General features: G+C 42.0%; 1 protein-coding gene across 1 annotated transcript; it reads left to right on the top strand.

Moving 5' to 3' along the window:
* The first annotated feature begins 23,589 nt into the window (after positions 1-23,589).
* LOC137503154 (hemolymph lipopolysaccharide-binding protein-like) lies at positions 23,590-60,510 on the top strand. Its single transcript, XM_068230629.1, has 6 exons — positions 23,590-23,685; positions 28,762-28,887; positions 43,131-43,266; positions 46,623-46,736; positions 50,431-50,655; positions 60,323-60,510. The coding sequence occupies exons 1-6, from the start codon at positions 23,590-23,592 to the stop codon at positions 60,466-60,468; spliced, it is 843 nt and encodes a 280-aa protein (XP_068086730.1). The 3' UTR covers positions 60,469-60,510.
* Positions 60,511-72,089: the final 11,579 nt, after the last annotated feature.

The raw sequence follows: 72,089 nt of genomic DNA, 5'->3' as shown, positions 1-72,089 counted from the left end.
ATAAACCCCCCATATATTCAAATATTTTAAAATGATATGCATATGGAAAACTTCCCCGCGATGAGTATCCTCTAAATATGAAGTTTGGTTGAGATCTATCCAGCCGTTTCGACGTGATGGTGGAAAAACCATTCTGGTTTTCCTATAAACCCCCTGTCTATTCAAGGATTTTAAAATGATATGCATATCAAAACCTTCTCCGGGATGAGTATACCCTAAATATGAAGTTTGGTTGAGATCTATCCAGCCGTTTCGACTTGATGGTGGAACAGACAAACAGACAGACAAACAGAAACAATTTTATTTATATAGATTTTTACACTCGTTCTTCACCCCCTTTCCATCCCCGCCCAAAGGAGTCCTATGAGTGCCTTACACAACAGTATATTTTTTTCCCAGATATTAAGTCTTATTTGTACCTATTTTGGTTGAGAGCTATGCCCAAACGTACATCCATAATCTCACTGCTCTAGAATCCTGGAGCTGACGTTGCCATGGTTACGGCAGTTCATTTCTTTATCCGATTCCTAGAGCAGGGGTAGTGTGATGCCAATATCTCCGTAACGGTTGGTTTTAGGGCCTTAAAACATGGTTTTCGGGCCCGTAGGGCTTACCGAGTTTTGTTCTTTGCGTCAAGAGGATTAAATTGAGCTTTGTCTCGTCCTTATACGACAAATTCGATATTTTGCCTATAATAGTATAAGAGAAAATGGAGGAAAACCGTTTTTCCTATAAAACCCCCGTCTTTTCAAAGATTTTAAAATGATATGCATATCGAAACCTTCCCCGGGGTCAGTATACTCTAAATATGAAGTTTGGTTGAGATCTATCCAGCCGTTTCGACGTGATGGTGGAACAGACAAACAGACAGACAAACAGACAAACAGAAACAATTTTATTTATATAGATGATATTGGGGGAATAGAAAGAAACATTGCAGCCAAGTGAAGAAACTTGCTACCTCTGCTTAAAAATATGCAAGAAGTTCACGGTGCTCTAGCCTTTATGGACGTAAGATCCAGCCTTGAAGATAATATGTTCCTTGCAATGACAGAGAGAATGATATTATTGTGTTTTCTACTGCGTTAAATTTGAAGTACCTGTGTAAAGGAGAAAGGATTCACATCCAAGCCGCTCGCAGAAAAGTTAATGTTACGGTACTCTCCCTTAGCTCAATGACAGTATGAAATTGAATTCCATCAACATACCGAGGATTAGTACCTATTGATGCTTGTAAAAAATAAATGAGGTGGCAAATACAATACGTCTGATAGGTCTTACCCATAGTTGAGCATCAAGTCCTAGAATAGTTCTTGGCATGTAATCTATATAAATAAAAATGAATCGCTAAATGTGTTGCTAAGCGCAAAACTCGGGAACGGCTGGACCAATTCGGCTAATTCTTTTTTTCAAATATTCGTCGAAGTCCAAGTAAGGTTTTTACGAAGAGAAAAATTGGAAAAATTCCAGGAAAAACGTAAAAGCTCCATTTCCCTTTTTCCATTCGAACAGTTCGTCTCTCTCTCCTTCTCACACGTTTGCGCTTAGCGCTGTCCTCCTCTAATCCAGCGCGTTTGCCAAATGTCCGTAAATCTGAATGTTATTGGTAAAAATGGGTGAATATCAGAATATGTACAAAATTTCAAGCCGCATTTGATGCCGTTAACAGAAAAAAAGTTTACAAAATTTAGTGTGAAAATGCTAATATAATGGAATGTTACCTCAAATGCAATATCTTCATTACACAGGACTTATCATGTCATAAATCCTGTTTTATATTCACTACATTTGTAATTGTTTCACTTCTGGTAAAGGAATATTTCAGCTCGACGTAGGTAAGTTCGTTTTTAAATTTAAATGATAAGAACATGCACTATTTGTGTTTCTTTTCAGTCATGTTCAGAGATTTTTATGTGCAGGCATGAAAATGTCGTTCGCTGGCCAACTTCTTTGCTATTTAATTTGCATGGGAGATCAAAGCGAGGCAAATGGTCTTCAGATATGGAAGTTATTTTTTAAAATAAACTCCAAGTTCTTATCTCGCTTAGTTCTCAGTTTGTGACAGGAAGAATGTCTCCTTGGGTTTCGGTTTCGCGCGACTCGGCTGGCTGGCTGGCTGCCTCGACTGCCGGTACGGATCCCCCGAACATACACTCTTCAGACAGTCGCATCTTTCAGTTACGATGTTTTAATTGACTACAGCGCCTACCAATGCATTGCTCTTGGATCTATGAACTCAGTTTGCCAATACTGTAAGGCAATGAACTACAAAAATGAAGCCGCTGGATTGTGTTGCGCAAATGGCAAAGTGAAATTAGTGCCATTGATTCCACCACCAGATCCATTGTACTCATTGGTTTCAGAAACAGGAACAGATTCCATACATTTCCTTACAAATATCCAAAAATATAACAATTGCTTTCAAATGACTTCATTTGTGGCAACAAATGCCAACGTTCAAGGCAACATATAACAAAACATATTGCTTTGTTTGTTTTATTTTATAGTTTTTGTGACGAATATAATAAACTTGTCCTTCTTAATTTACAGGTGCAAGGCCAAATACACTGACTGACAGGGCGAATGCAACACCAAGAAGAAGTGGTTCGAAAGGGATGAAAGTTAGGGAAAAAACAGAGACGGCACGGACGAATAATTGATGTTTATTTCAAACCGATATGCAGGTTACACAATGCGCACGGCATCGACTCAGTAGGATGTAGGACCACCGCGAGCAGCGATGCACGCAGAACCACGTCGAGGTACAGAGTCAATAAGAGTGCGGATAGTGTCCTGAGGGATGGTTCTCCATTCTCTGTCAACCATTTGCCACAGTTGGTCGTCCGTACGAGGCTGGGGCAGAGTTTGCAAACGGCGTCCAATGAGATCCCACACGTGTTCGATTGGTGAGAGATCCGGAGAGTACGCTGGCCACGGAAGCATCTGTACACCTCGTAGAACCTGTTGGGAGATGCGAGCAGTGTGTGGGCGGGCATTATCCTGCTGAAACAGAGCATTGGGCAGCCCCTGAAGGTACGGGAGTGCCACCGGCCGCAGCACATGCTGCACGTAGCGGTGGGCATTTAACGTGCCTTGAATACGCACTAGAGGTGACGTGGAATCATACGCAATAGCGCCCCAAACCATGATGCCGCGTTGTCTAGCGGTAGGGCGCTCCACAGTTACTGCTGGATTTGACCTTTCTCCACGCCGACGCCACACTCGTCTGCGGTGACTATCACTGACAGAACAGAAGCGTGACTCATCGGAGAACACGACGTTCCACCATTCCCTCATCCAAGTCGCTCTAGCCCGGCACCATGCCAAGCGTGCACGTCTATGCTGTGGAGTCAATGGTAGTCTTCTGAGCGGACGCCGGGAGTGCAGGCCTCCTTCAACCAATCGACGGGAAATTGTTCTGGTCGATATTGGAACAGCCAGGGTGTCTTGCATATGCTGAAGAATGGCGGTTGACGTGGCATGCGGGGCTGCCACCACTTGGCGGCGGATGCGCCGATCCTCGCGTGCTGACGTCACTCGGGCTGCGCCTGGACCCCTCGCACGTGCCACATGTCCCTGCGCCAACCATCTTCGCCACAGGCGCTGCACCGTGGACACATCCCTATGGGTATCGGCTGCGATTTGACGAAGCGACCAACCTGCCCTTCTCAGCCCGATCACCATACCCCTCGTAAAGTCGTCTGTCTGCTGGAAATGCCTCCGTTGACGGCGGCCTGGCATTCTTAGCTATACACGTGTCCTGTGGCACACGACAACACGTTCTACAATGACTGTCGGCTGAGAAATCACGGTACGAAGTGTGCCATTCGCCAACGCCGTGTCCCATTTATCGTTCGCTACGTGCGCAGCACAGCGGCGCATTTCACATCATGAGCATACCTCAGTGACGTCAGTCTACCCTGCAATTGGCATAAAGTTCTGACCACTCCTTCTTGGTGTTGCATTTGCTCTGTCAGTCAGCGTATATCACAGAGCAGGTTCACTGTTGCCATAGATGGCGACTACAAATTCCTGTAAATTTATTTCATGGGCAATTCAATACAAGAAATTGATCTGCGTTGTGCACGTAACAGTTCAGTGAAGAGGTCTATTGTAGAACAATTACAAACTTTCTTTCATTACCAGGCAAGTTGGCCGCGCGGTTAGGAGCGCGCAGCTGTGAGCTCGCATCCGGGGAGATAGTGGGTTCGAATTCCGCTGTCGGCAGCCCTGAAGATGGTTTTCCGTGGTTTCCCATTTTCACACCAGGCAAATGCTGGGGCTGTACCTTAATTAAGACCACGGCTGCTTCCTTCCCATTCCTAGGCCTTTCCTGTCCGTATGTCGGTGCGGCGTAAAGCAAGTAGCAAAAAAAAAAAATTATTTCATCAACACAATCAGTTAATTACATTGTACAGAACTGCACTGGAACTCATGCCATCTGATAATAACAAAATTGTAATCAGAGTTGATAAAACTCCTGTGGGCCAACATGAATGACGTTTAAATGCGCGAACAATTGATGAAGTTGCCATTGTTACAGTTGGAGAAAATTCGGAAGCCCGTGATACGATTCCGACTGACATACCATTTGAATTTAAAGGACTGCAGTTTCCAGTGCGGCTCGCTTTTGCTATGACCATAAATAAATCCCAGGGGCAGTCATTGCGTGTTTGCGGCATTAATCTTGAAAAACCCATGTTTCTCGCATGGCCAATTGTATGTTGCCTGTTCCCGTGTTGGAAAACCATCAACTTTTTTTGTTTATGCGCTAGGTAATCAAACAAGAAATATTGTGTACCTTAAAGCTTTACAATGAAAAATGTCTTCATAGTAATGATTGGAATCAGTGTTTTCTATGATAGTTATTTCCTACGAAGAAGGAGGAGTAAGTTTTGCCACATTATCTCACGCCATCAACTTATCAAATTACTTCATTTGCAACGGGGGATAATTATGGCTCTGTGAGGGACTTGAAGACCTGCTGAACGGTTCCCATCTACGTTACAGTCTATCAGGGTTATTTCTGTGTAGTGATATGCTGTGACCTATTTCAGCATTTCCTTATTCACAATCAAGATATTAATATTGCACGTAATGAAAACACGTTTTTCCAGTAGTTTGTTACTAACTTTTGGTAGCAGTAGAAAATTAACTCATTCGATGTTGATAATGTATTCATTTGTATTATTCTGATTTTTGCGTACAGTGCAGACTAAATTTGAGTTCGTTCCATTGTCATTTACTTTTGACAGAACGACGTTTGTCGGGTCAGCTAGTGGTGTATAAATATCAGACACCCGTATGTGGGGTGGATAGATTCACTGGCACATTATGGTGCGTAAAATTCAGGCACCCAGCATCTCTAAAAATACACCCGATGAAAGGGTTGCTATTATTATGTAAGCGTTGTGGTGTATTGGTCAACATTGTTGGCTACCACCCCGTGGTCGGGGTTCGATTCCTGGCTCTGCCAAGGAATTTTATTCTGGTTAGAGGTGCTGGTGATTTGATGCCACACGCCCAAATATGAATATTTCCATTCAAAGTCTGGGAGAGATTTGAAGAAGTACCTTAGGTTTTATGTCGGCTGTCAAAAAGACAGAAATAGATGAGTATATCGGTCTCAAAAATAACTGTAAGCACGAAGAAAATGACTGAACTTAAGATTTATAAGGAGTAGAAAGCCTTCAGGTACGTAAAGACTGTCCAGCCGGAGTCCCACTGTGAGATACTTGTAAATAGACAGCAATTAGTGAGTGTGGCCATTCATGGTGGAATACAATTATGTCTGTGTGCGTTTATTGGGTTATCCTGAAATAAATTTGAGTAATGAAACAGACGGGGTTTTATTTGTAACACTATTAAGCGGGTGAGCGATTTGTGAAACTAACAACAATGTTATCTCAGGTGAACTGAACCTAGTGTGTGTCTTACCGCTACACCCTTTCTGATAGTACAAGTGCCTTAAGCATTGCAGGCAATACCCCCCACTTAGGCCAGAGGCATTCTGAGTTGGAGTTTACTTGCGGTGGGGTCGCCAGTTGCTTTCTGCTCCTGTAGCCAACAGGTCATAGGCTACCCATCCAGTACTGACCAGATTCCGACTGTTTTCCATACAGACCGTACTATACCATATATATATATATATACACTGACTGACAGAGCAAATGCAACACCAAGAAGGCATGGTTCGAAAGGGATGAAAGTTGAGGAAAAAACAGAGACGGTACGGACGAATAATTGATGTTTATTTCAAACCGATATGTAGGTTACACAATGCGCACGGCATCGACTCAGTAGGATGTAGGACCACCGCGAGCGGCGATGCACGCAGAAACACGTCGAGGTACAGAGTCAATAAGAGTGCGGATGGTGTCTGAGGGATGGTTCTCCATTCTCTGTCAACCATTTGCCACAGTTGGTCGTCCGTACGAGGCTGGGGCAGAGTTTGCAAACGACGTCCAATGAGATCCCACACGTGTTCGATTGGTGAGAGATCCGGAGAGTACGCTGGCCACGGAAGCATCTGTACACCTCGTAGAGCCTGTTGGGAGATGCGAGCAGTGTGTGGGCGGGCATTATCCTGCTGAAACAGAGCATTGGGCAGCCCCTGAAGGTACGGGAGTGCCACCGGCCGCAGCACATGCTGCATGTAGCGGTGGGCATTTAACGTACCTTGAATACGCACTAGAGGTGACGTGCAATCATACGCAATAGCGCCCCCAACCATGATGCCGCGTTGTCTAGCGGTAGGGCGCTCCACAGTTACTGCCGGATTTGACCTTTCTCCACGCCGACGCCACAGTCGTCTGCGGTGACTATCACTGACAGAACAGAAGCGTGACTCATCGGAGAACACGACGTTCCGCCATTCCCTCATCCAAGTCGCTCTAGCCCGGCACCATGCCAGGCGTGCACGTCTATGCTGTGGAGTCAATGGTAGTCTTCTGAGCGGACGCCGGGAGTGCAGGCCTCCTTCAACCAATCGACGGAAAATTGTTCTGGTCGATATTGGAACAGCCAGGGTGTCTTGCACATGCTGAAGAATGGCGGTTGACGTGGCGTGCGGAGCTGCCACCGCTTGGCGGCGGATGCGCCGATCCTCGCGTGCTGACGTCACTCGGGCTGCGCCTGGACCCCTCGCACGTGCCACATGTCCCTGCGCCAACCATCTTCGCCACAGGCGCTGCACCGTGGACACATCCCTATGGGTATCGGCTGCGATTTGACGAAGCGACCAACCTGCCCTTCTCAGCCCGATCACCATACCCCTCGTAAAGTCGTCTGTCTGCTGGAAATGCCTCCGTTGACGGCGGCCTGGCATTCTTAGCTGTACACGTGTCCTGTGGCACACGACAACACGTTCTACAATGACTGTCGGCTGAGAAATCACGGTACGAAGTGGGCCATTCGCCAACGCCGTGTCCCATTTATCGTTCGCTACGTGCGCAGCACAGCGGCGCATTTCACATCATGAGCATACCTCAGTGACGTCAGTCTACCCTGCAATTGGCATAAAGTTCTGACCACTCCTTCTTGGTGTTGCGTTTGCTCTGTCAGTCAGTGTATATCAATATATTAATCTTCTTATAAATTTCTATAAATTACATTTTTTCTTTTGCGTATTGAAGTGCAATTACAAAAAAATAAATTGACAAGAGGGTTCACCTTTTCAATACATCAAGTAAATAATATTACATCAGTCTTAAGACTAGTTTCAGCTACTTAGTGGCCATATTTTCTTCTTTATCTGTTTACATTACAGGGTAGGTTTTTCCCTCGGACTCAGCGAGGGATCCCACCTCTACCACCTGAAGGGCAGTGTTCTGGAGCTTCAGACTCTGGATCGGGGGATACAACTGGGGAGGACGACCAATACATCGCCCAGGCAGCCTCACCTGCTATGCTGAAAAGGGGCCTTGCGGGGGGATGGGACGATTGGAAGGGATAGACCAGGAAGAGGGAAGGAAGCCGCCGTGGCCTTCAGTGAGGTGGGAATCGAACCCACCTCTACTCAGTTGACCTCCCGAGGCTGAGTGGACCCCGTTCCACTTTTCAAATTTCGTGGCAGAGCCGGGAATCGAACCCTGATCTCCGGGGGTGGCAGCTAATCACACTAACCACTACACCACAGAGGCGGACGGCCATATTCAGCCAAATAAAATTAAACAGATAATGTGATAACCACCTTACAAGAACTCCTTTGTTTACATTGCCTGCTTCCTCCAGCAAGTCAGTGCTTGTTCTGCATCAGGCATTTACTTCTTTACTTGAGGTCCTAAGTCAACTTACAGACATCATATTATGTGCTAGCAGCTCCTTTCGCACGACACAGATAGGTCTTATTGCGAAGACGGGATAGGAAAGGCCTTGGAGTTGGAAGGAAGCGGCCGTGGCCTTAACAGCCCCAGCATTTGCCTGGTGTGACAATGGGAAACCACGGAAAACCATCTTCACAGCTGCCGACAGTGGGATCCGCACCCACTATCTCACGGATGCAACCTCATAGCCGCGCGCTCCTAACCGCACGACCAACTCTCCCGGTGGGTGAGTTGTTCACATACACTTTTCCCTTCAGCATCCCCCACAGGTAATAATCATAGGGATTTAAATCATGAGATCTAGGGGGATAATTAACCACACGATCTTCGAAAACTTCCCGCATTACCTCCATAGACCGATTAGCAGCGTGTGCCGTCGCATTATCTTGCATAAAGTAACCATTATTCCTTTCATCTTGCGTCAGCTCTTGAAAGAGTCGTCTGAGAATGGTGACAAGTTATCGCACCAGCAAGGAGGTATTCGCAAAGAAAAGGCATTTGAAGGGATCTCGTATCACGATCCGGGAGGACCTTACATCAGCCAGACTGACGGTGCTGAAGGCGACTATCTTCAAGTTCGGCGTCAAAAATGTCTGGACCAGTGATGGAGTTATCCTGTTTAAGACCCCTGACGGCAGCATGCACCACACTACGCAGATGAGTGATATTCCATAAGCTTACTCATATCTATCCTGTGTTTACTTACAAACCCATAAGTTAGTAACCCTTTGTATTGAGTTTTGTGTCCTCTTCTAGGACACATCTCCCTCCCGCTATCTCTCTCTCTCTCTCTCTCTCTCTCTCTCTCACTCTCACTCTCTCTCTCACTCTCACTCTCTCACTCTCACTCTTCCCTCCACTGCTATTTCATTCCACTCTGTTTGGCTGAACGGCTGTCGCGTACCTGCGTGACCTTCACTAGCTCGTTAATTACGGTACCCTACTGGACACTGACCTTGTCCCAACCGTCTGTACAAACTCCGTAGTTACAGTAACTTCCCTCATAGTAATAACTAACAGCTGACTATCACCTTTTCCTGTAAATAGTCAGAATAGGTTTAGAAGATGATTATGTACCATACCAACCTCTTTCAGAGACGAGAAGGGGCATGAAAGATTGCACGAGTAGATTGCAGAAGCATGCGGAAGGGAAAAGTATTTTAGAAATTTTTCATACTAATATTAGAAGCATAAGGAAAAATAAGAACATTTTAGACGTTGTTTTGAAAGCTTATGATCATAGGTTTGATGTCATAATTTTAACAGAAAGTTGGTCACTGAGTAATGTTAATATAAGTAACCATACCTTGTATAAATCTTATTACAATGAGGGTTCAGTTAACAAATGTGATGGTGTTATATTAATGATAAAAAATTGTCTGGAGCACGAAATGGAAATTATTGAGTATGATGACTTTAAATTTCTCAGAGTAGTAATTAACTATGACAACAAGAAAGTAGCTATTACAGGAGTATATCGGTCACATGAATATCACAAACAGCGGTTTCTCAGTGCGTTAGATCATTATATCCAAGATAGATGCCATGTTGAAACCGAACTGATAATAAGGGACACAAATATAGACCTTTTAAATGAACACGACTGTGACGAATATCTCAACATGTTACAAGAAAGTATCTGGTACAAGTAAATCCTGTATTGGTCATGCTTTTTTTTAAAGTAGGTTGAGAAATGACGACATTCTGTCTATCATCTCTCAAAGTAAAATTTCAGATCATTATCCTATAATAGTAAGTCTCAACATTCAAAATGCCTCGATCCCTAATAACATACCAAATTTTCGACGTAACTGTTTTAAAATAGATCATTTTGAGCTTAAAAATCATTTAAGTAAAATTAATTGGGGAGACATCTTAAACAGCAGTGATTTAGATATCAAACTTGATACACTCGTGAATACGATTAAAAGCTGCATGAGCCTGTCAACTGTTTAATTGAAATCAAATGAAGTTAAAAGAACAGAATGGATTTCTTACGGTTTGGTGAAATCTATTCACACAAGAGGCCGACTTTATCAACAATATTTAAAAAATAAGGATAACTTGGAAATTAAAGAACAGTACAGGAAATATAGGAACGAACTAAATGATCTAATTTTGAAAACGAAAACTGAGTACTATAGGAATCTGATCAATCGCAATTCAAATAACCGGGGTAAGTTCTGGGGCATAGTCAATGAAATAACACAAAGGTCAGTTAGAAAAGAAGAGATTAAGGAAATCGGATATAAAGGAGAAATCTGTAAAGATGACATAAATATTTCTAATAAATTTAACAATTATTTCATTAACGAAACCACTGAGAAAGAAAATCATCACAGACAAATTTCCGACTCCACGTTAAATATCGCTCGCAACCCTCATACTTGCTTCCTTGCACCGGTAACATAATAGTTTCTGAAGAGATGTTTGAGTGAAGTACATGAAAACAAAGTTGTAGGAATAGACAATATTTCGGCTCGAATTATTAAAGAAAACATAGAGTCATTAAAGGAACCGTTGCTGAATATTATCAATGATTCCTTCACCTTAGGTTACTTTCCAAAGCTGCTTAAAACAACAATAGTAAAACCTCTTCACAAGTCTGGAAATATTTATGACATTATAAATGACAGACCTATTAGATAACTACAACAATATCAAAAATATTCGAGAAATGCTAAAAGAACAATATTTACCAATTTTTAGAAAAAACACCAAATACTTTCACTCAGACAGTTTGGATTCATTAAAAATCTCGGAACGACTGATGCTATATCCACCTTAACAAAAAGAATGTATGAAAATCTTAATTCTTCTCTGCTCTCCACAGGGATATTTCTCGACCTTGAAAAGGCATTCGATAGTGTGTCACACCGCTTGCTCCTCCAGAAATTGGAAAAACACGGCTTTAGTGGTAATGTGCTGGATTTGCTTGAGAGTTACTTGACAGATCGAGTACAGTATGTCAAAATTAATCAACATCTAAGCGCGCCGATGAAGGTAATAAAGGGGGTCCCACAAGGCACAGTTTTAGGTCCACTATTGTTTATTCTATTTAATAATGATCTAGAGCAAACAACAGAAAATGCCGAACATACGCACATCGTAACATATGCAGATGATACAGTCATTTATGTAGAGGGTGATAGCTGGATCTCGTCAGACAGAGAGCAACTCGAGCACTGCTTAAAATTAAAGCATGGTTGGATAATAATGAATTATTTTTAAACATTAAAAAGAAAAAATATGAATTTTTCAGTAATAGATACACGGAACGATTTTAATGAATTAACTGTACACAACATCAACTGTAAATTTATTTGTAACTGCTACAAAATTTATAAAGTAAGTAATGTTAAGTATTTGGGATTATTAATTGATTCGAACATGAAATGACTGGCAGGAAAGAAAATCAGAATAACTGTTTATATATTTCACAATTTAAAATACATATCCAGTATGAAATTGTATAGAGAGGTTTATTACGCATTAGTTCAGTCTGTTCTTAGCTACGGAATATTAGCATGGGGAGGAGCCTACAAAAATGTAATCAATAAAATACAGGTTGTTCAAAACCTCATATTACGAATAATGTACCAGAAAGGAAGATTATACCCAAGTAGTCAATTATATGCTGAAGCAAATATATTTAACTAGCAAATGTACCCGTGCTTCGCTACGGTACTCTACATTGTATACGGATATCGAAGTAAATTAGTGCACATTAAGTGAATAAGATTTTTAAATTGGGTTTGTCTTGGCTTTATCCGAGAATCAATATTGTGAAAACCACAGATGTTGTTTCCAATGAAAGTGTGATTTGCGGAATTGCGATGATAACGGCAAGTCCACTTGTTTACTGCAATTCACAACGAAGAAAGTAATTTTCATTTAACGGCAGACCCCATTGCCTAGTGCGCGGTCAAAATCGTTTTGGGGAGGTTTCATTACAATGGCAGACCCCATTTCCTACTTCCAGATAGATTACAGTTGAGGAACTTTTATAATATTTGCATGGACCTTCCTTACTGCCAGTCAAAAGTGAGTTGCGTTCTTATCTTTATAATGGCAGACGCAATTTCTAATGCAAGTCAGCTTCCTGCCAGTCACACCGAGTGGGTGAGATTCCATTATAATAGCAGGCCTCTATGCCTATCGTCAGTCACATTTTAGAAGGGTCAATTTATTTATAATGGAATACACGCTCCCTAGAGTTCTGCTAGTCGAATCGAGAAGTGAATTATGCATTAAAATAGTGCACAAGAGATGTAGGACGACCCCATTCTTATTGCCTGTCGAAGTCGATGTGGGGAGGACTGAAAACAATAGCAGAAGTCCTCCTTCTGAGAGTCACTATCGATTTGCAATGTATTTAATACCAATGGCAGACAAACCCTTTCTAGACTGCTACAAATCGACGTCAATGAAAGAATATAGTCGTCATACGGAAGTATAAGGATGTTAACCATCATTTACAGAATAACTCCTGCTAAACGGTACATCAAATCGAAAAACGGATTGTACGATAAGACGAACTTTCCGGCCATATCTTGGGGTCAACAGATTCCCCCGTACCAAGTTTCAAATTTCTGAGATTTCTGGAAGTGCCTCATTAATTCACGTCTTTTTTTACTTTTAAATATTTATATATACATCGCTCCAGCCCGACTGGCTTTGATATATACAGATGACGGATAAGCATGAGCACGTTGAAAAGTGCAGACTTCCACTTCGAATTTCATATCTCCTAAACGGTTTACGATATTAGGAAACGGTTTGCGCCATCAGACGCCTCAATCATCGCTCTACATGTTTATTTCTAAACCATATCCTCGTATCTCCCATATTAAGGGGGTAAATTGAGTTCAAATTTTTATAGGGTGAAATTTGGGTGCATTTTTAACATTTTACATTACTTTTTGCCTACTTATGTATAAGCTAGAATCATGAAATTTGGTACACATATGTCCCTTAATCGTGCCAATGTGCGCACCCAACGTAATGATCCTATCGTTATTATAAGTGTGTCAAACAATGAAATATACTTGGAAAAATCACCAAATTTACGAACAATCCAGAAATACGGCCAAATTTAACGTATAAGGGAGAGAGATACGACAAAATGTCACAGGAGCAAAGTTGTAGATCACTCCAGATTGAAGCGACTTTGTGCCATCCGTTTTGTGATACGACTTACCGTTTAGCCAAAAAATAGCTCAAAAGGAATGTCTGCACAGTCATTAAAATTGCCTCCATATTTCGATATCTTTTTAGGTAAAAAGTGAAAAATTTGAACATCTTGGAATTTTCCCGTCGGTTAGGGACCAAAAGCTATAATTTCACCAAATTTCAATTGTCTACCTCGTCTGGCAGGTTGTGCCGCCATCTTGATTAGGGGGGATGGGGGTAAAAATGAGGAAATTCCCGAAAATTTTTAAGCCACGAAACCTGTAGGTTATCGTTTTGGATATACTATTACTGTGTTCTTATGCTGAGCCCAAAATTTGAGCCCCCCCCCCAGCGGGCCACCTTCAAATAATTTTGAGAATTTCCGATTTTTGTAGGGATCCTGAGGTCATCAGTTTCCCTCGTACCAAGTTTCAAATTTCTGAGATTTCTGGAAGTGCCTCATTAATTCACGTATTTTTTCATTTTTAAATATTTATATATACATCGCTCCAGCCCGACTTGCATATATATATATATATATATATATAGATGACGGATAAGCATGAGCACGTTGAAAAGTGCAGACTTCCACTTCGAGATTCATATCTCCAAAACGGTTTATGATATTATGAAACGGTTTGCGCCATCAGACGCCCCATTTATCGCTCTACATGTTTGTTTCTAAACCATATCCTCGTATCCCCCACATTAGGGGGTAAATTGAGTTCAAATATTGAATAGGGTGTAATTTGGGTGCATTTTTAACATTTTACATTACTTTTTGCCTACTTATGTATAAGCTAGAATCATCAAATTTGGTCCACATATGTCCCTTAATCGTGCCAATGTGCGCACCCAACGTGATGATCCTATCATTCTTATAAGTGTGCCAAACAATGAAATATACTTGGAAAAATCACCAAATTTACGAACAATCCAGAAATACGGCCAAATTCAAAGTATAAGGGAGAGAGATACGACAAAATGTCACAGGAGCAAAGTTGTAGATCACTCCGAATTGAAGTGACATTGTGCCTTCCGTTTTGTGATACGACTTACCGTTTAGCCAAAAAGAGCTCAAAAGTAATGTCTGCACAGTCATTAAAATTGCCTCCATATTTCGATATCTTTGGAGGTAAAAAGTGAAGAATTTGAATATCTTGGAATTTTCCCGTCAGTTAGGGACCAAAAGCTATAATTTTACCAAATTTCAATTGTCTACCTCGTCTGGCAGGTTGTGCCGCCATCGTGATTTGGGGGGATGGGGGATAAAAATGAGGAAATTCCCGAAAATTTTTAAGCCCAAGAAACCTATAGATTATCGTTTTGGATATACTATACGACTGTGTTCTTATGCTGAGCCCAAAATTTGAGCCCCCCAGCGTGCCCCCTTCAGGGAATTTTGAGAATTTCCGATTTTTCTAGGGATCCTGGGGTCATCAGTTTCCCTCGTACCAAGTTTCAAATTTCTGAGATTTCTGGAAGTGCCTCATTAATTCACGTCTTTTTTTCATTTTTAAATATTTATACACTGACTGACAGTGACAATGCAAACACCAAGGAGGAGTGGTTCGAAAGGGATGAAAGTTGGGGAAAAAACAGAGACGGCACGGACGAATAATTGATGTTTATTTCAAACCGATGTGCAGGTTACACAATGCGCACGGCGTCGACTCAGTAGGATGTAGGACCACCGCGAGCGGCGATGCACGCAGAAACGCGTCGAGGTACAGAGTCAATAAGAGTGCGGATGGTGTCCTGAGGGATGGTTCTTCATTCTCTGTCAACCATTTGCCACAGTTGGTCGTCCGTACGAGGCTGGGGCAGAGTTTGCAAACGGCGTCCAATGAGATCCCACACGTGTTCGATTGGTGAGAGATACGGAGAGTACGCTGGCCACGGAAGCATCTGTACACCTCGTAGAGCCTGTTGGGAGATGCGAGCAGTGTGTGGGCGGGCATTATCCTGCTGAAACAGAGCATTGGGCAGCCCCTGAAGGTACGGTAGTGCCACCGGCCGCAGCACATGCTCCACGTAGCGGTGGGCATTTAACGTGCCTTGAATACGCACTAGAGGTGACGTGGAATCATACGCAATAGCGCCCCAAACCATGATGCCGCGTTGTCTAGCGGTAGGGTGCTCCACAGTTACTGCCGGATTTGACCTTTCTCCACGCCGACGCCACAGTCGTCTGCGGTGACTATCACTGACAGAACAGAAGCGTGACTCATCGGAGAACACGACGTTCCGCCATTCCCTCATCCAAGTCGCTCTAGCCCGGCACCATGCCAGGCGTGCACGTCTATGCTGTGGAGTCAATGGTAGTCTTCTGAGCGGACGCCGGGAGTGCAGGCCTCCTTCAACCAATCGACGGAAAATTGTTCTGGTCGATATTGGAACAGCCAGGGTGTCTTGCACATGCTGAAGAATGGCGGTTGACGTGGCGTGCGGGGCTGCCACCGCTTGGCGGCGGATGCGCCGATCCTCGCGTGCTGACGTCACTCGGGCTGCGCCTGGACCCCTCGCACGTGCCACATGTCCCTGCGCCAACCATCTTCGCCACAGGCGCTGCACCGTGGACACATCCCTATGGGTATCGGCTGCGATTTGACGAAGCGACCAACCTGCCCTTCTCAGCCCGATCACCATACCCCTCGTAAAGTCGTCTGTCTGATGGAAATGCCTCCGTTGACGGCGGCCTGGCATTCTTAGCTATACACGTGTCCTGTGGCACACGACAACACGTTCTACAATGACTGTCGGCTGAGAAATCACGGTACGAAGTGGACCATTCGCCAACGCCGTGTCCCATTTATCGTTCGCTACATGCGCAGCACAGCGGCGCATTTCACATCATGAGCATACCTCAGTGACGTCAGTCTACCCTGCAATTGGCATAAAGTTCTGACCACTCCTCCTTGGTGTTGCATTTGTTCTGTCAGTCAGTGTATATACATCGCTCCAGTCCGATTTTTTTAATATATATAGATGACGGATAAGCATGAGCACGTTGAAAAGTGCAGACTTCCACTTCGAGATTCATATCTCCAAAACGGTTTCTGATATTAAGAAACAGTTTGCGCCATGTTTGTTTCTAAACCATATCCTCGTATCTCCCATAATAAGGGGGTAAATTGAGTTCAAATTTTGAATAGGGTGAAATTTGGGTGCATTTTTAACATTTTACATTACTTTTTGCCTACTTATGTATAAGCTAGATCATCAAATTTGGTACACATATGTCCCTTAATCGTGCCAATGTGCGCACCCAACGTGATGATCCTATCATTATTATAAGTGTGTCAAACAATGAAATATACTTGGAAAAATCACCAAATTTACGAACAATCCAGAAATACGGCCAAATTCAAAGTATAAGGGAGAGAGATACGACAAAATGTCACAAGAGCAAAGTTGTAGATTACTCCCAATTGAGGAGACATCGTGCCTTCCGTTTTGTGATACGACTTACCGTTTAGCCAAAAAATTGCTCAAAAAGAATGTGTGCACAGTCATAAAATTGCCTCCATATTTCGATATCTTTGGAGGTAAAAAGTGAAGAATTTGAACATCTTGGAATTTTCTCGTCAGTTAGAGACCAAAAGCTATAATTTCACAAAATTTCAATTGTCTACCTCGTCTGGCAGGTTGTGCTGCCATCTTGATTTTGGGGGATGGGGGATAAAAATGAGGAAATTCCCGAAAATTTTTAAGCCCACGAAACCTGTAGGTTATCGTTTTGGATATACTACACCACTGTGTTCTTATGCTGAGCCCAAAATTTGAGCCTACCAGCGGGCCCCCTTCAGGGAATTTTGAGAATTTCCGTTTTTTCTAGGGATCCTGGGGTCATCAGTTTCCCTCGTACCAATTTTCAAATTTCTGAAATTTCTGGAAGTGCCTCATTTATTCACGTCTTTTAACAATTTTAAATATTTATATATACATCGCTCCAGCCCGACTTGCTTTTATATATATAGATGTAAAACAGCTCTATGCCCTTGAAATATACAAATATTATTAACAAAAACAAAAATATAATTGAGATCATTAAACATGAATATTCAACACGCAGTAAGATGTACCACCATTGTATCTTATACAAACCCAAACTTAGCATAACAAAGCGCAATTTCTTGTACTTCATTCCAAAATTCTTTAATGTCCTGTCCGGTTCTTTACAAACTACTTCATTAAGTCAGAAATTAAGTCTGAAGTGTCTTAAATCCTTTGTCAGGGATAATAAAACTGTTATGGAAGAAATAACTAAATGAGAATATCACGTCACCATATCCAATTTCTATTCGATGCTCCACCATGAGCTGTTGATCATATCCATCATTTACTCATACACATACTCGTACTTCAGGCATCATTTAAAAATATATTTCTCTCTATGTAATTAATATTCTAAATTACCACACACAAGGTTTAACCTTACGTGGTATTTTACTGATATCTACTCGACTCTGTTGAAGTTGGTGTGATTTTGTTATAATAATAATAATAATAATAATAATAATAATAATAATAATAATAATAATAATAATAATAAAAATAATTTATTTAATGTGTGGAACAGATAGTTAGAAGTACAATTTATTTTAAGTATTAATATGTTAATAATAATCCTACTATTTCTGTAATATATGTGGTTTAGTTACAAGATTAATTTTTCTCAAGTAACAATGTTATTAGAAGAGTTATGTATATAAGAAACAGAGTTCTGTAAATATGTAAACAACATAATGAGTGAATAAATACTACTACTATACAGTTCTGTCGCCGAGATCTTACTGTTTCAGTGCCCCCTCAGCCGTTCGCCGCCGTACTGCAACTGAAGTGGGGTCCGGGCCCTCTCCACTCCCGCGAAGGCTCCTTGTGAACGGCGTTCCAGAGTTCATCTCCCGGCAAAGGCTGAAGTGCGATGACACTACCGCCAACTCATCTGGGGACTGCACATATACTTCTAATCTGCGGCGAACCTCACCACGACTACCCCTCTCATAGTAGCGGGAGAGGTGTATCTGAGGGTGCTTGAGGGGTCCGGGCGACCTCAACTGGGTATCGGCAGCAGCGGCAGGTCTAGCCTCAAAACTGTCAACATGTTGTTAATATTCTACAACAACAAGGACACTCTAAAACTGAAGTTAAACAAGTTTCCAACTATCTACTTCAAAAACAGAAAGACGTAGAAATGTTCTTCAACTGGAAATAATTTTTTCAAAATTATTCTGGGTCACCCCAAGGAAGGACACTTGGGGGGGGGTGTGGAGGTCTGTACCGGGAGGTACACCTCAACGGCGAGTATTCAAAACTAGCGCCTAAATGAACTCCCCTATTGGAAAATAGTGAAACTGAAACTACACCAACTTAGAACTTTACTCAGAAGATAAGAATTTTGTTATTGTGCAGTTTCCTTACCTGTGTGAATTTCTACTTGTTTGGTTTGCCATTCATCAAGAAGTTCGGACATTCTCCCATAGATGACAGTACTCAAAAAACTAAGAACTTTTATTCATAAGATTTTTTAATGATTGATAGTCATTTAGTTTTGGGTTGGCAATATTTACCTTTTCTTTCCGCCAGTTTTTAGTGATTGGTTAACCACTAATTTCTGTAATAAATTTTCTATCAATCACAGTCTTCTTCATATTATTATTCGATTTTGAGTGTAACTTTTAAATTGACCAATAAATTGAGAGGGTGTGGCAGGTTTCATTCGTGAAAGATCTCGAACCTTCCCTGAGGGTTTATAAACTGCGGCTTTGTACGTCTCATGGCCAATTGATTGTCATCTTACTAGGAGCGTGTGTCAAAGCAGGAGGCCTCCTTCGTCAGGCAGCAGTACATCTACCAGCTAATGGCCACATAACATCTTTCTTTCTTGCTAGCTCCGCAGTGGAACCCGAGGGAAAGTTCCGAATCATTAACTATGTAAACTATGTAAACTTCTTTTCTAAAATGTAACTTTCTGCTGGCTAATGTAAAAAATTCATAAAATCTTCGACTGTAAATCGGGGATAGAGAGTGATGTACCCTCTGGAGCTCCCCTTCATCTTGGTTTGAGGTGACTACGTTTTGTAACTGTTTTTCTTCCTTTACGTAAGACATTAATAGTTTGGGAGTAGCCCTTGTTTCATCGGCCTAGTGCCCTTTAGGTTTTAAGAGTTCCTATCTAGGAGTGCAAGTACACGCCTCCATTCAATTTGTGTTTCGGGCCATTAACTTAACCTGTTCTTTTCCGCAAAGGCCCAATAGGTTGGGTACAAGATAACCCTGTTTCAAATTTGTAAGTTGTACCTTGACTGCGAGTGATTGTAATTTTCGGATATTGCCTTGAATAGGCTAGAAGAAACTGAGAGCCTGTTAGCTCTTGTTCAATTTTGTGATTATAACGAGTGCCTCTGGAAGGCTAGACATTGTCTTTTGGGAGCAAGTGCTCCATGAATTTGGGGGATTTCTGCCCTTGAGTAAATCTGTGCTCTTTGTAAATTTGAGCTCGTAGCTCAAGAAATGTAAAGCTCCTCTTCCTGCCCCGAGCCACACGACGGTTGTCTTGTGATTTACACAATGACTGGGTGGTTGAAGAAAGAATTGAATTCCTGATGGCATGAAGGGTCTCAGCTGTCTTGTAGTGTCCCATGTTGAACTCTGAGACTGCCCTGAGTACACCTAGTTCAAGTTTTGACTTGGAAATGAATACTTCCTTCGGACACTTAGACCAAACCATACTGTGAAGTGACTCGTTGGCATTCTGGGTCTTGCCAACACAACAACGTCGCAACATTTCATCCGAAGCCAGTCGCTGATATACTGGTGCAATCTTGGTTACAACAGATGGCCTAAGTTTGCAAGTCATTCGACTGTGACTGTCAACTGGTTTCCCCTCTGCCTGCTGTCTATTAAAGAAGCACCAAGAATCGACACCTTTGGGGCAAGTTATATGCTGAGGGTTGAGATCTGTTGACATGCAATGTCTAAGGGTAGAATAAATTGCCCTCTTCATTTTAGCCACATCTGGGATGTTGTTGACTATGGCATGTCTGAAATAATGCCCAAGCTTAGTCATGGTGGTTTCCGTCAAGCTGCCCTCTTTCCGCCCACCTAGTGTTTCACCCTTTGCCTTCCAATCTCTAACAGTATTGCGAAGAGCAGTGCCAAGGCGTTTCGATACATGATGAATGCACTCTTCCTTTACTATAGTGATACCTGGTCCATATACTCGAATCTGATTTAAATGAGCATTAGTCTTAGCATCCCCATCTGACAACATGGTAGTGTAGCGGAACCCCTTGCCAAGTGATCTCCTCCACAGAATCTCTCCAATATCTTTTTCCATAGCGTTGGAGGACCCACAATAATTTTTTCACACTCACTAGAATTGTTATGACCTTCATACCATATATCAAATTCTGAACTATGTTTCCCCAAGTCCCTTTCAGCTACCACACACTTCTGACAGTACTTTGACAGCACATGGTAATCTAGCACAATACCAGTCTGCATGTCAATAGCAAACCCTACTCCATAGTTGGATGTGTGACCACATTTATGCCAACTGGCATCATATGATACGCAAATATCTAATATTTCATTGTCATTAGCTCCATGAGCACTGCGTACAACTTGTGCAGCCATATCAAATACTTCTTTCCTCATTAATTTTCCCTCATCATTCAAAAGTTTCAGAAGGGCTGAAAAAGGCCTAGGTCCTAAAGTGTTCATGCCACCAACAGAGAATTTTTCCAACCCTCGTTGACCCATACCTAGAGTGCTAAATGTCTCAACCATAGCATTGTTCACATGGAAAGCAGGCCTCTGTGAATTATAATTTTCACTCTTGGAGAACTATATACGTTTGCAGAAACATAATCACAAGTTCTGCATTTAACAATAATTTTAGAGGAAAAACCATGGCTCTCTCTAAACTGAATTGAAATTGATTTGGTTCGACACTCACCACATAGCAGTTCTTTCAGAAGTTCACTCCACACATCACTATGTACTAAGGTGTAATTTACAGGTGCAAAATTAGAACATTTAGAGGTAGGGTAAGAATCAGAAAATTAGTCCATTTTTCTTTCTGAAACAGTAATAACTGGAGGTGGTAAGGTACTAGAATCAGGAACCTGCTCACTAGGCCTAAATGGAGCTGTACCTGGCTTTACCTCCTGATATTTCCTTGCAGAATATCTCAATTTTGCAGGCAGACTTCTACTGGAAGGGCGTTTCTTTCCTGACCTATAAGAAGTTCTGGGCACTTTATTCATCATAACACAGGATGTTTGCCTAACCAAACAATGTATATAATTACAAATATACCGGAAACAAAGCACTATCCCGTTAAATACAGTGAATTAAAAATATTCACACTACATATACACAGTAAAATGAACTTAGGGTACTGCTTTTCATGGGATAAATAATTTTATCACTCAGGAATAAGATTTCTCGTGAAAACTGTATACAAATTAAAACAGGAACATGCTTCCACAACGCGACTAGTATAAATACTAAGTAAAAAATGTAAACAAAGATACAAGAGAAAATATGCAACCTTGAAAATGCACTTGTGTGGCTAAAATAAATCTACTCTTGTTTTGCAACACATTTTTAGTTCCTTTTGTTGGACTAGTAAATTATTTCTTATTTTAGTAATTATTTTGACTATAGTGTAAACAAATGAAAGGAGACTGCGTAGCTGAGTGTCTGTCGTCCTCGGAGGGAAATGTTTCGCGCAATATTCAAAACTCCGAAAAAAACACTCAGCAACAACGAAGACTGTGGCGTCTCAGTAGAAAGAGGGCGTGGACCGGACATTAAATCCCACGCGCTCTCCCTTTAAATAGCCACTGGGAGGTTTAAAAATGGCGCTGGAAGGAAATTTATAACATTTTCTGAAGGAGGGAAGATGGAGCTATTTTTTAAACACAAAACTCAAAAAGTGATTTTTCGACACAAATTCCACAAATTTCAGTCATAATCCACCTTAAAGCCCAAGGTGTCAAGGTTCTGAATCTTGAATTTTTTCACAATCTTGTTTTGTGTTTGCTAGTTGTACCTGTAAAAATTGTTAAATTTTGAGTTCTGAAAATATAACCTTCAGTTAAGTTCTAAATTCAATTCTTGACATTGTAGTTAGACTCATTCACCCCAGCACCTTCTTTAACCTCTTTCTGCTCCACGGGTATCCCCGTATCAATAATAATAATAATAATAATAATAATAATAATAATAATAATAATAATAATAATAATAATAATAATAATAATAATAATAAATCGAACCCTCCTCTGTTGCTGTGGTTGTTGTCATTTACACGCGGCAGTCGTATCTCAAAAACCTCACCGAGAATCTCGAAAATGACATCGTCGGGTGCATGGGTGACTTTTTGTGCGAACAAAATTAATTTAAAACCGCAAGACGAATACAACGATCTAACTGAAATATATGAAAATGCTGTCAAGATTTACACACGTACAGGACGCTTAAGAAAGTATTCACGTCTGTCGTAGCAACTGATATCAAGATTACAACCCTAGATCTTCCCGTTTGATGCGACTGACCATTGTAATCACAGGCCCTTCCGTTTTACTTGTAATATTAGCTACTAAACTCCTCTTGTACCTCTTCCAGTTGATGTTCCATAAACAGGAAATCAAGTCTCCAACTTCTCGTGGAACATCGACTTGGTCGCCCTCGTACCCGAACAAAGACGCTGCTGGTTTAGGGTACCAATATTGTTGTGAGTCGCACTCTAGAACTCATTAACAAGGCCACAAAATTGTAAATTTGGGAAAGAATGTCGATATTGTATAATTTTCTGTCTCCTTTTCAGCTCACTGGAGGCCCAGACAGTCATGGAACCAAACATAAAGTTAAACTAATTGTTACCTTATTATTGAATAAATGTAAGATTTGTGGTCACAAAATGCAAGAGATTTGTTAAAATCTGGTATTTATTCATAGTTTTTTGTTACAGGCTCGCACAGATAGTTTTTTGCGTGATAAATCTCCGCTCGGTTATCGGAATATGACGTCGAAGGTTGGAGAGGTCATCTAGTCGGCCAACGAGCTGGCTGGATTCAGCATGCGGGACTTTCTGAACACTCAAGTCAATGAAATAAATAGCAAGGCAGAGCTAAAGATACCACAATCAGAACTCGTAAGGATGTCGCTTCTCTTGGTGAGTGTTTGTTTATTTCTCTGTAGCTGATAACAAGGGGTCAAGGGAGAGTTGTTGTCAGGCTTGGAGTGGACATTTTATAATAATAATAATAATAATAATAATAATAATAATAATAATAATAATAATAATAATAATAATAATAATAAAAATGGCTCTGACAACGTGGTTACCCGGTTCGAGTCCCATTGGTCGAAAGAACGTTCACCATCAGAATGTTGGCCGCCAGGGTAGGCGAATTGCTGGTATCCTACTTTTATCACTAGATAAGCCTTGATTAAATTCTAAACGTCTCCGCAGTGCTCATACGGAGTGAGAGCAAATGACGCTGCTGCTGGTGATTCGACCGCCGGATGGAGACGTTAAGCCATGAGCAGTCACCTTGCTGCTGTTCGACAGGAGGAAGCGTAGGCTATGTGCCGGCACTGGGTCTCACCCTCTCCTCTCTTACCATCATATTTCATCTCATTAACTTTTCTGATAAGAAAGGGCATTCGGTCATAACAAAACCGCCTCGACAGATTCATCTCACCTCATACACGACCCCGTAGAGAAAACGGTACAGGGGTTGGACAAATAATAATAATAATAATAATAATAATAATAATAATAATAATAATAATAATAATAATAATAATAATGGCGAATATCCTCCGAGCAGGCCTGGGGTAGGTCTTATAGGTGACCTGCATGTCTCTGTGGATGTGGCTCCTACTTAAGAAGACATCACAAACACACGGCCCCCGATTAACCAATTAACGTTAAAATCCCGACACGGCAGCTAATCGAACCCAGTACCTATTGTACCAAACCATTTCACCACTTAAGGAAGAAATATCTCAATAGAGTAGTGGAATTTTCACAGAATTTGAGTGGAATATTTGTGATTGATGAATGTTCAAACAAGGGAACGTGATGTAACACAAAGGTGTGCTGTCAGTGGTAGAGACAAGTCGAGGGAGAGAAAAGAGGGACTTTCAGGAGCTCATTTGCAGCAGGCACCAAGCTATAGAGTTAAGTGCGGTCTCTCCACACGAGCTGAAGAGAGGCTTTCAGGAGCTCATTTGCAGCAGGCACCAAGCTATACAGTTAAGTGCGGTCTCTCCACACGAGCTATAGAGAGACTTTCAGGAACTCATTTGCAGCAGGCACCAAGCTATACAGTTAAGTGCGGTCTCTCCACACGAGCTATAGAGAGGCTTTCAGGAGCTCATTTGCAGCAGGCACCAAGCTATACAGTTAAGTGCGGTCTCTCCACACGAGCTGTAGAGAGGCTTTCAGGAGCTCATTTGCAGCAGGCACCAAGCTATACAGTTAAGTGCGGTCTCTCCACACGAGCTGAAGAGAGGCTTTCAGGAGCTCATTTGCAGCAGGCACCAAGCTATTCAGTTAAGTGCGGTCAGTAGGCACCAAGCTATACAGTTAAGTGCGGACAGTAGGCACCAAGCTATACAGTTAAGTGCGGTCTCTCCACACGAGCTATAGAGAGGCTTTCAGGAGCTCATTTGCAGCAGGCACCAAGCTATACAGTTAAGTGCGGTCAGTAGGCACCAAGCTATACAGTTAAGTGCGGACAGTAGGCACCAAGCTATACAGTTAAGTGCGGTCTCTCCACGCGAGCTATAGAGAGGCTTTCAGGAGCTCATTTGCAGCAGGCACCAAGCTATACAGTTAAGTGCGGACAGTAGGCACCAAGCTATGCAGTTAAGTGCGGACAGTAGGCACCAAGCTATACAGTTAAGTGCGGTCTCTCCACGCGAGCTATAGAGGAACAATCCGTTATTAATAGTACATTATTCTATGCAAGTAGTTCTACTTTTATCCTCCCGTCTCTTTGGCCGCTCTGCCTGCCAAAATATTTAAATCACACTGGATAGAGTCCTAGTGCCGTACCCGTCATTGGACTTTGGAACTTAGTTTTGCTGTTGGCTGAACTACAGTCGAAGGTTCCCCTTAGCCAACACGTGCGGGGTCTCGCAGATCCCCTCTTTTCTCGATCTTCCCTTGTATAAACATTTGGAGGCGGGAGCCTAATGATATGACCGGAGTAGAAGAGCTGCACATTTCTATTCATCCTGGTTAATACAGTAGACCCGCATTTCAAACGCTCCTAATCTTCTGACGATGGCTTTCCTCACACCAAGATATACTGCACTTCGGCAGTCTATTTGTACAGCATTCTTTCCTCAAAGAATATGCGTGTAAAGTGTACTAAGAGGCCACAGAACCAGGACTGTGATGGTGCTTAGGTCATGCGGGCATAAAACTTGAAAGTATATCCCTGATAATGTCCATGTATAGAGTATTGTGTGTGTAGTATGAGTGTCCGTGAGGTGACGCATTACAGCTCAGCTGTTTGTCTCCTTACTCCCAAGTCTTCCCAGACCGAAGTTTCCAATATTTTCATTACACTATTCCTTGACAGAAGCCACCCAGAGCAAATCACGCTGCTCTCCTGTGGATCTTTTCATGTCGTTCTTGAGTCAAGTAATCTTGGTGAGACCGAGCTCGATAGATGTTGTCGCTTAAGTGCGGCCTGTATCCAGTAATCGGGAAATAGTGGGTTCGAACCCCACTGTCGGCAGCCCTGAAGATGGTTTTCCGTGGTTTCCCATTTTCACTCCAGGAAAATGCTGGGGCTGTACGTTAATTAAGGCCACGGCCGCTTCCTTCCCATTCCCAGGCCCTTCATCTCCCATCGTCGCCATAAGACATATCTGTGTCGGTGCGACGTAAAGCAAATAGCAAAAAAAAAAAAAAATTCATGGTGAGTCTCTCACACGCTGAAATGGTCTTACCAATAACTTATACGGCTCTGGCTTACATCCTTACTGCGACCCCTAAATACACCCATAACCATATGACGAGATCTGTAAAGCTCACCTGGGTACTTGCAGTGAACCACATGTACTACTTTCACAGCGTCGACAGAGTAATTAATATACAAGGAAACACCGCCGTCCAGTAACACTGCCTTGCAGAATTCGCTCTTAATCATAATATGACGAGACAATGCTTCACCTGTTCCATTGCAATGGTCTTGCTTTCTTGAAATGTAGCCACCTATTCTAGTCCAATAGTCCTCTCTTACCTGTACTGCGCTGTTGATAGGCCCTGCAGTGGTAAATAGCGATGCAGTCCATTTGGCCTCCTGAATTTAAAATATCTGCTCTATCTTGCTTGGGCCCTGCTAGTTGATCCTCACGGAAATGAATTTTCCTAAACAAAAATGTTCTTCTATCAGAACAGTTTGACATTTTGAAGATGTGTCCAATATAACCATAAAGAATACTTTCCTCAGCTTCCGCTTATCACATTTCATTCCGGGGATACTATAGACTCTGAATTAATTTGGTATAGCTCCTTCATGCAAACTGCCAAGTAACTGGGGAAGTGCTCAGAGATAAATAGGTAGTTATGTCCAACTTTGTCACATTTAGAGAATATGTATGGTAGAATACTAGAGAAAAGTCGTAGGTATTTTATGTTCACTGTATCGTGGCCTCGTAAAGTTGTATATGCTGTCACCTGTGTGAAATACCTTGAAATGTCAGATATTCTAGTAGTTTGCCTTTCTGGGACAAATGTCCCTATTGCTCCCTGTTGTTAAAAGGACATTATCAACCTGAAGGAAAATTGGTATTTGGAGCTTGGGTGAGCTATCGCCAGTCAGTTTTCTTTCAATCATTCAGTAGTTCAACAATTTAATCAGCCTATCAATTTATATAACATCAAATAGATTGTCGAATCGAAATGTATAAAAATAAATCCTTCCAGAAAGAGCAGCTGTTTCTCTATTTAAAGAGTGAATTTTTGAGCCAAGGTTTCTTGTACTGATTGACTTTCGTGTGTATCATCTGATGGCGGATTAAGGGAGAGGAAGCGACTCAGTACCCTGAACATGAGCTAATTAACAACGTATGGCAGAACTTTAACTATGTGAATCTCGGGAGAGATTTCGATGTTTTTAGTAAGCACGCGACAGTTAGGGTGTCCGCATTTCTGTGAAATGTATGTAGGGCTTTCTCTGGTGTTTGGTTTCCTTAATATAGAGAGGGTAACCAGGTAATACTAAACTCGTGGGTAAAATACCCCTTCTGCGTTAAGGGTCTGTGATGTCAGGCAGTCGTAAATAATGTATTATACTGCCCCGAAAACAGGCGTATTCTAAAATCATTGTGAACTACAATCGAGGGTTCGAGCCCAGTCTGGTGCAAAACTAGAAACCACGGTTCCTTCCGATTCGGTTTACCTTTTGCAAAACCATTTACGAATTGGATATCAGAGTTCGAGCCCCGACCAATGTAATGTGCTCTGGAAGCTGCGGCTTCTCTACGTGAATTATGAGTTTTCCATTTGTAAAGACTAGCACGGGTCATCAGACTGTGACAGACGCGAGTCCTCTCCCCAGATATGTTGTTAAATATCAGAGCTTTCGAGATCTTAATTGTACATTTCTCGAGCGTTGACATTCCATTTCTTGGTTCACGTTCAAAGAGTTAGAAAGGAAAGAAAAAACAATTCCGAATATATTGTATTGGTAAATATTACCTGTGCACCTCACGCTCTCTGCCCCGTGCAAGTAACTGCAATCAGTGTTCAGTGAGAAACTACCACAGGACGAGTTCCCCGCACAATAGTTACTTGGACTAGATGGGGCTGTAGTCTTACTCCAGTATATAAATGTAGGCCAAGACAGAGAGAAAATGTAACAAGGGACGTGGAATTGTCAGACAATTTAACATACGTATATTCCTTTAACAAAGTTCATTAAGCTCTCATGATTATAATTAAAAAGTAGTTTGGATCAAGTTCATAAATCTTTCCAGAATACATAAAACTGCACGGGGAAACAGACGATTACATTACATAGGTAAATACTGCGCGCTGTTTTGTTAACTGACCATCAAAGTTGTCAAACTGGGCTGACAACTAAGGTAATGTGTTTGTTTGACTGACGTTGGATAGATGGAACCGGAATCAGTGTTTGCATTGAAATACCAACTTTTCTGTCACAACCTCCTTTAGAATGTCACTTCAGTCATAGTTAACTGTTGAACTCTGTACCTTTTCCAGGTTCTCTTGCTCCTGATGCTAGCAGTTTCACTGGCGAGCGCAGATCACTGTGCATCGTCCGTGGGCTCTAAGTTGGAAGTGTCTGTGCATGGCCGCAAGAACGCCAGTGGTCATTGGATGATAACGGTACCGTGTGTTCTCAATTGCAGAGTTGTTCTTCTGTGTTGGACGGATAATATTTTATATTTATGTTATAAATACACGTGTTTTATTTCTTTATATTCAAAATGTTTGCATGCGCCATTTGAATTTAACACAACTTTTAAAGTACAGTAATACAGTTTGTGGAATTAATCTGATAGGTACTTGGTATCGAACCGCTGCCTTCGTGATGTACAGGTTGTTCTGTTGCTCTTATGACGTCACGCAAAGAGGCAATGCAAGGACGTAATATTATGTCTCTACTTCTTAATTATGAAATATTCACAAATGTTGATTTAATATAACAGGCAAGATCATTACCAACTGTAATCGCATCACAATTCGTAAGTCAGGTCTATGTAATTTTATCTAAGTAGGTTTGAAGTGTGATTTACACGTTCGAAGCTTGAGAGTTTTTCTCTTCAGTTTACCCAACAAAGAATTATTATACATTAATGCAAATATGGAGACAATAAACGCACAAATGGTTCAGGGAGGACACGAAATGAGGAGTGAGGTAGTTTGATTATTTGATAATTTTTTATTCTACCATTAATCAGAGATATCAGGGTTCGAATCCATGTGTTGCATGTACTCGAGATATTTTATTCTAGAACTGAACAGAGAGAACAGGGAACGAATTCAAGACTACATTTTTTCTGTTAAGGTGACTGTTGTGTTTGCGTCATAAAGTTGATGTTATATTCGAGAAATAAGGAAAGAGAGGTAGATTCCCGTTCAGTTTTATTCCGTGCAATCACCGTCTGAATGCGTGTCAATTTCTATCATTTTTACCAACAAGTTATTGCGCTCCTAACATATATTTAAAACCAAGCCAAGTTTCCCTGTTCACAACACGGGCGAATGTATGCTGACTATTCAAATCGCTACAAACATACATTTATATCTGGAATGTATGAGTAATATAAGGTAGCAACAGACTGTATATGTTGCTCTTGGTAGAGGCCACAGCACTATGCATTGCCGGTCCTCTGTAACGGGGGAGGTCACGCGTCGGATGGAGACGTTAAGACTTGCACAATATGGCGACTGGAAGGGGGCACATATCACAAGATATGTAAGGATAGACCCCTCCAGGGTTCACATCGGGAAGGGGATCTCAAATATGGATTTGGGAAGGGGCATCTCTCCAACCTGTGATGTTAGATCTCTGTAAGGTGATGTCAGGAAAGGGCATGTCAAGAAGGGCAGCTAGCCTTAAAACTTGGGTCCTTTGAATTTAGGTCTCTCTAAAAAGGTGTCGGGAAAGGCGTATGTTAAGAAGGGCAGTTAGCTTTAAAACTAGGATCCTCTGAGGTTAGGCCCTTCTAAGGTGGTGTCGAGAAGAGTTACTTGGCTGTAAAACTAGTTTCTGTGTAGTTACGCCCCCAGTCGTTCTCTCTTCCTAAAATTCTGCGCCAGCACGTGGCTAAGTCCCGTCATGATAGCAGCTGTGAGGTTAGTGTCGTTCAATATTCCGCGCCCAACACGAGCACGTGGTTAGGACTTGTCAAGCTGACAGCAGTGAGGTTAGCCATGCACACTTATTCAAACTCCGCGCCAAACCAGTGCACGTGTTTATGACCTGTTACGATGACAGCAGTGAGGTTGGAATCGCCGACTTATTCAAAGTCCCCGCTATAACAAGTGCACGAGGTTAGGACCAGTTAAGATGTCAGTAGTGAGTTTAGCCATGAGCACTTATTAAAAAATCCGCGTAAGATAACAAAAGTGAAGTTAGTGTCTGTCAAGATGCACGAGCACGTGGCCGTGACGTCATGGTCACATGACCGTGACATCATGGGTCCGATGACCTTGCCAGGGATAAATGACCTCGTGGGACATTGCTGACGCAGCACCCATTGTTTTTGAATCCGCGTTGTCTACTACTACCAATAATAATGGTCATACGTACAGTAGCTTTCTTGTTTCGTTTCTTCCTTGACACTTGTGTCACTACCCTTCAGTCCCTTTCTTCTACACAACATTTGTATCAGTTTTTGATTAGGAATAGCCATGTTTTCCCAAATATTAATACGCCGACTTGTAAGATCTGTTAGTTACTTCTCACATTCACGGAAATTGCCGAGGAATAACTTCTTAATTATTACTTAAGTGTTAACTATTAAGTTACATTGCTTCAAACATCCAAACATTATCTACCAGCAATGATTTAAAGATGTTAAAAAGTATGCATAAAATGTTGCCGGGCTGAGTGACTCAGGCTGTTGAGCGCTGGCCTTGCGACCCTCATATTAGTGTGTACTTACTTGTATAGTTGTGTGGCAACTGCGAAACTCCATACACTTTTTTTAAAATTTGCAACACATTATACTTCCGCCTAAAAGTGATGTAAGATAACAATTAAATAAGAAATTCCACGGGAAGTGTTACGTCCCTTGAGTTGATATTACTCAGCACGAGAAGATACCATACCTAACCTAAACTATGCGGTCTCAAGTAGAGGAGCAAGGACAGTTCAACACTCGGAAATGAGTCAGCACCCGAGGTCTAGTAGTGTAGCAATGCAGGTTCCAATGCAAGGTCATTGAACCCCAGTATAGTAGATAAGCAATGTCGATTTGCGCATTTTGCATAAGAGAGCGAATCTAACCTTACAGTCGCTATGTTGAGGGGCCTAACCATAATTTAACGCCTAGCTGCCCTTCCCGACGCCTAAGAGAGAGAGCCTAAACTTACATCCACCAACTGGAAGTGACTACCCTTAGTTTCACGTCAAGAGCCCTTCCCGACGCCAACTGAACAAGATGGCGCCCATACACATCATCTAATGAGACGGCCTAGGGGCGCTTGCGCAAGGTGGCACATGCTCTTATGAGACGGCCTAGGGTTACGTGCGAAAGATGGCGGCTACACATAGCCTCTTATCAGACGGCTTAGGGGCGCTTGCGGAAGATGGTGCCTACACATAGATGGCTTAAGCACTCTTGCGCAAGATGGCGGCTATACAGAAGCTCTTTTAGAGAAAGCTAGCTGAGAGGCCTACTGCTCAAGATTGCGGATGTACAGAAGGTCTTATGAGACGGCCTAGCGGCGATTGCAAACGATGGTGGGTATACACCGGCTCTTAGGTCGAAAGATGATTGCCATGGGTGAATGCACAAGATGGGGGCTATACAGGGGGGCTATTATGGAGAAAGATTACGGCTATGGACCATTGCACAAGATGGCACACATGGGCTGCTATAAGAACGCCTAGTGCCATAGGAAATATATTGGTTACATTTAAACACCTAGCAGTCGATCAAATTATCGAATAAACAATGTAACTTGAAATTATGTTTGGGAATATACTAATTGAATCTGTTGGCATTGCTTATAAAAGCTTGTAGCTAATGCAGGAGCGATAAAGCCGAATAAATCGTGCTACACACATGATAGGGAATGGAACTCAGGGGCCACATCTTAATAGAAGGACAAAAGGGTGAAATGACTCTTCCTCCTCCTCCTCCCCTTTCCTAGAGATAAAGGCCTAAATGGCTAATGGTCTGAAGGGCTACTGGGCTAAAGCGCTAATGATATCTTATTAGAAGTGCAAAAATGTAAAAGAACACCTTCTCCTCGTAGGCATAAAGGTCTCAATTTCTAAAGGGCTAAGGGGCTAAAGGGCTAATGGCCTAAAGGGCTAATGGGATAAAGGGCAAACCGGCAAAAGTTCTAAAGGGCAAAATTGCTCACATTTTTATAGTATTTAGGGAGCCTCTCCTCTCTTTATTAAGGCTTGAGTCCGGCTTTACAGCTAGAGCGGAGTTAACACCCTGAGGAGGGGAGAATGATGGAAAAGAGTCTGTACCAATATAGGTAATCGTTCTACTATATGCTACAGAAGGATGACGTAGATGAGAGTGAAGGTGAGGGATGGGAATGTAGGAAGGTGTTTAGGCTGTTGTGCTGTCGGGAGAGAGCTTGCAGGAAAATTCTTCACTTTGAAGAGCTATTAGTCAATAATACCTGCACAACGTAATTCTTGTTGTATTTCAAAAATATTTTTATACTCTGAGTAACCAGCATCTTGACTGGCTCTTAGAAGTTCCAATCGTTTTACAACTACGTTGGGGTCCTTACAGTATCTTACGTCAACGTGGGGTAAGATAGGATTGTTGTTAATTTTGAGCCTATATGCAGACATTTGATGTGTAGGGACTTGCTTTAATGTAATACGTGCTTCATCAGTAGCGCTTCCAGGTACAAAATTAACTTGTTTCCATAGCATGAAACGTTGAAATTTTCTTCCACTCTATGTTGCATCTCCTGCACTGCGACAGAACCTGAAGTAGACTTAGAAAATGAAGTAAAATCATAAAGCTCTAATGGCAATGAAATATTGAGATCTTCTCTTTCTTCTTCTCCTTTTCTTTTATTATCACTATTATTACCCTTATTTTCATAACTATGACATTGCCTCTCTTTATCTCGAAATGTGTGCTTAGTAACAGAACTTGATGCATGCCAAGACAGCAACGGAGAATTAAAAATCTCACGCAGAGGTGTACTTTTTAAAAATTAATCAAAGTTTTCTTGACTACGGTTGAACTCTTTATATTTTCTTCTCGCTGAATCTACATTACACGCGGCTTCGTGACGTTGAACGTTCTATGCGTTCTTGAACTCTCTTCTACAATATTTACATTGGAAAATTGTCCTACGTGATATCTCCTGACGTTTCTTGTGTTAATCTCGGGAAATATATTTCCACACACTTTGCAAATATAGCTAGAAATAGGTTTTTCAACGAAGGACTTTAATTTTTTGCTAACAGATTCTTCATTGAAAGATACAAGTTAAATCTACTAGACACTTGTTACTCTATACTTCGATGATGCGAACAGCTTAACGATTACCAGTAACCTAACAGAAAAGCGTATAAGCAAGGTAGTAACAGTGAGGTTTAGCCCCGTCAAGATGGCAGCAGTGGGATTAGCGATGTTCTGTTGTTTAAAGTTCGGTGCCCATGTGGTTAAATATGGCAGCTGTTATCTTGACAGGTGTCAAAAAGCACGTGGATTTTATATTCCGCTCCACGACGTGCATAAGGTGGCAGCAATTAGGTTTAGCGCTATAAGGAGGGCAGCAGTGAGGTTTGCGATGCTATATTGTCCTTAAGAGTGAGGTTTGGGTCCGTTAAGGTGACAGCTCTTACCCTGGCAGTTGTTACAAAAGCACGCGGCCAACACGTGAGTTTGTTTACACACAGGAGCACGTGGTCGCGACGTCACGGTCACGTGGTATGCTGCGCCTGCACCCGTAGTTCATAATCCGCGCGGATGTGGTTAGAACTTGTCAGAAAGCAGGTAGATTTTATATTTCGTACGCCTTCGTCGTTAAGATGTCAGCTGTTATCTTAGCATGTCCGATCTATGAGCACTACAAGCGCTACAAGTTCTGTTACTAAGCACACATTTCGAGATAAAGAGAGGCAAGTTCATGATTATGATAATAAGGATAATGATGCTGATAATAATGGAAAAGGAGAAGAAGAACTCAGTGTTTCATTACCATCAGACCGTATGGTTTTATTTCATTTTCTAAGTGTATTACACGTTCTGTCGCCGTGCAAACATCCCAAAAAGATGTCTGTCTGTTAGGTCACCAGCCCAGAGGCTGGTTGGATCCTCAAATAGCACTACCAAAGGTTATGCATTTATAAAGAAACCCCAAAAGCCAATGGCAGCACCAAAATGAGGCGTACTAGGCAAGATGAGGAGTGAGGTGGTTTGCTATTGCTTTCCTCACTGGGTCAGAAAGTACTACTATTGCAGCACGACTGGCCCAGTGAGCAGCACCTTTCATAACACTCAGATGCACCCTAGCAGCTTCCATATTGTCACAGCCATGGATGTTGACTGGGACTTCGTAGGAAGCTACATTTTACTCTGGCCTGTGCCAAGAGATGGATGCAAAAGTACTGTATCCATAAAGAAATGACAGAAGGCTACCCAGAAAGATATGCAAAATAAAGTAGAAGGAAATTTCAACGCTTCATTGTTATCGAAAGATGTTAAGTTTGTACCTGGAAACGCTGCTGCTGAAGCACGTATTACATTAAAACAAGTCCCTACCCATCAAATGTGTGCATATAGGCTCAAAGTTAACAACAATCCTACGTTAGCCCATGTAAGGACCCCAACCAACTCGTAAAATATTTGCAACTTCTAAGAGCCTATAAAGATGCTGACCTTGCATTGGAACCTGCATTGGTACACTACTAGACCTCGGGTGCTGACACATTTCTGGGAGGTGAACTGTCTTTGCTCCCCTACTGTCTCATTATCTACGTCAATTCTGATGTGATAAGTTTGAAGAAGGAACATTCAATATACTTAAATTAATGTTAAGTTATGCCTTTCAACAGTCACAATTATCCATGGAATGAATTTCAATCGCAACTTGTAGCATTCACTTAGCTCATTAAATTGATCAGCTGATGGGTTTGGCGCGCTTTCTACAGTACGGCCTGTTTATTACGAAGGCAGTGATCAAACCAAAACCTCATTTACATGTGCTAACCACTAACGGCTTTAGGAAGAGACAATAAATAGCAGTGAGGTATCCCATAGCAGAAGTAATTACATACATGTGTAGTGTTGTCGCTGGGACTTGGGCAAGCGATTTAAATTATATCTGCCTTCTTCCTAATCGGCTTGCCCGAAGACAAGCAGTCTGCTTGTTCGCGACATGGTCACCGGATGCGCTAGGACTTAGTAGTTAGCAGAATTAACACTCACAGACTCTACTCTAAGGAGGCTGTGGATTTGGCCATTGATTTCAGTTAAGCAATCTCCGTATTGATTGTGCTTCTTTTGGGTTCGCCTACTGTTTGCGAAGTTTGTTAGTGTGTTTTATATATGTGATTGTGTTGTCCTCCGTTGCTCAGGTTTTATGACAATGTTTCCCATAAATTCTTAAGTTTAGCTGTGAAGAAGACGACAGCCACCTTGTTATAGTTTCTTGTTTGTCGTTGATTGTAAAATTTCGCCTTGAAAGGTATACTGTGTTAGTTAACACCACCTATGTGTCCTGTACACCAACTAAGGAACGGTAGCCATGTTTTGTTAGTATTCAAGCATCGTATATTTCCAGTTTGATTTTCAACGTTTAAGTTACTTGTTCTTTGTTATTGTGTGTGTCAGACAGAAGATAACGAACAATTGTCTGCCGTCTATGTAGGAAATCAGGTGACGCTGGATCCAATGTATTACTTTTTCTGTGAGATACGTCATTCGAGGATTCACGGATTATGTGCTGGCATCTCTGATGTGGAAGTTCAGGATCTTACTTGCACTACTGACTCAAGGTGTGGGCTGCGGGTTAGAATTCACCCACGGTAACCTCTGTCTGTCGTAAAAGGCGACTAAAAGGGGACCGAGTGGCCGTCGATATAAGTGACCCGCCTGAATGTCAACAGCCTCCTCCGCGGGTGGATGAACGAATTGAGGTTACGGCACTCTCTTGTCCTTGGAGGGAGAAATTGCCCCTAAAGGCGGATGACCTATACATATTGGTCAACGGCATGGAATGGAGAAGGCAACGGGAAACCACTCCATTAAGGATCCTAAGGATATCCCAAGTAGAATGCAAACAATGGGAGCTGACATTAATGAGGAAACGTTGACTACTGATCATGGATTTCGGAACCCTAGATCTAGCAGGCGGTGCGACGTAAAGCCCCTAGCAAAAAAAAGATCTAGCAGGAGAGGTAAGAGCGCTTCTCAGGTCATTAGCAAGCGAAATCGCACTAAAACCGCCATGAAGATGGGAACATGAAAAGTACGAACGCTATTGAAAGCTTGAAAACTGGTTGAATTGAGAGGCCAGATGAGGAAGTATGAGGTAGATATATTAGATATACGTGAAGCAAGATGGAAAGGAAATGGAGACTTCTACAGTGATGAGATTACAGTAATTTAAGTTGCGCAGAGAAAAGAGGAAAGCATGGAGTGGCACTTATAATAAGAAGAAAATGGTCAAATAATATTTTTAGTACCTACCATGGCAGGTACCGATTAAAGATGGCGAAAATTAATAGTGCACCTGAGGACTTGGTAATAATTCAGACATATTTCCCACCATCGGCTCATAATTTGGAAGAAGTGGAGACTATGTATGAGGTTACAGAAGTACTATTAAAACAAACTAAAGAAAAAGATAATGTCGCTATAATGGGCAATTTTAATGCAATAGTGGGATTTCGTACAGGCAACAAGACAGTAGGAAATTTTGGTATGGGGGAAAGAAATGCAAGAGGTGAAACTTCGGTAGATTCCTGCAGTAAAAATGATATGGTTATTACAAACACGTTATTTGAAGTTCCTCTTAGAAGAGGTACACGTGGAAGTCGCCTGACAAAAGACGATTTCAGTTAAGGGCTTAAAGTCAGATTAGAACAAAATACGGAAGAGGAAAAGAGAAATGGACCAAAAGCTTTGCTGAAGAGATAGAAGAAAGTATGGAAAAGGGAAAAGAGGATCAAATATATAAGAAAATCAGTGCCCTTCACTACAAAATTGGAACTAAATCTCCAGTAGTAAAAAATAAAGAAGGAATATTACTGGTAGACAACGATAAGATATGTGCTCGCTGGAAACAATACATGGAAGAACTGTACGGTGATTAGGACTTCAAGAATGAAAATAATCAAATTGAAGACATCAATGAGTGTGGAAGAGAAATGCAATGTCCTCCAATCATGAGACATGAATTTTAACATGCCATTCGGGGTTTGAATGTAGGAAAACAATCGGTGTTGATGATATCCCTGGAGAATTACGGAAACATTTAGGTATCAACATAAAGACCAATTATTCAGAGTAATAACTGAATGCTACGAAAGATGAATCGTGGCAGAAGATTTCACACAATGCAGAGCCATTAATATACAGAAAATAGGAAGGGCAGGTGACCGCACCTATTATAGGACACTTTCAGTATTAACACATGGCTCCAAGATACACATTCATATGGTCAAGAGAAGAATAAACAGGAGGTAAGTATGTTGGAGAAGACCAATTTGGATTTAGAGAAGGCAGAGGAGCAAGAGAATCAATTCTGGCCTTACGCATGTTAGTGGAGAGAAGGATTGAAATGAATAGAACAACTTGTCTTACCTTCATTGACTTAGAAAATGCCTTTGACAATGTGAACTGGGAACTACTGTCTAGAACTATGAGCAAAATAGGACTGGACTGAAAGGATATAAGGGTGTTTAATCAACTGTATCTGAACCAAAGCACAAAAATAATCATCAAGCAGGCAGAAGAAAAGCCAGTATTAGAGAAGGAGTTAGACTACACTGGCCGCAGAAAAATCTAACTGACTTGGAGGAAAATTTCTCCTCCAAGCCAGAGGACGAACCCTTTTCACTGCTAAGTTGGAATAAAATGAATGTAGAATCTAATAAAAGTGAAGAGGGAGAAGCTTTTCTTAAGAAACGGCTCTTTTCAGCGTTGAAGTTTGAGTTATTTAGTGAATTGTGGTGTTATAATTTGGAATAGGCCTAATTATCATTCTAGCCCAGGTCATACTACTACTACTGCTACTACTACTACTACTAATAATAAACAAGCCTCTGCCTTAGGCCTAAGTGTGCAACTGCTCAATCAAAACAGCGCGTCATAGTAGAAATCGAACAGGTGGAATACTATGTTGAACCAGTGTGTTACGTATCAGCAGTATCAGAAAATGGATGAACCAAAGGAATAGCATGCTAAACGAGAAAGATTTCAAACTACCCAGCTATTTCCAGCCGATATTCAGTCAGTCTGTTATACTCGGTTCACAGTAGTAATCCCATCTATCGGATATGAGTGGCAGCATAAGGGACAAAGAACATCACAAAAAACAATGGTCAATGAAATTATATTGCTGATCAATGTTATGCGCTTTCCACATTTTAGGCTTTCACATTTAGTTTTCTTCCGACTCTGAAATACCACTGTTATCACGGTCGGTACGGTAAAACTGAATGAAACATAAAAGATCGGAAATTGTACTCTCTATAATATTTGTTACGTAGTACTTTTCGACAGCACCAATAACACAGGTATTTAAAAATTAAATTTTAGGCACCTCCCCGTAGAATACATTTTCATCCAGCTTAGCCTCTAGTTTTTTTATTCCCAACTCTAAATACCGATTTTCATTAAATTCTGCTATCCCAATTTCTCGTGGCTCGGCGTTGATATGGATTCAGTAAAAAAATACAAATTCATTAATATTTCTGTTATCACAGCTGGTACGGTAAAAATGTATGACAGAAATGATCGGAAATTTAATTCTATGAAACTTTAGTTATGTAGCATTTATCGATAGGACCAATAATAATATAAATATTTGAGAATTAAGTTTTGGGCCAACCCCTAAACTATCATTACTTTCACTCAGCGTGAATAAAATTATTTATAGCCTAGATTGTAGTGACTCATCCACGGACTTCTCGTGATGCGTGTACATACATACATACATACATACTGTACCAGTAAAAGAGCCCGACTCTCAGATTAAATTTTTAAAGGGGCACGAAATAGAGATCTCAGGGTGAAAAACTGGATTAATTGTAGCTAGGGCTCGGTACAGGAGGTAGGGTCCTATCTACAGAAAAACTTTGACCCTGATTGTATAAGATTTTATTCAAATAAGTCATGAGTTTGCACATCACCTCTAAGTAGAAATGGACTGTCTTCCTCGTATTCCAATAGTATGGCTTGGGTTCTCCAGCTCACCAAGCCAAGCTGGTTGAAGCACGTTCCAGAAGACTCCAGGGATTCCAGGGACTCCAGATACTTCTGACAGAGGCCGTTGGACTGTCTGGATTGACGGCGAGTAGAGATGTCTCGAACTCTGAGGCCCGGGTTGAACCCCGATGATCCAGGCGATGTTGTAGATAGTCACGTACTACCTCAGTCCAATGAGACTGAGAGGATTGATGTTCCCAAAGTCACTAGTAGCACTGAGTCCATGAACACCTTGGATGATCAACTTATAAGCAGGGATCTTGATAATTGTACATCAAGACTTCCAACACTCCTAAAATGACATGAGTGGTATTAATAATTTTAGAGTTCATCACTAGGAAAATCTTCGTCTCTGAATAACGTTTGGCAACGAAAAATACAAGTCCCTTCTTGTGAAATTATAGTTAAAATCAAAGTTCATTACTGGCGAAGGTGCAAGTCTTTGCCTAAACTCGAACGAAAAAACATAAGTCCATTCACTTGGAAGTCTGAATATATTTAAAGTTAATCACTGGTGAAACTCATAAAGTCTTTGAGTGACCACTGACGAAAACACAAGTCCATTCACATAAATACATTCGCTGACGAAATTTATAAGTCTCTTAAACCAACACTGGCAAATGTACAAGTCTTTGAGTAAATGCAAGTGAAATCCTGACTTTGTTCAAAGTCGTTGGGAAGTTAAAATTCATCACTAGCAATGTTAATCAATCACTGTCTATTAGAAGAATGAGTTCCTTAACAGTTGCAAATATTCCACGTAAAAAACACAAGTCCATTTTACGAACACTTAGAAAAGTTCCCATCTCGAATACGCGTGAATAATACAAGTCCATTCAATGATCACGTAGAAAAGTTCTGGTCTCGAACTCATGAAAATAATACAAGTCCATTCAGTGAACACTTAGAAAAATTTCAGCTTCGAAGATGCGTGAATAATACAAGCCCATTCAGTGAACACTTAGAAGAATTCGGGTCTCGAACCCATGTAAATAATATAAGTCCATTCAGTTAATACTTGGAAAAATTCCAACTTCGAAGACACGTAAATAATATTCAGTGAACACTTAGAAAAATTCGGGTCTCGAACCCATGGAAATAATACAAGTCCATTTCCTGAACACTTAGAAAACACTCGAAGTTTTATGAGTCCACTTTATCAAACTTGGAAGAATCGTCTTCCCACACTTGTACAATGACAGAGTTCCACGATGATAGTAGCAGCAGGAGTGTCCTCGCTGACTACTCAGCTGAGACTGTGTGTATAAGCTACAGTAGGTCCCCTTTTTATTCAATCCGGGATGTCTACGTCATAATACTGTTTGATTGAATATCTCCCGAATCCCTCGATGGATTTGCTTGAAACTCGTGCATTGGGACGTTTAGGTGATCCCAAACAAGATGACATATCGCTCGACTCGCTAGCACAATTATTATGGGATTTCCAAATTTTCTCCATCGAATTCTCTAGAACAAGTGACGTGGAATCCAGAAAATACCAGTCAAGGCTGGCAACACGTGTTGAGACGAGCGGGCGGCCTAGCTAGCCCCTGTGGCTACGTCACAGCTCACAGTCGTCATACACTTCGCTAGCTGGTCCTCGCTGCTTGTAAACAAACCATCCGCGCTCGGAACATTACGCGTGGTAAATAAACGAAACTTATGCTCAAAAAATACTTATGTACAGGTCGTAACCGGTACAATACATACATACATACATACATACATACATACATACATACATACATACATACATACATACATACATACATACATACATATATGCATTCCTACCTTCACGAACGTCAACAATGTGTGAAAGATAATAATATAATCGTTCCCTCGTGGCGTCACGTGAATAGAGGAGTCCCTCAAAGCTCTGTACTCGGACCTTTTCTTATCGCACTCTTTGTGAATGGCGTATCATCGATTTTAAGACATTGCAAATACTGCATGTACGCTGACGACCTTCAACTCTACACAGACTGTACAGCGCAAGACCTTCAGGAAAGTATAGACTTAATAAACATTGACTTACAGACTGTTAGTGAATGGTCTGCTGCCAACGGCCTTCAAGTGAATCCTACAAAGTCACAAGTAATCTTTCTAGGCTATCAACATCAAATGGCAAGTATTAATAAACTTCCATTGCCGAGAGTAATCCTTCAGAATGTTGCAATTCCTTTTGTACCACAAGTGAAGAACCTCAGCGTTATCATGGACGAACGCATGATTTGGTCTGAACATATCTTACATATCTGCCAAGAGGTTTTATCTGCTCTTCATTCTTTATATAAATATTTATTTCCAATAAAACTGCCTGGATCTATAAAAAGTTGTCCAGCCAAGTCTTATCTATTACTACACAGCCTGGAGCCTTAAGAAGTATTCCAGCCAGGTCATATCTACAGCTAAAAAGCCTGGAGCCATGTTAAGTATTCCAGCCAGGTCATATCTATTTCTACACTGGCTGGAACCGTAAGAAGTAGTCCAACCTGATCATATCTACTGCTACACGGAGCCGTAAGAAGTAGTCCAGTCAGGTCATATCTACATCTACGCTGCTTCGAGCCATAAGCCAGGTGATATATAGTGCTACACTGCCTAGAACTGTAAGAAGTAGTCCAGCCAGGTCATATCTACATCTACACTGCTTCGAGCCATAAGCCAGGTGATATATAGTGCTACACTGCCTAGAACTGTAAGAAGTAGTCCAGCCAGGTCATATCTACATCTACGCTGCTTCGAGCCATAAGCCAGGTGATATATAGTGCTACACTGCCTAGAACTGTAAGAAGTAGTCCAGCCAGGCTATATCTACTGCTAAACTGCCTGGAATGATAACAAGTACTCCCTGTATCTGTAATTTGCTGTTGATTTCCTCCACTCCTAACTTCTAAAATTGGTATTTCCTGTGTTAAGGAGATATTATCGAGGACTTAGAGTACGTCTCCAGTCTTCTTGGTGAGCTTAAATATTTCACAGCTACGCAGAGCAACCGAACACCAAATGCTATTTAATGCTTAAAAGTTAATTCTCGACACAGTTACGAGTTACCTCGCAACATTGGTCATAAGACTTCAGAAGCGTCGTTGTTGGACATGTTGTAAAATTTTACAGCAGGAGGATGATGCCCAGAAAACCCGACAACTCGTGCTTTATAAACACACGAACAATACACTGAATAAAATGACTCTGCGATTTTCAGAGTAATGTCTCAGAATAAGGAACAAACAACATGTCTCCAATTACCACTCTATGCTACGGCGAAACGTCGAATAAAACACCAATCATCGTTGTGTGTTGTGGTAGATGGGCATAATGGCATTTCATGTGACGTGCGAAAAAATAAAAAATAATCACGAGTGTGATGAGGCAGGATTGTTCCAAATGCGTGCTCCATATCCACCTTGGAATTACAGTGGATTGTCAACTAAGTGTAAGGTCTATGTCTAAGGTTTGCGATCTTCGTTACAGGTTGACACGCGGCGATTGACATCGACGGAGAACCAATGGGAATTAGCCGTGAATGTCCACCAAGAAAGAAGATCATGTGATAGCAGTGAAATTGAGCAGCTTGTTTCGGTGACTACTGTACATCGACCAGTACACGGTAAGTTTCTGATCGTTGTAATGAAACTCTCATACACACTCGGTATCCCTTAACTCAAAGAAGTAGGACCCCAGTGTTTGTGGGCGGCTATCAGCTAGGGGGCGCGCTTGTGTTAGTCTCCTACCTGTTCGATATAGGAGACTGGACAACGCGTTCTGATATTCCGGAGAGGATTGGAATTAATTACAGGGAGCGAAGAATAATAGAAACTGTACTGGTCAGAATAATGGAAGCAACAATCCGCCAGCGAGCGGGCAGGTGTGTAGTCTGCCTCTCTTACATCTTAATGTGTATATAGCGCAGGCAATAGTAGTCATTGTTCTGGAGGAAATCAAAGAAATACTAAATAAGAGCAGTGGAATGTAGTAGATAAAGTCAGGTGAAACAGGTGATATTGGACTAGGAATTGTACTGATTAAGGAGGTGGAGGAATTTGGGGAACTAGGAAGTAGAATAACCAATGACAGGAGAAGCTAGCAGGACGAAACCTTCTACTCACCATGAATATACTATCCAGGCCGTCGTTTGTGGAAGTATTTGTCTGAAACGAGAGACTGCATGGGATAGCAACATGCTAAGCAGAGAAAGTGAGTAGAGGCCTTTGAAATGTGGGGTTACAGAAGAATGCTTAAGGCAAGTAATGGAAACTCGTGTCCTTGCCTTGAGGGCGTGCAGTTTCTTCCAGCCGCACTCTCAATGGAGGTGAGCGTATTTAACTACATACTTGTCGTCCTGCCAACATTAAGTTTCTCAAAGCAGTGGGTATAAAAGGGTGGACACATTTGAATTGCAAGTAATTGCGCTAACCGTTACACTACGGAGCTTAAGACGAGATTGGACGATCATAGCACAAACGAAGAGCAGGTGACTGGACGGCGATATGGGATAAGCTTAGGGTTTCGACGGAGAACAGGAACAATGTACAGGATGCGATGGGAGGGGAAGTTCCGAACGACAGGTACGCTAACTTTTTCAGGGGAAGGAAACTGAGGGAAAAGGGATCAAGACAAGGGGAATTTTCACTAGGGCATCCGTGAGGCACCGCTGGTAAAACACAGAGGGGAAGAGGGGGAAGTGAAAGTGTTACAGGAAGTAGGGAGATCAGAGAAAAGGGAAACGTAGAGTAGAGGGCGTGAAACAGGATCAATAGAAGGAGAAAATGGAGGATGAAGTAGGATCTGCGAACAGCAAAGAAGAATAGGGAGAGTAGTAAGGGAGGGGATCTAATGACGTGGATGGGGTCGAGGCTCTGGTCATTGAGGACTCTTTAGTTAGGCTCAGGAGAAGTGCGTGGAGGAAAGGGAACCAAGGTAGAGGAGTTACGTTAAGTCAGAAGTTGACGAAAGAGGAGTGTAAGGATTGTGTGGTAGTTTCAATGCTGGTACGAACAACGTACGACAAGCAGGAATAACTACCAACACAGAGTGGGATCTTGTTATGAAGTTGAAGGGAGATAGGATTATGATTATTTGGATACATTTTAGGAGGGATATTGAATGAACGGGTACTTTAGATGAAACTAAGGAGTAGGTATGTGTGAGACTGGGAGTGAGGTTTGTAGCTCATGTGTGTGTGTAAGTTAGGGGTTTGCTTATAAGAGATATATTGAGGACTAGGCAGCTGACGTGAGTGAACAGGGACATGGCAGTTGTAAGGAGAAGGATATAATGAAGTAACGCAGTATATATTTGTTTATCAGATGTTATATAAGGAGTTGGATCGTGTCTATGAAGTGACATAATGATGCGGAAATTTCTTCCGGAATTGGAGGGTTTATTGTTCAGATAGGATGCAATGGATACGAGGGGGAGTATTTATACGGATGAAAGAAGAATGTGTTATCTATTAAAAAGTTAAACTTGAAGAACGTGTTCAGAAAGCGATATATTCGGGGTGTAGGCCTACTGACATGGATGGCTTGATGCACACGAGAAAGTATTTGATCAGATGTGGATAACGACAGAGAGAATAATGTGATTGTAGCGAAAATGATAGTATGTACATTAATTGCAATTCACAGAGAGAGGTGGACCTCCATTGGTCTCTTGGTCTAGCGGGTCCTTCAGTTTCCTGTCCGTTGTGGCTCTTGCCTTCCTTTTGGCGGCAGCTGCGTTCGTTTTTTTTCCTTTGTGGTTAAAAATGAGCGAGGAGTGTTGCTCTGATGGCGAGCTGGAAGAAACAAACTGGCATATTGTTATCCCTTCGTCCCTGAACTTCTATACCCAGAAGTTTGAAATGAGCAGAGACCTTATTCTCATCTCATGTAAGACCACTCTACCGGAATTAAACGTCTTGAGTAAGATTTATTATTTCCTTTCACTTTAAGCTGTCCCTGACTTTCAAACAACGAGGAAGGTTTTAATATGGTACTCGGGCTGTATCAAAAATTTTAAATTCCTTTGAAGGTTGAAAATCTAAGAATGTTTCCTGTTTTTAGCATTTTGGGTATCCGTAAGCCACACTAAGTTGTGGGAGAGCCTTACATCTCACTGCTCGGTGAATGCTGGGATGGTACCTATTTGTCAGGGTTCCCTCACCAAGTGTCCGATCATACGGTGATCGTCTCACTACTGCAGAACAGGGAGAGCAGACCACATGTTGTTAGCTGTGTTCCAAACAGAATGGTTCACATGTGACTCTCCTACGGGAGTTTCCAGTGAAGACTTCCAATACACGCCACCACCAGCGAACCATGTCCTATTGGTTACAGACATTTCCTCAGCTCAGGACTCGGAAATTTATGTTCCCATTTTCTTTCAGGTCAGACCGAATATAAATTTTTTTTATTTTATACTCATAACTTATTTACGTGGCATCAGTTATAAATGAGACGATTTAGAGCTTTCTGTAAAACCAAGGTTACTCTCGGTAAAACTGACAGCTGGAATGAATGCCCTGAGTGAAGGAGACCTAAGATGTAATATTCCCGTTGCTGTATAACCAAGCTTTGAAAATACAGCAATATGTAGTGATATAAACTGAAATTACCTTCATTAGTAATCAAATAAACCTTATAGGTTTTAAGCTTGTCATTCTGTGTAGAAGGATCTAAGTTAAAATGTAACCTTCTTTCACCTTCAAGAATGATAAAACAAACCAAATACACCGATCTGGAGCAGCATTATCATAAAGAGTAATGTTCCACACAATAACAACAAACCTTTAAAAGACGGGAGAAGCACATACTTTTACCAAAACTTGGTACAGACGTGTTTTTATACATAACTGTATTTTGAAGCAGACATTGCTGTGACCGTGAAATAATTATGTCCGGATTTTACTTACAGAGACTCTGATAGATTTTCGGGATTTTTGTTTACCAGAAATTAATTATTTCGTGAGTTTTTTTGTTCCAGGTACTTCTACGAATACTACACCAGCTATAGATACTACATCCAAACCTACTACTACTACTACACCCACTACAACTACAACAACTACTACTAAACCAAAGTCATGCCCTCATTCAGGTGAGTTAAGCAGATTATCCGTGAATGGTGTAAGAGGGACCTACGCTCTCCTTGTAGTAAAGAGAATATGATAAACTTGCTGTAGGAAGAGAAACGAGAGTGAAGGCGAGACCCGGTGAGTGTTCCATAGCTGAGCGACGTATCGTAGCCCCACACGCGAACCGGTGTTACTATCACGTGGAAACAACTGTAGGATTGTATTATACAGGTCATGGGTTCGAAATCCCCCAAGGTGATTCCGTGGCTCCTTAATTATGCACGACACAAAAATCTGGGTGTGTACATATAGTACCTTTTACACGTTTATGGCACTTTCCTAGGGTGACGTTATCTGAGTTTGTGTCATGTTGTGTGGGAGGAAAGCAAACAAGAAACTACCCCATAGGAACCACCAGGGATCCACACTTCCTTACTTCTAGTTTCCAAGTTAAATGCAATACGTCCACAACCTAGCAAACAGCCCCATGATGTGCTGAACTCTGGATGTATGCTCGTCTCCCTCCTCAGCTTCTAGATGATGTAAGGGAGCTGCTAACTCCACGTATTTATTTACTAGCACTCGAACAGCAGATTGCAATGGAATACTCCAAGACTCAGTTCACATAACGGTGCTGAATGTGGTAAGTAATGGGAACTCGTGTCCTTGCTTTTCTTTCCAGCAGCACTCACAATGGAGGTGAGCATATTTAACTAGATATCGGCAGTCCTGCCAACATTACATTTCTCAAAGCAGTGGGAAGAAAGCATGGGCACACTTGAACCGCTACACTACGGAGTTAACCCGGACAGAATGTGAACTGCGGTACAGTTCAACACTCTGACTGAAAAATCATGAAACCCGTTGTTAATGATGTCTCCCTTTTTGCTGCGCTATCAAAAAAGTAAAATGACTGCTTTGTTCCTTCTGTAACGTCTCCGCGATGTGATATGGACGCAGCACCTCACAGGACTGCAACTAAGTATCACCTCTGCTATTATCCGTTGTAAGATGAATTTGTATGTAAACGAATCGATCAAAACTTCTAATTCCTACAACTTCCCTTACATCACATTTTTAGTGAACATAACGTTAACGGAGATAACTGCTTAGATCTCGCTAAGAAGAGTTACTCTATGTAAAAACATGCACCCTACCACAGAACCCTGAATGGTTACACACCAGTGACGTATGTCCCTCCATCTTCCAATCTGAAGGACATAAACATAAAGATGATCAATATTACGTATGAAAGGAGTAATTATCAAGACATTTTTCTGAAATATTAAATCAAGAGACACGTGAATCTTGTAAAGAATTTTTTTATATAGAAAACTTGCTGAAGTTTGAATTACAGGTCATCTCTCTGTCAGTTATTCCATTCTTCCCTCGCGGTTCCTTGGGCACGTGGAGAACATGTGGAAGCTCTTTATAGACCTTGAGGTAGACAGTGGTCAAGCAGAAGTTCTCCATTTATCTCTTGCGCTCGGTAACTCTCATTACTTTACTTGGTACAACTGCAGATGCCTTTCCGATGAGTGGCACAATATGTGCGCGTTCAGGACGTTCTAAGACGATATGACTTGGCCTTTGTTTTCTTTCACAGTATTCTCATAATTCGTCCTGAGAACGGCGGTTCTTCCAAAGTGTGGATGCCGTTGATCAGTGCTGATGTTCTCAGATTTACTGACTGTCATATGTGCTCCTGTTTTGTGTGAGTGCTCGTTTGTTCTACACTAATGTATAACATGGACCTCGCAGGCCAACACAAAACAGCTGCATTTTGTGACTAATCAAGGCGTAATGAGGTAGAAATACTCATAATTGCAGTGTTGCCAACCGCTGAGATTTAACTTTTAAAATATTGCAAAATAATGTCTCGTGTCATTTAACCAAAGTTGTACAAATGATGAAGTTAGTAATATGTCGTTCACTCTTAAGAAATCCAATGTGGACCATATTCTAGTGATTGTATTCCTCGCAACTATTGGAAATACAGTACATAGTAGAAACTTTTCAGTTGGAGAAAAGCCCCCTCTAGTGAATGATTAATGTAGATTTAGGCGGCTCCAGAGTTATTAATAGTGAGCAAATTGAGGTGGCAAAAAAACAGGGGAAATGCAACGAAATTCAAGAGGTAGTCATTAATACATAGTGCGTCTTGAGTTATGTCTTACTGCGCTTGAAGACACTGCCGCATGTTTCGTACACATAACCGATCATCTTCAGGTAGCCATTTAGAGCAGTGGGAGGAGGCTGTCCGAGGAAAGGACATATATCCGACTCATAATCTGTTTTTATGTGTAATATCAATTTTTAGCATTACTTCTTGGTAAAAGTAAAGTAATTTACGGAGATCGATGAAATTTCTCCCGAGGACAGTTAGGAAACGTAACTCTCCAGAGAAGGAGCAATCCACGCGGACAGATGTCACTATAAAAATCCCGAATCTGAACATAAGTCAACAAGAATAGGAAATAATTATATTCTATACAATGTTAAAGAAATATCAACTGAAAGTTAAGAATGGAATGCATTGCCTTGGATTCTCAAAACAAAATCTCCCAGTGGTTTTCGGCACCGCTTAATCATCACGACTTACCGCCACTTAGCCTACCAAAGCTCATTTGAGTGAAGGGCCTTAAATGATCGTGCTACTGCTGCCATAGTGCAATGTTTGAGTGGAAGAAGGAGCATGGACGTTGATATTACACGAGCTAAAGCTTACAGAAGGAAGTATGTTTAGCTGTGAATCGTTACAAGTGAAGGTTTTCTTACTAGGAAGCATTTATCTCAGAAAAATGAAGATCAGTTGGCATATCATGGTCTGGCTTCATGTTTGTTCCCTGTGTGTTCAGCTGGATCCAGCCCAAAGCAATGCGTGCTGGAATGAACGTCACCCCTGGTGATATAATTGCAAACATTCTAATTCATATCATCATACAATTAGAGCAGGCGGGTGTAGGAATCATTGGTTTCAAGTCACATGGTAGCCAGTAGAATAAAACGTTATGGAAATCGTTAGCAATATCCGGCAACATAAAGAATCTAATATGTCCAATTTCCAGTCCAAGTTACTCAGCAGAAAACTGGGCACTTTCAGACGCGCCACACATATTTAAGTATCCATGACCAAGTACAGGAAATACGACGGTGATTTCCTTGATTATTAATTTTTCACACCTCCAGAATACGAAGAGAGACGGCTGTTTCCAAGTCAGCTAAATCATTTCGAAAATACTCCGAACGATCCAGCTCCGGAAATGAGCTGCACAAATCAGTTTATCACGTAGATAGAAGCACTGGTCCGCCTGCTGGGCAAGATGCTTAAGGCGTCCCATTGGTCGAAACAATTTTCACCATCACAATGTTGGCAAGCCGGGTGGGAGAGGTGCTGGTGGATTGCGTACAAAAGCCTGGATTCATTACAAACCTCACCACATTGCTCATTTAGAGTGAGGGCGAAGTTGAGCCATGAGCAAATCGCTTGCTGCTTTATGAGCGAAGTAGGCTGCATGTCGGCACCGCGTTTCACCCTCTCCTTTTCCGCTATCGTACCTCACGTCCTTCACTTCAGCTCATCAACTCCTCTTCTGTACGCTACAGTGTCTCCTGATCATATCATGCATCGAAGAGTACGACAAATAATGAAGCATCGTCATTTTCATTCGTAGGATGGTCTAAAATATAAACGTGTGATGTTCTATCTGCCCACAGGTTACCGACTGTTTGAAGCTTTCAACTGTTATAAGACGCATCGTGAAGAAAAGAGCTGGAGTGACGCCAGGGAGCAGTGCAAGAGAGACGGAGGCGATCTCATGGTATTGGAAAGTGAACGGGAGAGAAGAGAGGTGGTCCCTACAATGTTCGAGAGTCTGATCTGGAGCCCCTGGATGGGAGTTTACAAGCCCGAAGGTGAAGATCGTTGGGTGTCTGTGAAAGGTGAGTTCTCTCTAGCTCTCTTCTCCTCATGAATTACCGAATGTCGGACGGAAGACATTTGTCATATTAAACAACAGAAGCCGACATTTAGCGATGTCACTGGCTGACGACCACACTGTATTGCCTATAATCAGGGGAGGAATGAAGAAGTCCTGCCCTCAGTAGCCCAAGCGGTAGGTCGCTGGCGTCCTGAGCCCAACTTGGCAGGTTCGATCCTCGCTCAGTTCGGTGGTATGTCAGTCTCGTGACGGTAGATTTACTGGCACATAAAATAAACCCTGATGGATAAAATTCCGGCACGTTGGCGTCTCCCAAACCATACGAATGTAGTTACTGGAACATAAAGTGATTAATATTACTTATGTCTAAATGAAGGGAAAGAGTCGTAAAGTGAGGGTATGAGGACATTCATCTGTAGGAGGGAGACGTTAATCCTTGAGCAGACCTCTCGGTGTTCTTTGACAGGAGTAGGCTATGTGCTGCATCAAGGCGTGCGTGTTTATCACGGACGTCAACTAGAGAGTAGGACACACTGGGGTCGTGGTAGGGACATCATCATTATAGACTGCTGTACCCTCGTTTGGTTCCACACCTCTTGCCTTTAAATAATTAGAAACTGAGTCCTGATCTCCTCTACTGCTCTTACCCTCGATGGCTGACTCCGTTATTCTCGCAGGTAACCCATCAGCCTCCATTCACCTCACGCGACCCCAACACCGGTGTACCGCTTCATCAATGGAGCTTATGCATCACGTAGCATTTATATTCTCATTCTGGGTACCTTCCTGTCATTGTTCCCACCCGGTGTTTCTAGACTTCATTCTCGTTATTGCAATGTATATTACAACTAACGTATGGACGAGATATCCTGAAAACAGACCGTTCCATACAAGAGCTCACTGCATTAATTTTGCTGCACCTTGCTTCCTGGGAGAAGTTCCAGTTTTGTATCTCCGACCTGACATTCAGTTCTCGGAACTTTCTTCCCCACTGACATGACTTTCTTCTTGGCAATAAAAAAAAGCAAAGACATCTCCGTACAGGCCACGAAGGCCCTGGGAGTGGTGGAAGGTAAAGGCTTCCACTATTCGTAACCTCGGCACTTGATGGGGTAGAGTTGTTAGCTCTACGCCCGGCCGCCTTTGCCCCCAAGAATTAACCTGGTACTAATTTTTGGTGTAGGATGAGTGAACCTCAGGGCCATATGCATCTCCGGAAGTAGAAATCTAATTTCCTAAATGTTACGACTTTCTGACGTGGATTCGAACCCACGTCCTTCCGGGCGAACCAAGTACGCCTTTACCGCCTCGGCCAGGGAGCCCCTTTATTCATGGTAATGCCAATATTAATGCCGGACTCACTGCACCTATTTTATTTTCCAAGAAATTAGACTGCAGGCTTTCAGCTCTGTCTGCCATTAACACCAAAATGCTTACGACATTTCAGCATCCCTGGCGCTTTATACCTTCCAGTAGATGATCCTTGTAAACTATGAACAACAACATTGAAGATTTCAGCCATATCCCACCCCTGTAAGTACCTTGAATCAAGAACTCGTTCTACCATCCACTTTCAATGTGAACATAAGTGATTTTTATTGCTCCCAATAATCTAGCTTAATCCCATATTCTCCCAGTGTGGCTGACATCCTTCCCTGAAGTACTCTCTCATATGCCTTCTCTAGATCTACGAAACATAAACAAAACTTGCTATTCATATCATAGCACTTTTTACTTATGTGACGAATACTGAAGACCTGACCATGAAAACCCCTCTGAGGTCTGAAACCACACTGGTCTCATCCAACACAGTATAAGACATTTATTGGTTTCTCCCTCCAAAAATACTAGTGAATACCTTGCCCGGTGCACGAAGGAATCACCATCATCAGTGTCGTTGAAGTACCTTGATGGTTCTAGCAGTTCTCTTGCTTACAAATAGGTACAATTACTGCTTTCGTCAAATCAGAAGGACCTTGACTAACTTTCCAGGCTCATCTTATTACTCTGTCAGCTTGGTTGTTCGCGACGTCAAGATGAATATTTCCTCTTATATTCCTTCCACCTGTACCATTATCTGTTCGGAAGTACTATGAGTTTACCAGATTAATCCAAAACATTACTTTTTTCCTTTTTCCCTCCGTAACCCACACGCTGCCCATCCCTTTTCAACACTTGTTAAAAGCATTTGATTTCCTCCTATCCCTTCCTCATTATCACCGCTTGCCGAAATATCATTATTTCCTAACTCTTCCTAACTCGCCCATTTCTACTTTATTTGTTATGATTTCCCCATTACTGTGGGTCGATAGATTAATATCGAATATAATTTCCTTCACCTCTTTGCTTCCAAAGAATCCTGCACTGTCAAAACTAATTGGAAATCCTTTACTCCCGGAGGTTTGCTTAAAATATTCTCAGGTCTGTAAATTATGTGAAGCAGGCTGCTCATCTACTTACACATAGTCCAAGTGAGAGTCTCTCCTCTGACAGGTTAGCGACCTACGGTTGATTGTATAGTCCTCGCCTCTTGAGCACAAGGAGGGCCATGACTCAGAACATGGCCGAGGTGCCCAATACTACTCCCGACTCAAGGAGGGCCATGACGCAGAATACAGTATGTCCGAGGTGCCCATTACTACTCCCGACCCAAGGAGGGCCATGACTCAGAATATGTCCGAGGTGCCCAATACTACTCTCGACTCAAGGAGGACCATGTCTCAGGATATATCCAAGGTGCCCAATACTACTCCCGACTCAAGGAGGGCCATGACGAAGAATACAGTATATCCAAGGTGCCCAATACTACTCTCGACTCAAGGAGGGCCATGACTCAGAATATGTCCGAGATGCTCAATACTACTCCCGACTCAAGGAGGAACATGACTCAGAATATGTCCGAGGTACCCAATACTACTCCCGACTCAAGGAGGGCCATGACTCAGAATATGTCCGAGGTGCCCAATACTACTCTCGACTCAAGGAAGACCATGACTCAGAATATGTCCGAGGTGCTCAATACTACTCCCGACTCAAGGAGGGCCATGACTCAGAATATGTCCGAGGTGCCCAATACTACTCTCGACTCAAGGAGGGCCATGACTCAGAATATGTCCGAGGTGCCCAATACTACTCCGGACTCAAGGAGGGCCATGACTCAGAATATGTCCGAGGTGCCCAATACTACTCCCGACTCAAGGAGGACCATGACTCAGAATATGTCCGAGGTGCCCAATACTACTCCCGACTCAAGGAGGGCCATGACTCAGAATATGTCCGATGTGCCCAATACTACTCCCGACTCAAGGAGGGCCATGACTCAGAATATGTCCGAGGTGCCCAATACTACTCCCGACTCAAGGAGGACCATGACTCAGAATATGTCCGAGGTGCCCAATACTACTCCCGACTCAAGGAGGACCATGAGTCAGAATATGTCCGAGGTGCCCAATACTACTCTCGACTCAAGGAGGGCCATGACTCAGAGTATGTCCGAGGTGCCCAATACTACTCTCGACTCAAGGAGGACCATGTCTCAGGATATATCCAAGGTGCCCAATACTACTCCCGACTCAAGGAGGACCATGACTCAGAATATGTCCGAGGTGCCCAATACTACTCCCGACTCTGAGTACCACTAACTCGTCCCCTCAGTCGTTGCCCATAGTTCAAGTACTAGGACGTGACTGCAGTCACTCACACGACAACAGTACCCTGGGGTCATGGTTGGACACGAAAGAGGTTCAACAACGAAGCAGCCGTCAAAAACGCCTTCGAAATATCTCTCACCATCAGACGGTCGATCACCTGGGAAACGGGTGCGAATGCTCCTGCATCGCGTAGGAGAAGTGTATTGCCTTTAGTGATGCACATCCTATTTAATAAAATTTGCTCGTCATGGAGTTCTCGTTGTGAGAAATGTTACTACCAACTAGCAGGTACAGGGTGTTTCTTGATCACCAACACACTCATGTGCGACGATAAGTATTACAGGTAAAGCTCGTAGACAAACAGCCCGAGTGAATAAGAATGTGTAGCTTCGTGTTTAAATGTACCGCCTGTCGTCATATTTTATTGTTCTCTTTTTCACACACACTACCAATCACCAGCAGCTGTCAGTTACTCCGATCTCTATTTATAGTTGACGTTGTGTTTTACCGATTTCTTACTAAACATTTCCTTATTTTCTCTGAATCACTTGAAGTAATTCGTGAGTCAAGTCCCAGAAACTTGCTTAGAATATCCATATTTCCATTTTCACGGCTAGAATGTACTTTTCGGTACTCGCTCAGATGATCTCGAAAACAATATTTTTATATAATTATAACGAACGGTTTTGAATGATGACGACCGTACGTAAATGCTGTCTCTGTTTCAGGATATATATCGCCGTGAATTACCTAGAAGGATACGCGTATCACCGTTATCAGCGTCATTGATATTACTGAGCTGAGCCAGAGCAGGAATGTCATTACTTCGACACGTGAAAATGTTTGAGGAGCCCTCGCGGACTTAAACAGTTCTCACAAGCAGCAAGCTACAACTTCTAGATTGCCAGATTACCAGGTCTCATTTACATCATAGCCAGAACTTTATATTCCTCCAAGATGCTGATTTATCTCAGTCTCAAATGCAGAAACGCAGTTCCGTGTTTTGTCGCAGATTTTCTCATTTCTGATTGGTAGAATGTGTGGCCTTGTCCTTACCGTTTGCACTCAGAGAAGATGAACAATTCCGGTGGGGATAAAACCGCACTTGTTTGGTCATCCCATCCTCCTGAGACACATAGGAGGTCATCTCTACTCTCTGGTGGGGCCACACAATTTTACAGCCGGATGGCTTCCCTGATGTGGGAGAGCTGTTCTCTATTGTGTGGGCTGAAAACTTTCTTGTGAGGACAAAACGGAAACCAGATTTTGAGAAGTACCGAATGCGTCTCACAGTGGACAAAGACCAAGTGTTCGTAAACCTCCGCTGAGAAACTCCTTGGTGTGTTTTGTAGTTGAGTTTATTAAGTTATTTATTTAAATAATGCAATCATATATTCAGACGATCGGAATTAGGATTCCTCGGTCTCAAGAAGTGCACAACACCTTGCAAATATATAGATCTTTTTGTTCAGCAAATGTCTACAAAGCGGAAAAATCTGCGAGGACTGGAGGAAATTTAGAATAAAGACATGATATAAAGGAAGGGACAAGCCGACAAACCAATCTCATAACGAGGGATTGCTCTGGAGTATAATATCAGAAGGACAAACGAACTTCACTGACCATCAAATATAAGAGTATCAATTCAGATTAAGAAGTAAACGATCACCTTCACAGGCTATAAAATGTCTACAAGAAGACATCTGGGCGGCTAAGACACCCCAAAGGCCAATACTGTACAGTTTTCACAGACTTTACAAAGGCATTCGACATGTTGGACAGGAACAGTATGGACCCCATGATAGAAGACAAGGCAATTGTCAAACTCATAGGAAACTCCTATCACAAAGCAATGTAGCGATAAACGACGGGATAAGTATATCAAAAGAAATCCTTCAAACAAATTGAGTAATTCCAGGTGACCCTGTTAGCCCCTCCTGTTTAGCATTGCTACATCTGACGCAGAAAATCCATTGAAAATCTGAAATCGGTGTCGCCCTATATGTATCCTCATGACATGGTCCTAGGTTCGTAGACCGAAAATGACCTTAAAGAAGCCTTAAACAAACTGAACATTTGAGCTGAAAACAACAAATTCGTCATAAACCAGGAAAAAGTATACATAAGGTTTTTCGAAGAGGGGCAGGTTACCGACCGAAGACAAGATGTTACTAGGAACAAATACTTAGGACTAACTCTAGAGACATCAGGAACGTCATACAGGATCCACATCAGGGAAAGAGCGATAAGAGCTATGACTCTGTTCAGCGCTAAAATAGTACCAATTATCACGTACGACTTGGAACTGATCTGGGAATTTCTAGAGACAATAGAAAAAGTAAAAGTCCGCTTCCTAAAATGAGCCCTCGGAATTGCAAAAAAGCGCCCTCAAGGCTTGCGTATGAACCTCCTTCAATGAGGACTTGAAATGTCATCAACCAGCCAAGAAAATATTTATTGACCCTCCGACGAGACAAGCGGACGAATGTAGAAGAGAATTTCTACTTTACAGATGCCATGATTGATAGAGGATGGACAAAAGGAAACCACGACGTGCGTTCTGCACTGACAAGCCTGGCGATACGTGGATACCACCACAGAATATGCAAGGATACGAAATACAATGAACCCAACAAGGACTCTTCGTGTAGTTTGTGTGACAAATAAAACTCCTCCTGTTGCAAGAATCGCAAGAGAACACTACTATATTATACCAGAGAATAAACACCCACACTTCCCTATGTGCATTTGTATGCTCTTATTAATTAATTAATTAATTAAAAGTGCCCACATGTCTCGTCGTGAAAGTATAATAGATATGTAGTGTTCCTAACTTCGTCGTAATCGCCAAGAACTCAATGGTGTCTCTCTCTACTCGAACGTGAACAGTAATTTACAAATTGAGATGCTAACACTTCAGAGACATATGAAAGTTGTGTGGCAATATCATCCATATCCTTGATAACGACTACGGAAACTCCTCAGCCTCAGACCAAGTAGTGACATCGTCGATAGTAAGACGACCAAAGCCAACTTCGCTGTTCTAATAGTCTCTGCGATTTGATCCCGGAAATGTTTTCTTCTGAACAGATGACGTCTAGACGTGAACCGCGGTGACTTCACTTGACCTCAGGTTAACTAATCGATACATATGTATTTGCTCTCTTCACCTTCACATCATCGACTCACGAAGCAGTTTCTACTTTCTGGTGCGCTTGAATTTTCTTATTTTTTGTGATATTTGAAGCCATCTCCTTCCCGTTTCTTCTCAGTTATAATAAAAGTAAGTGCTCGAATTTGTTGTGAATCTCACTCTGCTCTCTTTTCAGCTTCCTTATTGCAGCTACTACAATTTCCGCTTCTCTTTGAGTCAGCGACTTGCACGTTTCGGATCACTGTATTCCCTGCAGCCACCAACAAGTACAGTCGGACACTATCACTCCACTGGGGTGATATTTGCATTGTGCCTTTGTGTATTTCGTTCATCGCAATTATGATTCTCATCGCTTCACTTTGGCTGACTTTTGGGTGGTTCACTGGTTTGTATTGACTTTAGATATGTTTGTGTCTGTTATAAAATGTGTACTACGGGTGACAGATCGGGATGGGCATAGTTTCGTCAGTGGGCGTGCTCAATGAAAGTAGAAAAATTACAGATGGGAAGGAACCTCCTAGAAAACCATCGCATGAAGGAGTCTTGTTTATCTCTGATGTTACTCAGTGGAACACAGGATGGCACGTTACGATATGCAGGTGCTACCAGCACGCCGAGTGCTAGAGATCGGTGGCTGTGAGGAACCTTGACCAGATCTTTCATGTATTAAATCCTTATTTTGTTTGTCATTCAGGACGATATTGAAATAATGAGAATGTTTCCACAGTTATAGACAGACGATCACTTCTGCGAAGTGATTGCCTCGTGTGATGATGTGCACAGCTACAACGGCTCTTCTGTTGCCTTACTATTAACATACATACATACATACATACATACATACATACATACATACATACATACATTATCATTATGGACTGTTATGCCTTTCAACGTTCAGTACTTCCAGGGGTAACGACTATCTGTCTTTTGTTTCATAAATACATTAACATGTGTGGTTCTTATTTCCAATTACTTGTCGTACAGCACTAGTAGTTTATAATGTTGTGAGTTTCTGACAGCACGGCGCGATTCTTACTAAGTGGACATTTTAGGTCAACAGATGTATAACAAGGCACTGCCACAACTTCTTCAGACGACAGTGCTCCAGGCATAGTGGATTTGATCTTGGTTTGAGGAGCATCAGCATGTACTTCAACTTCTTCTCTGGCCTATTCAATCACTCGAACCACTGTGGTACGTTATAGCGACAAGACTTCATCGTCTCTGAGGCAGCTTGATCAATATTTCATGTCGGCATTTGTTACTTATTACTATTTTTAATTACTGGAATGTGGTATGGTGGTATTTGTATTTTATGAGGAACTAAAATTGGGCAGCCATCCACTAATGGAGCAAAAGAATGAAAAGTTCTGACACTTCGAGAGATGAAGGTATCGGCTAAAGAAAGGGAAGGGGGAGATGAAAGTCTCCTCAGGTATCGAAAATGTAATAACGCCGTGGTCGGACAAGAACGAGAGTTAACCAAGGATAGATGAAAGTGAGGAGCCTGACAAAATTATGTGGAAGTAATGCCAGGACTCAGCTAACTTCCCCACGGTCACTAAGTCACGCTCCAAAATGAAGAGCTCATTGGGCGCATTTTGTTATCCCCTTACGATTGGCAGGGAATACCATGGATGTATTCTATGGTCTCTACGCACGGGGTCGTACTTATCGGGAAAATAAAACAACAATGTTGTCGCAACCCCAAAACACACGAATAAGAATTACGAAACTTGAAAATGTTGAAAATATACCGAAAGCGATGACTGTGTCTTATAAGGGACAGACTATTTATTAATAGAATTGTAAGAATAAGTACATCAAATCAGAATTGAAATACCGCGGTGCGTAATGATAGGGAATACAATTCAATATAGAAGAGCGGAACAGAATGTGGAAATGCACGTAATAGAGTCCAGGTGCAGGAAGAAGTTGACTGGCAGCACACGGCGTATCGACATGAAGTACCAGCTTCGTAACATCAAAGTTATCGGATTGAAAACTGGAGCACGAGATAACATCCAAGACTTCTTTATAAATTTCCACAAAGTGCTTCAGCTGCCTGTGAAAAGCGTACATAAAATTGACATTGCTCCAATTCGTGGATCTGTGAACATATTCCGATCTCATTTACACGGACCTGGTTGACTTCATGATAGCAATATGTAATACCAGTTTGACGAACCGCTCACGTGGTAAGTTGTTGCCATCAATAGAAATTATTTTTAGAATAAGATTACTGGTGGCTTAACAATGCAGTCAAGTAGATCAGTGAATATTGTTTTAATAGGAATACCACTGGGAGACCATCCTCTATTAACACCAATGAGAAGCGGTCCGGCACTTCTAAAAATTGAAGGTACCGGAAAGATAGAGAAGCCCCACGACGGTCGTGATTATGAAAGACTCCCAAGGACATCGGTGTCGGACTAGAACAAGTGTTGACCCAGAGAGGTCGCACAAGAAAGATAAGAAAGAGGAGCCTGATAAGAATTTAGTGGGGAAAATGCCAGGCTCAGCTAGAGGAACCGTGGTCGTCAAACCACGGTCTCAAGTGAGATCCAGTGGTTGACCTTTTAGTGTCCTCTTACGACAAACAGGGGATAACGTGGATGCTCTTCTTAACTCCCAAATCCACTGGGGGTCCTGAAGGCTGAGGTTCGAATCCCGCTCTATACTGGGTTGATATTTTCATCCAGAAATGCGCGTGTTGTCAGGAAGTCCATCTGGCCGTAAATCTGAGGCGAAAACCAAAATGAGCCTGGGGTGTTCCAGTGACCTCGGAAATAAATGGGATAACCTGAAGAAAGATAAAGTGTTATGGATCGAGTGTACGACACTTGTGTCCTGTGTTTCAGATGAGTCTGCTCTCAGCAGTTGGTGGTATCCTGGTGAACCGGATAACAGTGCTGGTAGGAAGTGCGCCGCTGCTTACGTCAAAGGTCTGCTGTTGAACATCGATTGTGCACAACTCCAGCCCTTCATCTGCGAGATCCCGCTGTGAACATGTACAGTGTTGGTGTACAATAAAGATACTTGTTAATAAGTCGTGAAGTTCTTTCCCCTGTTTCAACACTAACTACAGGGAAACTTTACAGAACAGCGAGGTCATCAGTCGTGTATGTTCTAAGTTCCTCTAAAAACAATAAGGTAATCAGACATCAAATAATCTACCTTTCCTTAAAAAAATCAAGGTCATCGGACATGTAATGTTCTACATTCCCTCAAAAGATACAAGGTCACCAGACATGTACTATTCTGCCTTCCTTTAAAAACAGCAAGGTCATCAGATATGTAATGTTCTGCCTTCCTTTAAAACAACAAGGTCACCAGACATGACATGTTCTATATTCCGTTAGAAACAACAATGTCATGAGACATGTAATTTTCTACCTTCGCTTAAAAACAAAAAGGCCATCAGACATGTGATGTTCTATATTATGTTAGAAACAACAAGGTCATGGGACATCTAAAGTTCTTCCATCCCTTAAATACAACAATGTCATCAGGCATGCAATTATCTACGTCCCTTAAAAACAACAAGGTCATCACACACATAATGTTCTTCCTTCCTTTAAAACAACAAGGTCACTAGACACGTAATTTTTAGCCTTCCCTTAAAACGACAAAGTTATGAGACATGTAATCTTCTACCTTCCCTTAAAAACAACAAGGTCATCAGAAATGTAATGCTCTACCAACCTTTAAAAACAACATGGTCACCAGACACATGATGTTCTACCTTCCCTGAAACTCAGTAAGGTCATCAGACACGTAACGTTCAGCTTTCCCTTAAAACAACAAAGTTATGAGACATGTTATCGGTTACCTTCTTTTAAAAATACAAGACCATCTGGCATATGTATTGGGCATTGAGGTTTCACGCCATTGTTGATAGAAGTGTGCAACTGCGGTTTTCTCTACTGTCTCTCGACTCGTTCGACACTTTACTCAGGGACCGTCATCATTCTGGAGCTCAAATGTAGAGCTGACAGTTTACGTACAGCGATGGAACGACTGCGAACAGAGCGGCATTCAGTAAAGATCTCCATGATTTTGAACGTAATATACGAACCGGAAAACGCATGAGGGACATGAAGTCCCCGCAATCCCCCCTGTTTTATGGTGAAAATACCACCAGGTACCGTTCTGAGACATTCCCAGGTAAAAATAAAACACGGCGACTAAGTGCTACTGCCGAGGAGCAGCCCCCTGAATTGTGATCCACGGCAGACCGCCACACACGTCAAGAAACCTCACTCATCGAAGGCCCGCAAAAGTCTTCCATTATCCATCCCTACAGGCAGCTTTCAGAGGCCATTTGTTGGGCATAATCTTTACCTGGCTTGGCAATTGGAATCCCAGTGCCCTTACGCCATATGCTGTTGATCAGTCACTCAAATGGTTATGATTTTGTACGGCCCAGGAGACGCTTTGCTGCACTCCTCAAGTCCATCTCCATGAAGGGCGCCTGAGATGGTGTGCCACAACCTCGCACTTTATGGCCAAAACTGAACATACCTGCCGAAAGTGACGGGAGATGGAGATGAGTAGGTGAATTGTGTACTCCGACGATACGCGGGAGTTCTGCCCACACTTGCGATGATGGAGAATGTGCCGTCACGGAAGACACATACTATACCTGCCATCTCGAATCCTTTAGGCCGTAGGTGTTTAATTGCTATATGTTTGGTCATCTGACTAATTGCGAGAGATGCCGGAGGATGAAACACTTGTTTTCTCTGCCGCAGTTGCAATTCCCATTGTAAGAAATCCAGCGTTGTTTTCAACAGACCCGCAATCACTTGGCGTTTGGAAAATTACGGCTAGTTTTCCCATGAGGCAGGCCGTGTTTCGACACTTCGGACTGTCTTTGTTATCGCCAAATGGTCACGATCCATTTGCTATGGTGATGTTATCTGAGTTTGCGTTACATTGAAGAGCTAGAGAAAGAACGCAACTGGAAAGTTCTCCAGTGTAACTACGGGGGATCCAAGACGAATTACGTACTTCAGGTTTCAAGTCAAAAGTAGCACAACCTAAATTCAGCAAATTGCCTAATCATTTGCTTGCATCACTGAAATCTGCAGGACTCCCAAAGTGAGGGCTCTTCAATGATGAAAAAGATGAAATTATTTTACTTTTCTACTTAAAACTAAGTTAGAACTGTTGGTCTTGTCATTCCGTTTTCCTGCCACTTACTGACTCAGTTGATTCCATGGAGCCTTGAGGAACCTGAGGAAGCCTTTCCTTGACCTTCAGGTAGACAGTGGTCATGCGGGAGAATTATATTTCCTTTTTGGGTTGATGTGTTTAGGCTTGAGTAAGCCGGTGCTGAGATGCACAGTTCCACTGACTGAACTCTCGCAATGTTCTCGTTAGAAGAATTTTGTACCGTCTTTTTGACGTTGAACATTGCTGGGTTTAGGATGGTTCTCTATCATTAAGCTGACAGACTTCCACTTTGCAGCTTTGCTACAGCCTCTTGAGCTTCTGCGGGGCAATGTACGTCTGACACTAAAAGGACACTCATCAATTTTTATTGGCATAGCAATAGTCAAATGGCAGAATTAACGGCCTGGTTGTGTCACATCCCCTGTGGGTGGAGGCGATTGATAACAACCAAGTTAATCCTACCTTTCGTAAGAGACGACTAAAAGGAGCCCTAGAGGTTCTTGATTTGGGATCGCTGGTTGACGACCATTGTACACTTAGCTGAGTTCTAGCACTGCTTCAACTTACTTTAGGAGCTCTCCTCACTTTCATCTGTCATACCCACCTTCCTTGGCCAACACTAGTTATTTTCTGACCCCTTAGGTATTAGGTATCGGAGCCAGCGGTATCTTTCATTTTCAAGGCTTCGTGGCCCGTGTCTTTCTTTCGCTGATACCTTCATTTCTCTACATTATCAGTTTAACTTCTGTTTAGTGTTAATAGAGGGTGGTTAAATTATAACTACCTCCACCACGACCACCACCACGTCCAACACCACAACCTCCTCCTCCTCCACCACCACCACTACCACCACCACCCCATGAAGCAGAGTTTCCACGCTTAGCACAGATGGAGGATTGTTGTGTGTCGTTATTGTAACAAAAGTAAAACCAACGTCTTCTACTTCAGCACTGACTTTCTGTCGGATTGTCACTGAAGAATTAGTGAACCTGAATGTTACTTAGCTCTTCTGGAAATGGTTCATCTTGAGCAGATGCCGAAGTAGAGCTTTACGGTGGTTTTGCGGGGAACTGTGATCAGAGACACATTCCGGACAGAGGTTTAACCAGCCACAAAACTCGGTTCTGACGGATATTTCACTTTAACATCTGCTTAACGTGTCCGAAGGCAGTGACTTCTATCTGAAGCACATCATTGTTTTCGGAAGCAGTTTCTAATGTATTTACAGTCACGTCGTGCCTTTTCAGTTTCTGGAATGTCCGATTTTGTCCGAGTGTGCAGTTTTCAGCATTCCCAGCAAAGACGACACATCACATGACACAGGTGGTGATATTAGCGCTGCGCCCTGAACCATTAGTCTCATGGAAACCGAGGATTTTATTACTCTCAGTGGAACACAGCTGTTTTCTAGCGGGATCGTCTATAATATTGCAGGTCTAGATCCAGCTTCTAGTTGAAGACAAGCAGATGATCTTGCTTTGTGGAGCAACAGGATCAACTTCCAGCCAAGAGCAAACAGCGACCCCAGAAACAACTGCCATATTCTGAAGAGAGAAAAATTGCATGGATCTACTGTGCGACTATTGGTGGCGGTCTGGTGAGCCGGATAACAGAGCAGCTCCTCAGGGCTGCGGTCTCGATCTTTAGAATTCATTTTCGTTTTTCACAAGATAATCTCTGACATCTGGGGTCTTTGTGTCGCTGTGATGAATTGTTACATATTTCTATTTAAAGGGAAACAATTAATTTTTATGAATCCAACCTTGTGCGCCGCAGTAACAGAGAATGTATACACAGCAGACAGGTCCTAAATACTTTCAAAGTTGCTTTTTCGCTAAATAGCAAACGGTACTTTCTGCGAGATTCCTCTGCAAGCAACACATCTCTTCAGAACTAATAACAGCTCAGTTTGTAATGAAGTACACATGTCTTGAGCTTTCCGCCTACAAATTGTTTAAAACTGGTGTCACGTTTCTATGTAGGAAAATCAAAGTTTCGCTCTGTACGTCTCTCAGTCACGGCCGTCCATCATCGGTCTCATGACTGACTGAGATCAATGTTCTAGCGGTGAGGCGTTGAACACTTGCCCGTAGGCCTGAGAGGAAGGCTGTTATGCTACCGTATTGAGGTGTGGTGTGTAAGGTGTCCGTGTATTGTGCGACGTGTGGGCAGTAGAGTGGTCCTTAAAACCCATACTTAACAGTATTGACATTGACATCTGCACTGTGGATAGGTAACAGTCCGACCATCCATTCTAATCTTACATCGCAGACTGCACGGTTGTATGTAAACATTGTCTGACGATCCATCTTATCTCCACATCACAGCCTGTACAGTTTCTTGGTAACAATGTCTGGCCGTCCATCCACATCTTACATCACAGCCTGTACAATTACTATGTAAAGTTGGCTGGCATCCACCCATACTTCACATCACAACCTGCACGGTTACTACGTGACATCTTCTGGCCATCCATCCGAACTTCATGTCACTGCCGGCACATTTGCTAGGTGAGAAGTTTTGGTCATCCACCATACTCTACATCACAGGCGGTACAGTTTCTTTGTAAAACTCTCTGGCCATCCATTCATACTTCACATCACAGCCTGAAAGATTAATAGATGGCACTTTGTGGCATCCATCTGCACATTACAACAGAGCGTTCAAAGTAACCAGATAACTATTTATAGCCATCCACCAGTTCTACTCGTCACAGCCTCATGGTTACTGGGTAACATTTTCCGGCCATCAATCCATACTTCGTATCAAAGCCTGTACACTTAGTAGGTAACACTGACTGACCATCCACCATACTCCATATCAGAGCTTGTACAGTTCCTCTGTAAAACTTTCTGGCCATCCAACCATACTGCACATTTATGAGTCCGTACAGTTTCTAGGTAATATTGTCTGGCCGTCCATCCACATCTTATATCAGAGCCTGCGCGATTGCGAGGTAACAATGTGTGGCCATCCATTCAAACTTCATATCAGAGCTTGTACATTTCCTTGGTAGCATATTCCTGCCATCAAACCATACTTCACATCACAGCCTGTACGGTGGCTAGGTAACATTTTATGACCATCCATCCATACCTTATATCACAGACTGCACTCTTGCCAGGTAACACTCTCAGGCCATCCATCCATACTCCATACCACAGCCTGTACAGTTTCTTGGTAATATTTTCTGGCCATCAACACATATCCCACATCACAGGCTGTACAATTTCTTGGTAACATTATCTGGCCATGCATCCATACTTCACATCAAATCCTGCATGGTTGCTAGGTGACATTGTCTGGCCATCCACCCATACTTCACATGACGGCCTACACAGTTACTAGGCAACATTCTCTGGCCATCCACCCATATTCCACATCACAGCCCATGCAGTTTCTTGATAACATTGTGTGGCCATCAACCAATACTTCACATCACAGCTTTCATGTTTAGTATTTAATATTTTCTGGCCATCCATGGATACCTTACACCAGAGCCTGCACGGTTGCCAGGTAACCTTGTCCGGCCATCCACCCATACTTCAGATCAGAGCCTGCACAGTTACGGGCGATCAACCCATACTTCATATCACAGATTTAATGCTTGGTAGGTAACATCTTCTGCTCATCAATACTCAGCCTGCACGTTTGTTAGGCAACGTTGTCCAGCCATCCATCCATACTTCATAACACAGCCTGTATTACACTAGGTAACATTTTCTGGCCGTCTATCCGTAGTTTACCTCACAGCCTGTACTGTTACTATGTAACATTTCCTGACCATCTATCCATAGTTGGAGATGTGTGGGATCTGGTAAATGCAGCACGGGTGAAGTTTAAGAAAGCGGAGATTGTTATTAGTGGAATACTGTGTAGGAGGGATACTGACTGGAGGGTGATTGGGGATTTAAATGAGACTATGGAGTGGGTATGTGGGAAACTGGGAGTGAAATTTCTATATCCTAATGGGTGGGTAGGAGATAGGGATCTGCGCTCGGATGGCCTTCATTTAAACCGCAGTGGTACGTACAAGTTAGGAAATTTGTTTGGAAGGGGAATAGGGAGGTACATTCGGGGAAACAGGATGGCCTAGGGAGCGGTGATAAGGGAACAGGGAACTGGAAATCAAGTAGGGATGACATAAAATTGTTAGTGTTGAACTGTAGAAGTATTGTAAAGAAAGGAATAGAATTAAGTAATTTAATAGATATATATTTACCAGATATTGTAATAGGAGTTGAATCATGGCTGAGAAATGATATAATGGATGCAGAAATTTTCTCACGGCACTGGAGTGTGTATCGTAAAGATAGGATAGGAATGGTGGGAAGGGGGAGTGTTCATTCTGGTGAAAGAAGAATTTGTAATCTACGAAAAAGTTAAAGATGAGACACATACAATTCTAGGTGTAAGGCTCATTTCTAAAGATAATAGGCAACTTGATATATTTGGAGTGTACAGATCGGGAAAGGGTAGCACTGATGCGGATTCGGAATTATTTGATAGGATAGTCAGCTATGTGGGAAACGACATGGAAAGAAATGTGATTGTAGCGGGAGATCTGAATTTGCCAGGTGTAAATTGGGAAGGAAATGCGAACGACAGGAAGCATGACCAACGAATGACAAATAAGTTAATATGGGAAGGACAGCTGATTCAGAAAGTGATGGAACCAACCAGAGGGAAAAATATCCTAGATGTCGTGCTGATAAAACCAGATGAGCTCTATAGGGAAACTGAAGTAATAGATGGTATTAGTGATCATGAAGCTGTTTTGTTGTAGTTAAAAATAAATGTGATAGAAAGGACGGTCTTAAAAGTAGGACTGTTAGGCAGTACCATATGGCTGATAAAGCAGGCACGAGGCAGTTTCTAAAAAGTAACTATGATCGGTGGAAAACGGTAAATAAAAATGTAAACAGACTTTGGGATGGGCTTAAAGAAATTGTTGAGGAATGCGAAAACAGGTTTGTACCTTTAAGGGTGGTAAGGAGTGGTAAGGACCCACCTTATTATAATAGAGAAATAAAGAGATTAAGAAGGAGGTGCAGACTGGAAAGAAATAGAGTTAGAAATGGCTGTGGAAGTAAGGAAAAATTGAAGGAACTTACTAGAAAATTGAATCTAGCAAAGAAGGCAGCTAAGGATAACATGATGGCAAGCATAATTGGCAGTCATACAAATTTTAGTGAAAAATGGAAGGGTATGTATAGGTATTTTAAGGCAGAAACAGGTTCCAAGAAGGATATTCCAGGAATAATTAATGAACAAGGGGAGTGTGTATGTGAGGATCTTCAAAAGGCAGAAGTATTCAGTCAACAGTATGTAAAGATTGTTTATTACAAGGATAATGTCGAGATAGAGGAGGAGACTAAGGCCAAAGAAGTAATAAAATTTACATATGATAATAATGACATTTACAATAAGATACAAAAGTTGAAAACTAGTAAAGCGGCTGGAATTGATCAGATTTCTGGGGATTTACTAAAGACAATGGGTTGGGATATAGTACCATATCTGAAGTACTTATTTGATTATTGCTTGGTCGAAGGAGCTATACCAGATGAATGAAGAGTTGCTATAGTAGCCCCTGTGTATAAAGGAAAGGGTGATAGACATAAAGCTGAAAATTACAGGCCAGTAAGTTTGACATGCATTGTATGTAAGTTTTGGGAAGGCATTCTTTCTGATTACATTAGACATGTTTGTGAAATTAAAAACTGGTTCGATAGAAGGCAATTCGTTTTTAGGAAAGGTTATTCCACTGAAGCTCAACTTGTAGGATTCCAGCAATATATAGCAGATATCTTGGATTCTGGAGGTCAAATGGACTGTATCGCGATTGACCTGTCTAAAGCATTTGATAGGGTAGATCATGGGAAACTACTGGCAAAAATGAGTGCAATTGGACTAGACAAAAGAGTAACTGAATGGACTGCTATATTTCTAGAAAATAGATCTCAGAGAGTTAGAGTAGGTGAAGCTTTGTCTGACCCTGTAATAGTTGAGAGGGGAGTTCCTCAGGGCAGTGTTATGGGACCTTTATGTTTTCTTATATATATAAATGATATGAGTAAAGGAGTGGAATCGGAGGTAAGGCTTTTTGTGGATGATGTTATTCTCTATAGAGTGATAAATAAGTTACAAGATTGTGAGCAACTGCAACGTGACCTCGAAAATGTTGTGAGATGGACAGCAGGCAATGGTATGTTGATAAACGGGCCTAAAAGTCAGGTTGTGAGTTTTACAAATAGGAAAAGTCCTCTCAGTTTTAATTACTGTGTTGATGGGGTGAAAGTTCCTTTTGGGGATCATTGTAATTATCTAGGTGTTAATATAAGGAAAGATCTTCACTGGGGTAATCACATAAATGGGATTGTAAATAAAGGGTACCGATCTCTGCACATGGTTATGAGGGTGTTTAGGGGTTGTAGTAAGGATGTAAAGGAGAGTGCATATAAGTCTCTGGTAAGACCCCAACTAGAGCATGGTTCCAGTGTATGGGACCCTCACCAGGATTACCTGATTCAAGAACTGGAAAAAATCCAAAGAAAAGCAGCTCGATTTGTTCTGAGTGATTTCCGACAAAAGAGTAGCGTTACAAAAATGTTGCAATGTTTGGGTTGGGAAGAATTGAGAGAAAGAAGAAGAGCTGCTCGACTAAGTGGTATGTTCCGAGCTGTCAGCGGAGAGATGGCGTGGAATGACATTAGTAGACGAATAAGTTTGCATGGCGTTTATAAAAGTAGGAAAGATCACAATATGAAGATAAAGTTGGAATTCAAGAGGACAAACTGGGGCAAATATTCATTTATAGGAAGGGGAGTTAGGGATTGGAATAACTTACCAAGGGAGATGTTCAATAAATTTCCAATTTCTTTGAAATCATTTCGGAAAAGGCTAGGAAAGCAACAGATAGGGAATCTGCCACCTGGGCGACTGCCCTAAATGCAGATCAGTATTGATTGATTGATTGATTGATTGATTGATTGATTGATTGATTGATTGATTGATTGATTGACTGACTTGATTGATTGATTGATTGATTGATTGATAGTTCACATCGCAGCCTGCAAAGGTACTATGTAACATTGTCTGGCAAACGAACCATAATTCATATTATAGCCTTCGAGTTTGGTAGGTAATATTTTCTGGCCATCCATCGATACTCCGCATCACAGCCTTCACGTTTGGTAGGTAATATTTTCTGGCCATACTTCCATAACTAACATCACAGCCTGCACCGTTAGTAGACAACATTGTCTGGCCATCCATCCATACTTCACATCACTGCCTGTAGAGATTCTTGGTAACCTTTTCTGGCCAACCACCTATGCTTCACATCACATCCAGCATGGTGGCTAGGTATTATTGTCTGGCCATCCCCTTCACATCACGTCCTTAATATTTGCTACGTAACATTTCCTGGCCATCCATTCATCGTAATACCACAGCGTGCACGGTTGTTTGGAAACATTGTCCGGTCATTCACCATACTCCACATCACAGCCTGTACATTTTCTCTGCAACATTGTCTGGCCATGCATTCATACTTCACAATACAGCCTGTATAATTTCTAGGTAACATTGCCTGTCCATGCATTCATACTTCACAACAAAGCCCGTACAACTTCTGGGTAACATTGTCTGACCATTCATTCATACTTCACAACACAGCCTGCACAGTTTCTCTGTAACATTGTCTGCCCATTCATTGGCATAGGAATAGTCAAATGGCAGAATTAACGGCCTGGTTGGGTCACACCCCCTGTGGTGAACAATTTCTGGGTAACATTGTCTGTCCATTCATTCATACTTCACAACACAGCCTGCACAGTTTCCCAATAATATTGTCTGCCCATTCATTGGCATAGGAATAGTCAAATGGCAGAATTAACGGCCTGGTTGGGTCACACCCCCTGTGGTGAACAATTTCTGGGTAACATTGTCTGTCCATTCATTCATACTTCACAACACAGCCTGAACAATTTGTAGGTAACATTGTCTATCCATTCATTCATACTTCACAACACAGCCTGAACAATTTGTAGGTAACATTGTCTACCCATTCATTCATACTTCACAACAAAGCCCGTACAATTTCTGGGTAACATTGTCTATCCATTCATTCATACCTCACAACACAGCCTGCACAGTTTCTCTGTAACATTTTCTGCCCATTCATTGGCATAGCAATAGTCAAATGGCAGAATTAACGGCCTGGTTGGGTCACACCCCCTGTGGTGAACAATTTCTGGGTAACATTGTTTGTCCATTCATTCATACTTCACAACACAGCCTGAACAATTTGTAGGTAAACTTGTCTGTCCATTCATTCATACTTTCCAACACAGCCTGTACAGTTTCTGGGTAACATTGTCTGGTCATGCATTCATACTTCACAACGCAGCCTGCACAGTTACTACTGCATATTGTCTGGCCATCCATCCATAACTTGCATCACAGCCTGCAAGTTTGCCATGTAATATTGGATGGTCATCCATCCACACTTTACATTACAGTCCGCGCTGTTCCTAGGTAAAATTGTCTGAGCATCCATCCATACTTCATATCACAGCTTTCATGTCTTGTAGGTAACAATTTCTGGCCATTCGTCCATCCTTCATACCATAGGTTCCGCGGTTACCACGTTACATTCTCGGGCCATCAACGCATACTTCACATCACAACCTTCAATTTTGTAGGTAATACTTCCTGGCCATGCATCCATACCTTACATCACAGCCAGAATTGTTACTGGGTAAAATCATCTGGCCATCCAAACATACTTCACATCACAGCCTGCGCAGTTACTGATAACTATGTCTGTCCATCGACCCATAGTTAAAATAACATCCTTATTGTTTGCCAGGTGACATTTTGCGGCCCTCCATCCATACCTTACATCACAGTCTGCACGGTTACTAGGTAACTCTTTATGCCATCAATCCATACCCCACATCACAGCCTGCAAGTTTGCTAGGTAACATTGTCTTGCAATCCATCCGTACTTCACGTTACAGCCTGTACTGTTTCCTGGAAGCATTTCCCGGCCAGCCATCAATACTTCACATCACAGCCTGTACAGTTGCTAGAGTTACGCATTTGTCGACTTATTTCTGATGATCTCCGGCCATAAGACTTTTATGTCCAAAGGAAGTACGAATATAATTTTTAAAGGTAAACAACTCCATCTTGAGCTAACACGATACATATGTTTATTATTATCATCTTTATTATTAATACTTGGAATTAACTCTCCTGTGGTCGCGCGAAGGAAGGTAACGTCAGTGGTCGCGCGGATCACAATGGTGATCCATACTTTCTTTGTGATATGAGGCTGTTCTGTGCTACTTATTCAATGAATATGATTGTGCATTGTGAAAAGAACTCTATTTTCTGTACAGTGTAATATTATTATGTGTGCATTTATAAGAGACACCTGAA

The sequence above is a fragment of the Anabrus simplex genome, chromosome X, assembly GCF_040414725.1.
Source record: "Anabrus simplex isolate iqAnaSimp1 chromosome X, ASM4041472v1, whole genome shotgun sequence".
NCBI lineage: Eukaryota > Metazoa > Arthropoda > Insecta > Orthoptera > Tettigoniidae > Anabrus > Anabrus simplex.
The sequence above is the reverse complement of the archived record's forward strand: the minus strand, read 5'-3'. Positions and strand labels throughout refer to the sequence as shown.

Coding starts and splice junctions, on each gene's coding strand:
- LOC137503154 (XM_068230629.1), top strand. CDS start 23,590: ATGCGGGACTTTCTGAACACTCAAGTCAATGAAATAAATAGCAAGGCA. Junction 28,888..43,130: donor GTGGTCATTGGATGATAACG/GTACCGTGTGTT, acceptor TCTTCGTTACAG/GTTGACACGCGGCGATTGAC. Junction 50,656..60,322: donor TCGTTGGGTGTCTGTGAAAG/GTGAGTTCTCTC, acceptor CCTGTGTTTCAG/ATGAGTCTGCTCTCAGCAGT.